The 72089-nt window shown below is 36.0% G+C and overlaps 4 protein-coding genes across 5 annotated transcripts; 1 reads left to right on the plus strand and 3 right to left on the minus strand.

The window, feature by feature from the left end:
• The first annotated feature begins 5867 nt into the window (after positions 1 to 5867).
• On the plus strand, positions 5868 to 8427 carry LOC149799477 (P2X purinoceptor 7-like). The gene is made up of 3 exons (XM_089958849.1): positions 5868 to 6151; positions 7015 to 7227; positions 7948 to 8427. Exons 1-3 carry the CDS (start codon positions 5976 to 5978, stop codon positions 8102 to 8104), a joined length of 546 nt encoding a protein of 181 aa, XP_089814975.1. The 5' UTR covers positions 5868 to 5975; the 3' UTR covers positions 8105 to 8427.
• Positions 8110 to 12653, minus strand: LOC149799478 (uncharacterized). Of its 2 annotated transcripts, XM_089958847.1 has the most exons (7): positions 12365 to 12653; positions 10925 to 11860; positions 10184 to 10373; positions 9812 to 10057; positions 9377 to 9548; positions 8907 to 9058; positions 8110 to 8291 (listed from the first exon to the last, which is right to left on the minus strand). In XM_089958847.1, exons 2-7 carry the CDS (start codon positions 11468 to 11470, stop codon positions 8110 to 8112), a joined length of 1488 nt encoding a protein of 495 aa, XP_089814973.1. In that variant the 5' UTR covers positions 11471 to 11860; positions 12365 to 12653. The 2 variants fall into 2 exon arrangements, with proteins under 2 accessions (XP_089814973.1, XP_089814972.1); XM_089958846.1 differs by lacking the exon at positions 12365 to 12653 and having other exon boundaries at positions 10925 to 12331.
• A 14486-nt stretch (positions 12654 to 27139) lies between these two features.
• Positions 27140 to 39458, minus strand: LOC149799479 (uncharacterized). Its single transcript, XM_089957085.1, has 2 exons — positions 39403 to 39458; positions 27140 to 31035 (listed from the first exon to the last, which is right to left on the minus strand). Exon 2 carries the CDS (start codon positions 30905 to 30907, stop codon positions 28436 to 28438), a length of 2472 nt encoding a protein of 823 aa, XP_089813211.1. The 5' UTR covers positions 30908 to 31035; positions 39403 to 39458; the 3' UTR covers positions 27140 to 28435.
• A 26362-nt stretch (positions 39459 to 65820) lies between these two features.
• On the minus strand, positions 65821 to 71144 carry LOC149799480 (uncharacterized). Its single transcript, XM_089958850.1, has one exon. The coding sequence runs from the start codon at positions 71081 to 71083 to the stop codon at positions 68963 to 68965; it is 2121 nt and encodes a 706-aa protein (XP_089814976.1). The 5' UTR covers positions 71084 to 71144; the 3' UTR covers positions 65821 to 68962.
• Between the last annotated feature and the right edge of the window lie 945 nt (positions 71145 to 72089).

A 72089-nucleotide genomic window follows, 5' to 3' on the forward strand; every position in this document is an offset into this window, starting at 1 on the left:
GTTCCCACATTTCCACCACTTGGTATCCTTGCTGTTGTAACTTTAGGCGTCGCTGACCATAATCATAAAAGTGTTAATGGCTGGACGACCTTCGCAGCACCAAACAATTTAGTAGGTTTTGTTATACAAAACCCAGCATCATCACAAAATTCAAATAGGGATTTTATGTTTTTTGTGTTATATGTATGTCGTAATAATGAAAATTGAAATTGTAACTTTTGTCTTGTCACTTTCTCTACAAAATGTATCCTCATGTGCGACTGCAATTCACCACTCGATCTAAACACTGCACTACATATGTCACAAATTAGGAGTTTGTATTCAGCATAATCACGAACCACTCCAGTGGCGTAGTAGTTAGAGCGTCCGCCTCAGATGCAGGAGGTCATTGGTTCGAACCAAAGACTTGTAAAAATGGTATTAACAGTTGCCTCGCTAAGCGCACAGCATTAATAGGTTAGTGTTAGGACTGGCCGGCCTGTTGTCAGATTAATGTGACTGGGTGGGACATCATGCTACATGTCTGCGACATGATACCCCGGTGTTCAACATCACTAGAAACTGTCACACTGCAGACGTAGTAGCGATATGACTGAAACGTTTTCAAAGCTACGTTAAAACCCAAATCACACACCCACTCAGCATCCTCATGTGTATCTTCAAGTCACTATCCCAACATGTTATCACTTAATTAATTTCAAATTGTCATCCCAACATTGTATCACTTAATTAACTTAAAGTCATTATCCCAACAATTTATCACTTAATTAACTTGAAATCACTGTCCCATTAATTTATAATTTAATTAACTTCAGATCACTATCCCAATAATTTGTCATTTCATTAACTTGAATCACAATTTCAACATTTTATCTCTTAATTAACTTCATATCACCATCTCAACATTTTTTCAATTAATCAACTTCAAATAATCATCCCAGCATTACATCACTTAATTAACTTCAAATCACTAAACAACATGTTGTCATGTAATTAACTTCGCAATTTAACTATATTTCTTCAGTCTGTAACCTCATGCATTTCTTTAAATAACTACTAAATCTAAAACGTGTTATCACGAACTTCAGATGTTAATGGATTTTCTTAAGTATAATGCATCTTCGAATGACTACAACAATTAAATGTTTTCATTTGATTCATCTTTCACCTGATGCGTTGTCATGTGCAGCTTAGACACTCAATAAAACTGAATATGGTATCTCAAACTTTACACCTGAATGGTTCGTCTCCACACCTGACATCAAATGGATCTTTATATGTCCACTGTGATAAAATATGTTATCGCAAACTCCATATTTCAATGGTTTGTCTCCAGGATGTATCATCAGATAAACTTTTGTATGTTGTTACGACTCTACGGTCTTACATTACATGCAAGTAGCAGAAAAGAACAAAAACATAAATGTTTTGTAAAACAGAATAAATAAAATGTTTCCTTAGAATACAAAGGTAAAAACTCAACAGAACTTGCAGTACAGTGGTCCACCTCATGAATGGTCCCCCTCACCCCAACCAATGGCAGCTCATTTGTATGGCCAGAATCCATTGGCACAAACGAGTTTGTGCTTAATAGTGCTCCTCAAGAAGGGCCACCCTCTCTAACGCAACCAGCAGCCAACATAATAGTGCAAAATGGCCACATTTTATAATAACATGTGTCCAGAACCAATATTTAAGTCATATTGTACGGTAAGTAATCCACTTATCTTTAATGGTGACCATTTCCCAATGCTGGATTTTCGTTACTGAAAGAAGTGTTGGCTAAAGCACCTGTACCAATAAAGTTAATATTGTATAATTAATGCTGAAATTTACAGCAAATGGGGTCAACAATGTTGTGATAGAAGGTTGTGGGCTTCAGAAAGTATTTTTGTTTGATGATTATGACTGGACGTAATTGCCTAGATCGTAACATGGTCAGCATAGGCTAAATATAGATTTCGTGGAAGAAATTATCCTGGAACAAAACAGGGTACCAGACGAAGACCCAGAAATCACGTGACGGAAAATATGTCACTTCCTTGATAAACAAGGCCTATGAACTACTCTACAAAAAGAAATCTATATAATTAAACTGTAGTACTGTATAATTAGCATCATATAAATAAATCGTTACAAAACTTTAATATATCATCATGTACACAGATAATTAATTCTTTAGAACAAAATGCACAAGTTATTTGACTTGACGACAGTGGGGAGAGTTCAAGAGTTCTGCTAAAAAATGGTATGCTGTCAAATAAACAACATCGTAGTAGATAAGGAGAATATTCTGAAGCAGTAAGAAATAGAGTTAATGGAAAGATAATTGTTTTAAATGCTAAGCAATTTATATACCAAGAGTTAAATGACGTTTTTGAATGGTTTCTCAGTATGAATGCCAACAATAACCAACTCGGATTTCACGCTATGAGTAAGAACTATAAATTTATGTTAACTTGAAATCAATCTGTTTTAAGACAAGTAGAAACTTTTAATAATTAATGCCTCTTTTAAATGAAGATATTAAATGTTTTGATGTTATTTGTAGTATTCTTGCACCATACATGTACTAATACATACTTCTCACAAATGTAGTTCCTCTTTGGAAAAGCCACACATCTTATATGGCCATTTTCCCAGTGCAGAAGGGGTGGCCATATACGAGGAAGACCACTGTATTGTGAATTAAATCCCAAATAGTTATAAATGTTTTTGACACGTTCAAATGTATGAAGTTCGAAATGTTAATCCAAATAATTTCGATACTTAGTATGTTGATGTGTCTGCAGTCTCAAATATCCTAATGTGCTAGATATGTCCGGTGCGTATGACACTATGCTAAGAGTCTTTTGATGTACCATAATAACAAAACCCCAAATGTTCTTGTCTGAATTAACAAGTATTCCAAATCAATGACCCACTCCAGTAATATTATTGAGCATTGTATAATAATAGTGAATAATAATTTGAACAAATTAATCCACCTAAATGAAAAACTGAAATCAACAATAGATTGAATCTGTTTCAGATGTTAATGCAAGAATGAGTAACGTTAAAAAAAATGATTGCATACCCCTCTACGTAACCTAGGTCGTAATTACTGTATTCTGAAAATACTAAGTCACTTAATGGAATTTTCCATTCTAGACGATTCTAAGATCAGAATCAAGACTATCTTTCAACTCATATGCAGGTAAACATATTTACATTTAATAATGATCTGAATATTTAATCCACAGTCATAGAGAAAATGTTAGCTATTTATTCTGTTGTTTACAAAATAAATGCTACAGGTCTGGTACACTATAAATCTGATATTGGACAAGGTCATGTAGAAAATACATATCTACATAACAAATAGTCGTTAAGAAAAGCCAATACATAATAAAAATTCGACACACAAAACAAATTTAACTACATCGAAACATTTAATTGAAAACTCCACTTTGGTTTCTTCTCCTGTTGCTATTGTCACATGCAGCTTCAGGTTTCGGTTGTGCGAAAATTTGTATCCCAAACTTCTCACTTGAATATATTTTTGTTTACCTAATATGTGTCATCAAGAGCATCTTTATATGTCTACTGCGACGAAACATTTGATCGCAAACTCCACATTTTAATGTTGTTTTTCTCCAGTATGTAGCATCATGTGCGTCTGCAAAGCAGATCTAAATCGAAACAATTTATCACAAACTTCACACTTTTATGTATCATCATATGCACCTTTAGAATTCCAGTTCCTCAAATATCTCTACTGCAAGCTTCACATTGCAAACGGGATCAGATTCACGCTTGAACATTTTATTATTACATCTTGTTATTTAAAACTAGTCTAGTCAGAACAATTCCTTCTGCTAGGCATTCATCTATAGGGTGATCTATAGGGTGTTTTCTCTATTTCAGCATCTTGTTGTTTTGTCAATGGCGTACCATTGGATGATGACAGACCAGCCAATTCCTTAAAGCGTTTATTTGCAGCTTGATTTATTATTTTACTAATATTCTTCGTTCGATTCTCCGTTTGATAGATGAGAATGCTTTAACAGCAGTATCCCCAACGGTAGCGACGGCCTTGTCACGAAAAATGTCGATGGCTTTCATTACTAATTGTTTTGCAATCGGGACGCCTTCAGAGCTACAGTTCTGAATAAACACCGCCAATAACATCTCCATAAATTACTTTTTGAACCGGTAATCATTTACTTATTACTATGGCAGGTCCACTTTCAACATTATGCATGATCATGTTATTTTGTTGTCACCGATGTAATTGCGTTATGCCAATGATTTAATCACTGGAATAGCCATGCAGATGTTAGTCGTCAATAACTTCATCGATTAGTGCTCGACAATCACCAACTTCCATGATGCCTCCGATAAATAGTAGCTACCTCTAATGATTGGATAATATGTTAATCTAGCAAGAGTTATCTCCATTACTTGCATGCTATCTTAACAACGCAAAATATGTCAATTCTGTGATCGTCTTGATTAAACTAATGGCCTGTACAGGTTGGAAGGTTTGGTGTATGACGGAGAAGGCCACTCTGTCGTGACATTCCGGCTGGAGTCCAATCCAGAATTCTGAAACATTTAGAAGGTACGGCTTAACGTCTGATGTGAACACGACTAATGCGGTTACAGGAAACAAGAATATTACGGGTAAGTCTGAAATTTGCCTGTCAAGCATGTCACACTAGCGAGCAAATGTAGGTATATTAGCGATTTCGAATGTTCTATAGTTTTGGAAGGCACTAAAAGATTGAGAAGGACTTGCACATGGCCCAAGACTGGACTTTTTTTCCGAAAACAATGTGCGATCACATATGGCCGCATTCTAGTGCTACCTGTGAATAGTGGGCATAAGTATGTTACCTTTAATCAACGCTTATACAAAATGTGCAGATAGGGAAAGACTTTCTTCTATAGCATGGTTTGGAAAACATGCAACGTATGCTACCTACAATCTAATCGAGGACGACGAGATCGGAGATGTTATGCATATCTTGTGTCATAAACTTCTTACAATGACTCCTACGGAAGTTTGGTTGCGACAAATTAGTCAACAATCAAACTGCGACAAACAGATATATTGGGAACGACATAAAACATCGCTGAAGGCAAGTAACTATGGTTTTCTTTTGCATCACACATTAGGTGCTTTTTTGTACAACGAACGTCTGCGATGGCATAGTCCAATAATCATTCAGGCGCCACAAAGGTTCGGGATTTCGAATAATACAAATGTACGTAAAATGGCTTGTTTCAGGCATTTGCTTCATCTGAATACTCGACTATCTACAAGGCAAATTATGCAATTTCTAATAGTATTTCTCTCGCAACATTATCAAATCAATAAGGCGACAGTTGGCGTCTACAAAAATGTTTGTATATGCAGTTCCATGAATCACAGTATGGCGTTCCAGCTTCAAGGCTGCTTTACTATATGCGAAATTATAAATTAATTAGCTTCCAGAGGAGTCCAATGTTGCGATAAACTGGACGACTACTTATTCGAGCACTGATGGCATACAATTTAATGTACAACTGTTCGACATCCCATATCCTGACACGGTCAATTATCATTGTTTGAGAATATTTGGCGTTTCTGTTGTGCCAACGAACCCTGATCAGAGTTGATTTCAAAACTCACACAAGACGACCTTTTGTAACCAACATAACATATCTGTCTTGTCAGAGCTATTAAAGGAATAGGGAACGTACATGCTGGTTTTATATTATTTGACTGCCTGTAGTGCAAAATTATATTTTATCTTATTCCCGTGCACCGTTCTCGGCCCTTTTGTTACTACAAGGAAATATTTCGGTTATCCGCGCAAGTGCCTTGAGAGATAATTAGATACGTATCACGTGGCCAGTAGTGACGTCATAGGATCTATTGCTATCACCCAACCGAGCTAACTACGAAGATTGCTAGCGTTATTCAGATAATTTCTTTTCCCTTTTGCGTCATGGAAAATTGCGAGAACGACTTCCCCGACTTCTCAGTAAGCGTGAACATTTTACCATATCAGTTTGAGCCACTTTTGAAGACTAACAACGAAGAGGGTAGTGATGACACATCATGTTCTTCGAATGATGAGGATATTTTGCCGAGTGAAGAAGGACGACTCGAGAACACACAATGGTTTGTACCGATTTATAGCATGCATTTCATATAGAACAATGAGCAGAACGCACGTTACATTTCATTAAAAGAAACTGGAACTTTGTCAACTCCTGTGTGTATAAATCTGTTAAGTTTTGGTGGACCCAAATTTCGATAATCCTCCCTCGATTGTCTGAAACTTTTAAATTATACCGATAGTGCGAGTTATTAAAGTAGATGCTTGTAAAGCTGTATTCTAGTGTTTATGTCTTGCTAAATAAAACATTTTCGATATTAAGTAGCAAAGTTTTCCTAATTTTTAAAGCAATGAAAGCCACATGTAGATTTTGTAAATTTATAATTGCTGCATTGTTTCAGAGCACCGATTCTAGTGGAAATAATGACGTGCTGTACACTGTAAACACAGATATTTTTGTTGTTCATTATTTTAAACTTTAACTACATTTACTCCTTCACTCAGTGAAGTATATGTTTTCTTTTTCAAATAAAGGACAAAAGCCCACGCAGAATACATGACTATGATAACGTATGTCATTACACACTAAAGATTAACTCCTTCTGTAATCTATAAACACAAAAATCACAGGTCAAACAATATCATAAGTTGCACTGAATATTAACCTATGAAATACAATTCGACTCATAATATCACATTGACTTGATAATGCTTACTATAAACTTTGAAAGGCAACATACTGAGAACTAATGTTGTTTTGTCAAACGTTATTTCAAATGCAGAATCAACATGCTATTTCTAATCCACATCTTTCCTTTTCACTATTTCTAATCCGCATCTTTCCTTTTCAATGCTTACAAAATGTTGAAAGTGATTTTTAAACATTCTTGAATGGTCAAAATTATGTTGTGCTCTTTCCTTACAGGTGTGATTGTGGATATTGCCAAATGATGAACTCGGCAATTGAGTGCTTATGCTGTGAAGAGGTAGAGGTAATTGAGAAAAAGGGTGACTTGACATGTATAACCCTCCATGAAAGTTTCATTGCAAACTGCTTATACAGATACGTGCTGGAAGTATCCCTGTATGAATACCTGGAACATCATGGACCTTTGGATGATAATGAACCAATACACGAGTAATTTTTCCAATCTTATACAAATTTCTTCAAAGGTCCTGTTTAATCAGATTTTCCTACACTTGTGACAATGTTTGGGACACATTTTACAAAACAAACTATTTGCAAGATTTCCTTACTTCAAAGTGTTTTCATCTTACAACTCATGGAGGCAACATTTATTGCAGAGGGATGCATTCCATTATGATGTTCAAGCTGTGATGGTCTTGAACTTATGAAAAGAATGCAGTTTTTGAGAACAAAATGTAGCTTTCTCTTTTAAAGACTTTACCCTTTTCTCTTGTCTTTCCTTTGGAATGATATCTAAACTTTTTTTACATTATATAGCCTGGATTGTGCTCATGTGCCATTAAGATATATATATATGTTTTGAGAAAAGAATAGCAGGTTTGTTATAAATTCTAATAATTACTATGATGTTGCAATTATGACAACAAATATTTTTTGCTTATCAACTAGGTTTAATGAGTCTTCAAGAACACAATAAACAAACAACAAATAAATAGAACAATTTTATAATGATATGGGTCATTTCACATGTATGATGTCTTGTATCAAATGTATATGTATTCAAAGATTAATAATTTGATTAAAAAAATAAACATATCAAATGTAATTCACCTGAAGTACTAAAAGTGCAATTCAGCATGATTTACCAAAGAAGAAATATCTAACTCTTGTATGAATTTACTATTATAGGCATTCTATATTTATTTTCAGAACATACAGGCATATAGCATATCGACGTTTTGTCACATGGATTTGGCATCGACTAGGCAGACACAGCCGTAAAGTGCTTCCATCCTGTGTTGTTTCAAAAATCAGAGGAACTTTTCCCTCAGAGGAATATGTTGGCTTCAGATATGCTGCACCATAAATATTCTAGGATTTCATAAAGCGTGATTTGTGTTTCATGATGAGTTCATCTTTTGAAAATTGTTTGTATGATGCTGTGAGCGGTGGTGGATACTGAGATGCCCCTTTCACGAAAACGTTTGCTTCTGTGTATGTAGGCAAGTCCTGCCTCAAGTCCAGCAATGCCTGCTTCAGGAGTGCAATGTAACCTTAAGAAATAAAAATGCACCAAGATATGAAATCAATAAACTTTTTTAATTTTGAACTATTATATTTTCCTAATGATAGAATAACCCGTGTCCCAACATAATGAATTTTAATAAAATTTATTCCATGAACTATAAATGTATTTAATTATTTTATTTATATTTCAGATTTTACTATAGATTACTTTATTTCTTCACATTAAGCACACTAAGGGCATGCTTAAGGCACCAGCCCAACAAGGGCAACAGAAACAATTCAAATTAAGTGTTGATGATGAAATTATTGAATTATATATGACCATTTCGATCTCCATGTATTTTGATTTACTTTTCTTTTTAGCTTTTATTTATTTTTATTTTTTAGTTTCCTATTTTGTAGGCCGGGGGAGGGGGGTACCATAACATTTTCAGTGCTTACAACGCCTTAATCCAGCTCTGATTACCTGTTTACACTGGACATTACATTTATGCGTTAAAAATGGCTATTGTCAATCTACAATTGACATCAATCATCCCCGAGAAATTGTGACAGCAGCTTATACACAATGGCTTTGGTGTAGAAAATGAGGATACAGTACATAACAGATATGCCACCAACATATTTAGTCAAAATCTTACCAAAGGTTGGGTCTACTTTGCAGGGCTTTACAACAGCCTCCATCCCTTTCTTGCTTTTTGGATAGACAACTCTCCACCGCTCCTGGCCAGTCTTGGTCACTGCATGTGCATTGTTTGCATTTTCATTATAATGCAGGGCAGCTAGATGTAACCTGAAGAAATAAAAGCAACAAAAAAAAACCCAATCAGAATTAAATGGTCAGTGATTCTCGCTACTTACTGTGCTAGTTTTACAATTATGGTAGGCAGGTAGGGTTTTTTCAATTTAGTTTTTTAACATTATATATACAATACAATGATTAATATCTAATATATAAGTGTTTTAAGGTACTGGCAAAACTGGCTCAATTTCACGCAATAATTAATTTCTGCAAGTTTTTTTAAATCACCATGGGGGGAAAAAGTGCTAGGAGCAGCTGATCGGAAACACATGTTCTCATTTTCACCTAATCTAATTGCATACTAGTTACCTTGCAAGCATGGATCCATAAAAGAAGTGTGTGCTCTTGGGTGCGTAGTGATTCACAACATTGTGGAACACTTCTAAGCCGTAAGTTTGATGTATAGGTGATAGCTTCTGGATGTCTCGGAGCATGTGAGGACTGCGAACGACTTTATCCATAAGTTTGTATGCCCTGGATCCTAATCAAGAGAAATGATTGTGTATATGAACAAGTTTATCAGTCTGTGCTTACATGTTTGGTTAAGTCAAAGGCGTATTGTGATTTCAGCTCTTTAGAATAATCCCACAATATAAATAGCACTGTGTTTCCCAACCATACAAACACACACACAATTCTCTGATTAGAAAAAATTGTGATAAAATTATGGCCAAATCTCATTCTCTGTTTGGTTATACCAGTAGCTCACGTGTGTACACAGCTAGTATCTAATTGTAAACATACCATCCTTCAACCACTGTCTTTCTTCCAAAATGGGACCATGTTCCCATTTGCTGAAGATGGTAGAATGGTCCTCGTGCTTGTTTGTGATGTGGTTCATAAGTGAATCCCATTTGGCAACTTTAAGTTTACCATTGTCCGCACAAGAAGCTGCAACCCAGTAGGCATGGTTCACTGTAGACTTGATCCACGGTCGAATCAATTCACAATCCTTCTTTTTGGCAGCTGCCTCCAGCTTCTTGGAGATGCCTGAAAATGAAAAAGCATGCATTCAAAGAAAGACATAATTTTGCGTGAGAATAGCATCCGTAAGAAAATGACAATGTTTTCAATTAAATTCAATTTAATTATTACAACACATATCTATATATGTACCTTTTGCCAAGTGCCATACATCAAAATAGTGTTTCATATCTGCTCGCTGCTCTCTCATATATTTCTGCACCATTCTATGCCGATCTGTAACAAGGGCTTTAATGGTCAAACCATGATCATTAACAATGTGATTCAATCCTCTCTTCAGACCTTCAATCTCCATATGTGTGGACCCTTTAACTTCGTTGCTCTTAAATAGAAAGAAAATGCACAATTTGCAAAGTTGATTAATTGTTTTTAACAGGACTTTCAAGGTAACAAAAGGCAGGTGGCATTGGCTAGCCTTTGCAGGTATTAAAATTTGCTGAGCAGTCTAAATATGTATATCTGACTATTTCAAAACAACAAGTCTAGTTCCCAGTAACCTAACAATCACTTGTGCTAACATTTAATTGATCTAACTGCATTATCTTGAGGTAGTTCAACTTGATAAAATTTGATACAGCTATGTTATAAAAGTAGAGACTATAATACAAAAGTATAATATTCTGGTAAATCATAACCAACCAACCCAATCAACATTTAGTGACAGCAATACACAATTGAAATTTGGTATGCTAGTGGAATAACCATGGTATGCTAGTGGAATAACCAATGTTAAAAAGACCTTGACAATTGAGTAATTCTACTCAAAGTTAAATGCTGTCTTTCTGCCTCCCTCTTTCGTGTGCCAATTTAAAAGTTGTGTACAATATAATAATGACATTCACATAACACTCTAATGACAACCATATATTGTACCTGCACTAGCTGGATGTCAAGTACTTTCTTCGCCTCCAAATCCTTCAAAGTATAAGCCCCATATTTGGCTGAAAACCCAGGGGAATCGCAACGAGCATCACCTCCACATATTATTTGCTTTCCAGTGCGCTCTTCAATTAAGGAAGCTTGTTGTTTCTCCCATACCACTTCAACTGCAGGTACAATATAAGATGTTTGTAGCTTTGTAAATGTACGTTTACTTAAACTTTGCATATTCATTCCCTCAAATAGGAGCAAAGCTTTTGCACAGTTGATACCTGAGAAAAATATTGCTCCTGCAGTAAACATATTACTCCATGGCATCCTTCCATCACAGGGCTGACTTTTCCATTCTGAAATGTGCCCATTGACACAAACTGAATTTGTTGTGATCATTGTTCCTCGAGAAAATTTCACAAACGTCTGGGAGGGCCAACAACATGATCTACACACACTCGTCAATTCTGCCAAAGCAGACTCTGACACCAGAAACTGTTGCTGATCTTCTGGTTTTGCATCTTTATCAAGCTTATAGTTCAAGTGCATATCTTCAAAGTCACTGTTATCATCACTGTCCTCTCCATCATCAGCATCTGAATGTGATTCATATTCTGAATCGTATGTATCAGGGTCAGTGTCGTCCTCACTGCTTGGTTCAGTTTCATTATCTGAATCTTCTGTTGGTTTTAGGAGCTCACACTGAATTGCTATTGATCTTGTTGCAGCTCGAACCTGAAGTATGCGAGTCCTCCTTGTGGGATCTAATATAGCCTGAACTTTCACACTTCGTGTTAGTTTTTGTGGTTAGACCTGAGGACTTGGTACGAAAACTGGTATGCTGAGTTCAGCATCATCTACCTCTACCAGAGCACATGTACTTGCAGGTGTATCAAGTACATAAGTTGCATTGTAACTTTGCATTGCTTGATGCAGAACCTGAAGAAAAAGAGAAAAAAACAATTATTATTGACAAGAAAAAGCATTTGTAGTATGTATGTAGTATCATTGAAACATTTGAGTAGTCACATGGCAACAACTGATTCATTACATTTATGGCCGCACAAAAGGGGAAAAGGAAGTGGGGGGGGGGCACTAAGAAGTTTATCCTATGTCATAGCCTAAGGCTCGAATTTCTCAGGTGATAGTGAAAAACATGAAATTATGCATTCCACTATATTTTAAATACAGAGTACTGTTACTCTAACGTTAGCGTCATAAACAACTCTTTCCGAGGTAAATATGTTCCAGGAATATATAGTGTACGCAATAATTCAATCTCCGCAGCACATGGGGTGGGGGTGTGATGATAATGTTGCAGAAGCATGGGAATCTGAGATGAACAGAGCTCTATTTTATGCATATATTATTGTTTAAATGCTTCAGTTACATTATGGTCACGTCATTGATGGAAATTAGAGTGCATACAACATATTTATTTACCTCTGCATTCCGCCGTTTGTGATAGGCTCCTCTTACTCGTTTCGGTCTGACAGTTGTGGTGCTGCTACCACTCGGATCTGTAGTTAGATCTTCCCCCAGGCCTAGGGTTAGAATAATATCTGGCACTGCAGTCGGCTTAAGTCTTGCCCTGGCATTTAAATATCCCAATTCTGCACGTCTTTCTGGATCAACTTCATATTGATCTTTTGAAAAATGAAGGCTGCAAAGTCTATGAGTTACTGGCTCAAAGTTCTCACGGCGACAGTAATGGATCCAAGCCTTTCGTCGGATTTTGTCTTTCGGAAATCGGAAACAATTACCAGTCGAATTGTTGTTCCAAACGCTGCTCAGTGGGGCATTTTGGAAGATTCTTGGAAAATAAACTCGAATACAAACACTAACAAGCTGCCTACTCTCAAGCACAATGGATCAACAGGATGCTGAGCAATGGCCGATAGCTGCAAAAGATCCTGTGACGTCACGTTTATTCAGCCTCGTTTCTACTCGACAAATATGCATATCGGAACGCTAGCGCAGTTCATTCCCTATAATGTACTGTAAATATTTTTCGGTGTAACTGGGTCGCCCCAAGCTATTATTTAATTTATCTTGGGCAACAAATGAGTAATATAACCACAACTTTAATTGTATGTTCCCTATTCCTTTAAGGAATTGACGCGAGCTTAATGTATTACTGTTTGAGGAGACGCACGCTGAAACTGGATTAGAAGGTAAGCTAGTCAAACGATACTATGATAGTTTAGTAGCCACCAAAAGATATGTATAAACTAATCAGTGTAAATCCTGATACGAGTAAAGTGGACGCAAAATGAGGAATCTTTGATAAGTCGCTAGAATGAGGGCGAACCAGCTGTAAGACGGACTTGATAATTATGATATAATAAAAATGTTTTTCAGCGACAAAGAGTCAGCAGCCTCGATTAAAACAAAGGGATGACAGTAAGAAGTATAATAAATGAGCTAATTAATAATACACTGGAAACAATAATTAGATTAAATTAAATGCACGCAATAGATAGTATATTAAATATATGCACTAGCTGGTAAATTAAATTAAATATACACACTAGATGGAATATTAAATTAAATATATACATTAGGCGGCGGTCGATTAAATTAAATTTATGCATGGACGGTGTATTAAATTAAATGCATACACTAGATGGTATATTTCGTTAAATGTATGTACTATATGGTGGATTCAGTTAAATGTGTACACTAGACGTTATATTCAGTTCAATGCGTACCTTAGACGGCAGATTAAATTAAATGTATACACTAGATGGTAGATTACATTCAATGTATACACTAGATAGTATAATAAATTATGCACATACATAAACGGTCGGTAGCTTTGATTAAATGTATACACCTGATGGTGTCTATTTGAGCTCATAGCATCTTACATCTGTATTGGATGAAACTTTAAGATGGAAAATTGATAAATAAGGAATACTTTTTCATAAATGTTTTTCTCTTCTAGTACGTGTAAAACAATGCAATATATGCTTAACTCTAATAAAAAAACATTCTTAATTTTAACTACATGATTAAATGAACAAGATATAAATTTATTTTCAAACTCTGTTCGCAGATTCCTTATTGGAACTGAAAAGAGTTAGTAATAGATGCATTAATATGTATACTCATTTATGTGATCAGTTAAGGAGTCCTCATTTCTGATTGAACTACAATACAAACATCTTTTATCTAGGTAGTTAGTTTTTTCTCTCGAATTTCTTATATTATTGTTGGTTCGATATCTTTAAAATTTGCTCATAGTCGAGGCGTATGCATCTTTGATTACCCAACCCATTGTATATCATAATAAATGTTTCATATAGCTCTTTTGCATTTCCTTGTAATATGCAACTTATTTCTTTATCATTTCATCCAACTGGTCAATACATCCTTCTACCATGCCAATAGTTCAAGAAGTTCTTTTTCTCTACATGTTTAACTGTATGTTATAATTATTTCATTATTACAAGAAATATGTCATTCTTGAGAGTTAATAAATATTTTTCCTTTTACATGTTTATTTTATAGATTTAATCTTTAATTGATTAATGTACATTTGTTGTATCGCCTTTCCGTTCTTCAGCTAGTCAAATATTGTTAAACACTGACACACAGTTTATATACACCTTCTTGGAATTTGAAAAGCGCTGCTGAAGATGGTTTTCTAGTTCTCAAACGCAAAAGACTTTCAAGCTTATATCATCGGGCAAAGATGCTTCAGGAATTCATGCAGGATATGACTGCTTTGACTAATTCGATTTTGCATAGCACCTTTTTCGAGCTCTGTTGTTCTAAATGCATTTTGATCTAGTACATCTGAATTTCCAACGACAGTATTGTCGCCTTGTTAGTTCGTACTTCATGTCGGTGCTGTAATCCGAATTATAAGGTTTTCGATCAAGCCTGTATTAGTGAAAGTAACCATACTACAGAAACTGGATTGTTCATTTTGCGATCACTATCCAGTCTGTCAGTTTGTGTGTGCGGAGGATAATTGTCCATTGATTTTCTAATTCACCACTATTCTTATGACATTTATTTGATTCCTGACATCACATCGGTTTTACAACGCTCTGGTATCTCTGGAGTTAAATCATATATTGTCCTTAACGCACAATTGGCTATGCCTCTTAGTCGTGAAATGATGGATCTAAAACTACTACAACGTAGATTCATAGCTGAGATCGTGCAATCCCGAACCCCAAAGGCATCAAAAATCATTAAAGATGAAATTGATAAAGGAACTTTAAAGATTCTTTTGACGCTGGAAAAAGAGACCAATAAGGCTCAGGATGGACTCTTGACCAATGTGCAACACTAGAGGTACATATCTCTCCAAACCATTTCTTCCGCTGATCCAGTTATGTCCCGCCTAAATCAGTGATAAACGTAAATAATTCTGACAATAACATATTTTTTTGAACGGGCGATTGTATCCGCGTTGTACTTTGCTAGTAGCAGTCAAAACAAGCATCGAAAATACTAGCAGTACTTCATTGAATACAATTTTGGCAGTATAGAATTTCCTGTATAGGTTGCCAAGGCTTCACTGAATAAATTTGAAGCACTTAAGTCAGGTATAACTGTTAATTTTTTTCATTTTGAAAAAAATGTTTATGTACTCGCATTGTCTCCACATGTACAAAACGAACGAACCCAGATTAATTTTATGTTGCAGAGTGATATGATCGGATCAGATTCATCTGCGTCTAAGGTTGTCTGTAATCAAGCTCCATTGAGTAATTAGATTTCGACAGTGCGCTTGGATGGCTCATTATGTACAAATAAAAATGGACCAAAGCACAAAGGATGCAATTGAGTCTGAAAAGAACTTTTTATCATACACATGAATAATGACGTATTCGGGAAGATGATGGGGAACTTGCGCAAGCGGATTCGAGTCTTCCTTGTTCGTGATAGTAAACAAGATATGATTTAAAGGCTCATAGATGTTCTAGCATTTGATTCCCGGAAGATCATTACTAATGGAGTTTTTGTCATTCTCAGTAAGTAATCGAACTTAAGCTTACACAAAGAGTCTATTTTGGAATCATCTGTGTTGGATTTATCCAATGTACTTACATATGAGTTTAACCACGACCAGATCGAACCCTTTTATAAGGATCGCGCCAAGATGTTGTACACCGACACGGACTCGCTGTTGGTGCACGTCACATGACGTGAATGTGGACATGGCTAAACCATGTTTAATAAACATATTTGTTACCAGTAATTATCCCAAAGATTATTCTTGAAGAAGAGGCATTACCTTATTTTAATAATCTAAAATTTTAAATTCTCATATTCAAGTTTCATTTTCAAAGTTATTTCCTCACTTTTGTTATTTTAAAATCAGACTTTAACATTTTTATTTTTCATCAATTTTCATTTTAAAGTTCGTTTTGAGATTTCTTTTTTTTCACACTTCATTTTTCATAAAATTTTCATTTGTCTATTTAGTTGAAAGTTATTGTATACTTTTATTCTTTTATTTCAAAATTTCTTCTCTTAATTTTCATTTTCAAGTTCCATTTTCAGTTTGGCTTTTCAAATGTTCATTTCAATTATTATTTATCTAGTTTGTCAATATTTTATTACATTTTGTCGCATATCTTAATTTTAGATTTTCATTCTAATTTAATTTTTAATTGTGATGTTTACAATTTTACTTCTTTCGTATTGATGGCATAGTGTGGTAATTGAATATTATATCACAATATGATGGTCACTATAAACAGAGTGTTGGATATTAGATAACTGGATTTTGTATAACCGATAACCATATGTTTCATTTGTGCACCAATATCTCGAATTTGACAAGCCTATATAATTTGGAAAAAATATACATTGAAAAAATGTATAGTTGTCTTTGTTAAAGCTAAGAACAATCACGTGTCTCATTGCATCATATTTTCTCGGTGTTGTGCCAAAGAATATAATAACACCCTTGTGAACACAATTAAAATAACTCAAACAAAAAAATACGCGTTACCTCGTCGTAAATGATGATATGAAAAGCAGGAATTGGCATATAAATAAAGACACCGTAACAGTAATGCAATGTCAAACCTGCTTGTATTTCTTGTGTTCGTATACCTAATTTAGCTTACTGCTAATTTTCATGGGAATTGCGATGATTGGTTTGTCCATCACCGAGCCGAGTTCTGTACCGTTAATTCATAGACATAGTGTGCTACTTAGTCTTCTTGTCCATACGAAAACAGGTCAAACAATGTTCATGTGCTTGATTCTGACCACCGTAGTCTAGGACCAATCTATGGTCTGTTGACTCAAATATATTTACGTTGTTCATAACTGAAATATATTGTCATATTTGTGTATACCTTTATGTACAATGGGTTTTTCAATGTAAATGTATGCTAACAACGTAAATTGTATCGTACATGGCTGTAATCATTACAGAGGTGTGTCAGTTTATTCTACGCATACGGTATGCTTCCATGCTCATATTGTCAAGGTCACAGCCATAGAAACTTTATATCTTTTTCGTAAATGACTTCCGATTGGTTGCTTATGTTTCCTAAAGTCTTGATGTAGTTTCGATGTAGCTTCGATATACCTGGGATAAATCATTATTACTGAAAGACAACGCATTTTATGACGCTCTCTCTCTCTCTCTCTCTCTCTCTCTCAATATTGTGGTCAAGGTCATAATCATAGAGAATTTGTGGTAAGGATTTGGTTTAAGGCATTTGCATTGATTGATATTTCCTAAACCCATTTATTGATGTGTTTTGTTGCTCACGTATTTGGGGAAAATCATTTGAAGCTAAGACAATGCGTTATTGTAAATCAGCAAAGTAATTGCCACCTTCACCACCTACAGGAGATAAGTTTGTAGTTCGTTCTTAATCTTTGAGAAAATTAGAGCTGTTGTGCACAACCAGCTATGAATATCAACGACAAATTGATATTGACACAGCGTAAAATGCGCGAATGTAACATTGAGAGTAATTGGGAAGTTTTGAGATGTTCAATATGTATAGTACGTATTTCAACGTAAAGGTAATAGTTAAATCGGTTGCAAATGATGTTAGTGAGATGTCGCAGTGGACAACATTCTTTACTGACAAATCGGTGATTGTGTGTGCTTTTCCTTCATCTTTGCTGACAAATAAAAGGTATTTATAAAACGAGAATCATTATTTGACCAAATCGCAGGTTAAATTTACAAACATATTAACCAATTCAGATAAAATTGATTTTCTGAGAGACTCAAATGGTTTCTGCAAGAAAAAGGTAATTATCGACTAAATTTAAATGATTTTCTGATAAGCTTTTCATCAGGTGCCATTCTTTCCATTTCAACACTTGACTTCGTGGAATTGTAGCGGAGTATGTAACACAGTGAAACACACAAAACAGGCAACCAGACTATCTGGTTCTCATGTGTACGTGGATAGTTAAATCTCTGTCATATTATGATTGAATGCCCCTTTGCTACGATAAATGCCACCTTGGTAACAAAACAGTGTTCATATATTTTCCGCTAAACAAACAGATAATAAAGTTATTGGAGTATAGTGTTGCAACTTAGCAAAGTACGGTCCGAAAAAGATGAAAACAAAATGAAAAAAGGAGAAAAGAACAAAAAGGTGATACAATCCATCTGTTCATGTTTCATATAATGACTTGGTATCGAGGATGCAAGCAGTAAGACCTTAAAACAGCCGTGGATAAGAATGATGCAGGTCAAGAAATGACAAAGTACTTTGTGTTAATTTGGGGCAGAGCGATACATGTCAAGGATAACAAAATCAGGGTTGATGTATAGGAAAGTCCTTTTCATTTAGTCACACCCAGTGAAGAAATAAATTGTTCCTCAAGGATGCAAATACTATTTAATCAAGTTATTCCCATACAACAATAACCATAACAACAACAAAAACCAACAACATAAAACAACCAAAATACAGCACGACAGATTCAATAGACTGCATATGCCCATTCAATGCCAAGTGAAATATAAATAGGGATACTACTGCAACCACCATAACTATTATTATTATTATTATTATTATTAGTAGTAGTAGTAGTAGTAGTATCTAGCAGTAAAAATGGCAATATGTTTTAGAGTGATGAATCTTTTATTTTAATACATAGTTTCAACATATTGTCACGTTATTTATATAATATAAGGTGTGGTCTAAAACTGTTTCAACAAGTAAACATGGATGCATAAAGTTTCTTCGTAAATTACGGACAAGTAGATAGATATGTCAAAAATACTGTAAGTATGCCCAAATAGAAATATGTACGCTGATATACTACGATACGTATAAATACTTCATTTATGAAAACTTTATACAACGTGTGGCATATCAAAATACAGCGTATACACTATACATATATTGTATGTATCACATACCAATGCACCTACTTGGATTTTAAACTCAATTAAGATTAATCGCAACCAATTGTTTATTGACGGAATGAATGGATTAATGATCCTTGCACAGCCCCTTCCAGTGTGTCCACCAAAATATGTAGAACTTTATCTTTTGTGAGTATTCGCAATCTCCTTTGTAAATGATAAGTAGCTTAGGATATTTTCCGAACTTCAATTTTCATTTATGTTGATTCAAAATATTCCACGAACTCCACTACACTTAGTCAAATACTTACAAGCAATAACCAATCAAAGGACAAAGACAAACTACGAAAAATACACCAATACGTTTACACTTATTGACATATATAACGCTAATAATGCTCATATTCACACATTCCCAATAACACTACTTCTAGTGATGTTAATAAAATATTAAACGAAATGGGATTAATAGCGTAACAAATTTGGAGTAGGCACATCTAGTTATAGCGCCCCGTTTTAAGGAATTCTTAGATTTGTGTGATTACTTGTCTGATTATTGGAGTTCGATGCAATAAAAATATTCCTTTGTCCGAAATAATTAGCCAATTGCTAGGAGTAAACGTCTCGGAGTAAAGTGCTAGTGAGTTTCCATGATACTATGGTTCACTAGTAGTGAATTCAGGTCAAAAGAGAATGAGTGACCCTCGAATAACAAAGTCCCTATTAAAATCTAGTGGAGTACATTGGTGGTGTGACTGTAGTGGCAGTATTTACAGTAGGAAACCAATAAATTACACAATGGAATCAGTAAGAAGGGACTCGGCTGATACCGTTTATGTCACCGTGGTTGCAAGTGTGATGCAGTTGTTCTGGCGAAATGTGCCTGGCAACCATAGTTTTACTGGCTTAAGGTGGCGTAGTTAAAATATTTCCCTGCGTTAAGGGTTAGTTGTGTAGTTTCTACGGCGTGAATTGCTGCTGATACCGAAACCTAACGAAGAGAAACCATTCAGATATGCGGTTGATAGATATTTGGCAGGTTGTGAGATCTGTGGTCTTGCATTGATTAGAGTAAAATTTATATATATAACGGACACGTCGGGCTTTCTAATTTACAACTGAAGTTGTATGGAAGTCTTTGGAAATTTTGGGTAAACTTATGACTTCTAGCGGGAATCGCGCCAGGGTTTAACACCACTCGGTCAAGTGAAGACCCATGGCTTGTAGCAATAAAACCTGATTCACGTCATGTTATTCAGCTTTCGCTAACTATAAAGTACTATCATTGCACTACACGAGGAACTCATCAAAGCCAATTTATCCATTTGTATGATAGTCCGATTATCAAATCATAGTTTGGTCTCATCAGTTTACACAGTATTTCGTCCATCTGTCCCCAATATATATATATATATATATATATATATATATATATATATATATATATATATATATATATATATATATATATATATATATCATAAATATACACCAGACACAACGGAAAGGGTTATCCCTGGATTCTTTAAAAGAATGCTTTACAATAGTATGCATAATTAATATTTAATACAAATAATACTATCATACAAGTTAGATATTTTGTATTTCGTACTCTATGGAGATTCGAACCCAATATGTATATATAACATCTAAACGTAGCCATTATAAAACACTATTCACTGTTCTAATTATTTGCTTCTCTGTTTATATTTCGAATTTTCACTCAACCGGCTAGGACGGTCGGTGGGGCTTTATGGAACTCAGTGATTATTTAGAGAAAGGGTTACTGGGAGCAAAGGAAGAAGCTGAGAAAGAGAAAGTATTGTTGCTCGAAGCAAACGAGGAAGAAGAGAATGAAAGATTAAGGAAGACAGAGAATACAAATTCAAGAGGGAAATGAAATTGAAACAGATGTAACGTTATAAGGGAATATAATTAAAATAACAAGAGACATAAATAATGCACATAGGGATAACGATAGAAAAGTGGAGTTAAGACAGAAAAGATAATGAAAATGAACTGGAAAGTATTAAATTTAAACTAACCCAAGTTTAGTCCCAAGAGCATTCAAAATTCTGCAAACCAAACTTACATATATTTAGAGAAGAAACAAATGACATAGATGCACGTTTGTATCGTTTTGAAGACCATGCCATGTACGGTAAATGGCCTCGTGAAAACTGGGTTACATTTCTGGCCACCTTACTGACCAGTAAGGCACTTTCCATCTATTCATAACGTGGCTCTTAAAACTGATATTACTTTAGTACAAGGCGTTCTCGCTGCTCGGCGATTCCCTTTGTTTGTGTCACCTTTCAGACTTTCCTCGCGTGGTGGAAATGGTTATCCGTATCTGTAATATGTAACCTTTCTCAACCAACTATTGGATACAAAACCATGCCTTTAAGTACAACTATGTTTCAGCAATAGTTGGTTGAGAAACCCTTAAATGCAGACACAATTTAAAGTTACCAGAAATCATTGCTGCATGGTATATTCATCTTAAGTTGAGACAAAATATGCATTGATATTTCTTGAATACACGTATGCATGTATGCTAAAGGAATAATTGCACGAGAGCGGAAGTTTTATATCAAACCAAACCTTCAAAATGAAAAGGTCAAAGATATGATGACTAAAACAATGCCTGACACTTTATTTGTGTTAGAATGTCGTAGGCAGCCATTACTATCCTCGTGATCATACAACTTGAAGAAAGCTATGAAGACCTGTATTGGTCAAATGTATGGATACTATTTTTAACATTGCTAATTTAAATGCAAAATCAGATTTTGTCAAAGATTTTGGTTTGGCAAGGGTCTGCATTTAACATCAGTCAGTTAAACTTGGTCTTCCCTATGGGTTAAATTGCAAATGGAAATTTGAAGAGACTGCGTGACCTGATTGTAGGGTCTTTGAATGCTGGATCACAAAATCATGAATTTGAATCACTCCATGGTCATTACTTGATTCGGATCCCACCATGACCATTCCTAAAAATAATTAAGCATAGCATCAAACCTTAATTACTACAAAAAAATTAGCTCTTTAAAGGCTCACGTGCAGATGAGGGGAGGTAACTGTGACTCGTCTTAGTGTGCATCCACTAGGACTAACGCAGTCATGCGTTTAGTACCTCCATGTAACTGTATATTTTTATTTGCGTATATAATATTATGGGTACTTATTAGCATCCATATTTGTAGATTCATTTTTGTATAAATATACATCCATTATTTGGGGGGATGAGGAAATGTTGAAAGATCCCTCTTTACAAATTTCGACAAAAAAGTAGAAAACGAAATAGATTTTTAGCAGATTGTTATTTGTGGAACCACAATATATATTCATCAGTTGGACCGAAATGTAATTAGTCAATTTGCTGACAAAGTAGAGTAGATAGTGTGGAAGAGAAACATCCCGAGAGAAATAGTTCGTAAAATCATATACAGTTTATTGAACAGTGATCATAAATTTACATGGTCATTAGAGTATATGCATACTTATTATATACAAAGTTTTCTACGTTAACTTTATATTGTCAGAATCGTGAATAATGTTTCGATATTTATAGGTTACTGCATTTGTATGGGAAAATATGAACGAGTTTTGGGATGGAATACTGCACGACCTTGGGAGTGCAGTATATCCTTCTGACAAAACGAGTTCATGTTTTCCCATACAAATGCAGTAACCTTTTTATTATATGCTCATTTTTTTATTCTACCTAAGGTTTAATTATATAAACAAAATACACTGCAAGAAACAACGTAAATGAATGAATGCCGTATTCCAAACTAAATACACAAGCACAGATTCATCATTACACAATAACATCATTATTAAAGGCACAAAACACCGCCCAGATAAATTTGAACTTAGTCGCGCGCTCGACATAACTTTCGAAAGAAAATGGCGTGTCTAGTTAAAATTGAAATTTGCAGTCATATTGTGAATGAATGCGCATTACAACAACTTTTCTGTTATGACATGGTTTGTATCATAACCTTCTTCTCATCTCTTGCTATGGGAAGGGATTACTCATAAGTTAAGAAATGTCTTTGCCCATGTTCAGAGAGAGAGAGAGAGAGAGAGAGAGAGAGAGAGAGAGAGAGAGAGAAAGAGAGAAAAGGAATTCAGACTCTATATGCGTTGTATCATAACAAGGGTGTCACAAATAATCGTGACGAAACGACTACATCTTGGGGAATGAGGTACGGAATCGCTGTAAGGAAAAGACAGAGCTGTTCTGACTGGAGCAACGAATTAATTCTTCGTAAGCCTGATTAGCTATTTATACAGTTTTTCGTTTGCTCAATGTTAGTGAGAACATGCCCTTTGAACTTTTCCATGGCGATCGTGTGTACCATCTGCGCAACGCATCAATATTGATATATTAATAATGTATATGTTCTGCAGCTTTCCTCCAAATCTAAATTGATGACATTTAGATACGAGTGAAATGTATTTTGTGCTAACAATTGTTGATTTTTAGTTACGAGCAAAATATACTTTGTGCTGATACATGTTGACCTTTAGTTACGAGCGAAATGTATTGTATATTTTGTGCTGACAATTTGTTGACATTTAGTTACGAGCGAAATGTATTGTATTATTGTATGGTTTTCTGCACCTGCTTGTAAAGTGCAATCTTTATAAAATAGCATGCAGTTATATTTCACAGATATATAAATTTTATCTCGATATATTTTAGTGGAAAATTATTTTCAATATAAATTAATGAAAAATTACTTTTAATACAATTGAGAATAAATTTCAATCGTAATACTTTTACTTAAAGTTCTGTCCTAATATTTCCATTTGATCTGGAATGAATACATTTTGGTATTTTGTTTCGATTCAACGAAAGTTTGTGATTTTGGACTGGATTCATCTTTGCAAATTATACATGAAATACATCGGATTGAAGCGGCGCGGGAGAAGCGTGTTTACATCCGCAAATGTGTTTCTCTTTCTGTCATTGAATGTTTGAAATCATAATGTGGGAAAAATATGAAGTCTTTCAACTGCAATTATCAAAAAGACGCTATGGAATTTAATGCTTATTTCATTTTGAGTGCAGTACGGAGGATGCAATTGCACTTATCATCGAAATTACAGCACAATTTCGAAATGTGTAATCCAGATTGAAAATCTATGACATGGCTCATGTAATTCGGATTTGTAGAATTAGGAAAATACATTTTGAGGAAATTCAGGATGTAAAACTGTAAGTATATTTTATTTTGCCATTCTTATCACCAGCTAAAGAAGAGAGTATGTCACTTGTATGTTATTTGTAAGGACGTTATCTTGCGTATGTTATATACTGTAGCTAGCCTAAATCCGTAACATTGTATCAACGCGGAATGTGCCAAAACAGCTGTTATGTGGCAGTTCACGAAACATCTGTTTTAGTTAATTCAGAAACAAATTTAAACAACCACAACGTAAAGAGCCTCTTACTCGAGTGCACATGATTTGTTTACAAATAAAAAGTGCTGGCGTCTGCGTCGATTGTTTGTTTACAATTGAAAGTAGTTTCTTTATGCACGTGAATGATATATGTGTATTGTCGCGCGAGTCCAGTATCGGGTAATACTGAACGATTCTGACAATGTATAGTTAACGGGGAAAAAAATGAGCATATAATAATTCTCGATACTGCACGATAAGCCTGTCTATGCATTGCATGATGTATTAGAAACTCGCAAGGTCGTGCAGTATTACTCAGAAAAAACTCGTTCATATATTATATTACAAAAGCAGTAACCTATAAATACAAGACAGCATCAACTTGTACATGTTTACGGACAAGTATACTTATATATGTTCCTGAACATGTAACTTGTACATGTTTACGGACAAGTATATTCGTATATGTTCTTGAACATGTATACTTGTACATGTTTACGGACAAGTATATTGGTATATGTTCTTGAACATGCATTAGCGACACATATTTTTGACATGACTAATGTTATTTAATTAGTTTCTTTATGATCAAGAAGACCCTGTAAATTTGCTTACATTTTTATAAACTACATTTCATTTTTTAAATAAAAATTTACCCCAGTGAGTAGCAATATTTGGGGTTTGTTTTTGAAAGGCTTGGTTTGAAGATCACTCCCTGAAAGTTTGCATTCCATGACATTTTAAAGATGAGACACGTCTCACTTTGAAGTTCTGACTAACCCAGTGATAGGAAAGAACCCGTTGAACATCCCATTATAAATTCCTCATTTCCGATTAATTCCCTTCAGTGTTAAATATTTAACGAACATGAACTGTTTGGAAAATTTTCGAAACTTATATATGTACCTTTACAAACATTTATACACTTTGAGCCCCTGTATGTATGGGCTTCTATGCACATAATTATTGTTACAATAATGTATATGTATACATATTATTGAGTACTGTATGTGTATATGTTCACGCAATGTCTATTCTGCACATGCATATCTATTAACGTGAATCATTTTAGTGGTACGCAGGCAGTTTTGAAAACAGCTGACTAGCACTGAAAACCCTTGAGTAAGAGTAATTCTTAAAACACTCTTCCTAAAAATTGAAAAATTGCAACTCATCACACTTTATGTTGCTGATAAACACAGCGAGATATGAACTAAATGATCAGTGATTTGTACATTATCATGAGAAAAAATCGTTCTATTCAGCTGTATACATTTTATAAAATATACTATCATCCAAAAGTTGGATAAATTATATTTTTCTATTTCAATACGATTTTGGTGATAAAATGTATACATGTTTATTGGCATAAATATGTTTGCATGGTTACGGATATATACATTTATACGTGCATCTGGGCATGTATATTTGTATTTGTTTAAGGGCACGTACATTTATATTTTGAACATGTATTGGAAGCAACCGAATGGTTTTAGTCGCTTTTTGAAAGAATGGGTTAGACGACCACTTCTTTCAGATGTTATATGTCAAGATTTTCTAAACTAAAAACAGAAATACGTTGAACTACTGACAAGTACGGAAGCAAAAGAAAAAACCGTATTATTTATTCTTGTCATAACTCCTTCCTTTTCATATTTTTTCATTTCAATTTTAAACATTTTTTCAAAAGGCACTTAGCTTGTAAATCATACTAATTTGCATGTGTGAATTTGTAAAGACATGTATATGTTTACATCTGTGTTGGCAAATTTATGAGCACATATTTATGGGCAAGTACATGGGTATTTTACAGTCATATATATATATATATATATATATATATATATATATATATATATATATATATATATATATATATGGTCATGTTTACATCTACATACTTACAGTTATGCATATTTTGTACACTCATTTATACTAATTCTCATGCTAGGCGTACGCTGGCATGTTTTCAAAGGGTGACTCGTACTGATCATGTCATGACAGCTCTGGATTAAGCATCACTTCTGAAGAATAGGATTCTCATATTGTAAGAAATTTAAAATAAGAAGTTTTGCTCGTCACCCTTTAAACTGTTGTTTTAACCCAAATATGATATGAAGTAAAGTATCCCGTGATATCTACTGATATTGAGAAAGATTCACTCCTTTTGCCTTCAAAATGTCAATAAAATACAATATAATGTAACACTTTTTTAAAATTGTGAATACCCCGTGATCATTAGCTTGCACACGTTTATGATATATACATACATATATGCACACACACAAACGCACACACACATATATAAAATTGTAAATAGCCTGTGATCATTTGTTTGCACACACACACACACACACACACACACACACACACATATATATATATATATATATATATATATATATATATATATATATATATATATATATATATATATATATATATATATGTGTGTGTGTGTGTGTGTGTGTGTGTGTGTTCATTACGCGTCCTAGGACGGGAATAAAAATAAATGGGATTAGTGAGTTAAAAGAACGGTTGAACATGAAAATCCAAAAATTATTTTAGAAAGATTGGGATGAGGCCGCGAATTTAAAATTCGAGACATATTTTTTTGAGGCTGGATTACCCAGCCTAGAAAGGAAGTGATAAAAATTGAAATAAAATAATACAAATTTTAAAAAATTGGGCTGAGCGAATTTAAAAGAATGATTGAATCTTAAAAATACATAAATGTTTAAATATATATGCATTCCGCCGAGAATTTGGAACACGCGACTCCTGCTTGACAGGCGGAACACACATAATTAAAAACATATAAATCTGAATGTATGTATGTATGTACAGGTGTGTATGTATCTGTCTGTATGTGTGTGTATTTATACTAAATAAAAGCTGACAAAAATGGTTTATAAAGGGTACGAAAGCTACCCTACTGCTTTTAGAGGATTACTTAATCCAGATATAATTAAATCAAAACAACAATAACTTTACATACGCTACACTGTGTTAGCTGTGGATGTATACAAAATAACAACCATGCAGAAAAACACAATCAAAGGAATATTCTTGTACGATGCTTTTTGTTACGTTTTATCTTATGTTGGTCTTTGCAAGTTTCAATTTGACTCCCATATATAACACATTGAGAAAAACCTTTAACAAGTGCATGTCCAGATCTCTCTCTCTCTGTCACACACACACACACACACACACACACTGAGACATAGACCAGTAGAGAGATACATTTACACGTTGACATGCAGTTGGTAAAGTGTTTGTTTCCTTCTAATCTATAAAGGATACGCGACGTTTGCATTTTATACTATTTTGAATGGATTTAAATACTGTTTTTAGTATATACAATGATTAAATCATACAAACATTTTTAAAGTAAAGTTTACTTTGAACAATTTTCTCTAGATATCAAATATCAGAATAAGGTTAGATATAAATGTGAAGAAATTTCAATATGACTTAGTATCGTATTATGCAGTCATCCATTTTCTCTTTTTTTTAAATTGCAGCATGTAGATGAAGGTGACTCCTTCGTCACTCCCGCATCGAGTTTCACATATATACCAGCTTGATTATCGATACTTAATTCTTGATCCATATTTATGTATAGATCCTGAAATTAGATGGAATCGCAATGCAGCTGTTCGAGTATACGCAGAGACTTACTTGCAACGTTCAAGACATTTGTTGAGATGGACTTGAATTATTAAGAGAATTTCTTGATGAGGTATTTCTGATGTTTGTGGCAGAGTATGTTGCATTTAGGATGAAATCTCAAATAAATTCAATAATTCATTTTCTCTGCAAAGATTGCTTGACTCCATTGTAGTTTGGTTGTATTCCCGTATCAGCATCTCTAACATACTTAGATAAATCTCCCGGTGAACGGCCTTATCAGCGTGAGATATCGTTATTTCAAGCACACGCGGCAGAGCGCCAATCACCACAATAAAGATAATGTGCATGACCTCGCTGAACTCTGAAGACATTCCTTTCGAGTGCATATAGAATCTCATGGTAGCGATTATGAGCAGAACTATCAGTCCGATTCTAAAGATTGTTTGGAAAACGGTTATGTGAACCGGCTTGGACTTTCGGACGATGTACATAAAGAGACGTCGAGAAATTGCTGGAATGTGCTTTTCGTAGCGAATGTATGTCCTGACTCCGACGTTTGCCGGGGTATGTATCATATTCGCTTGCTCTTCCGTCAGTTTGATATTTTTGTCGTTCACACGGAAGGCAGTTATTTTTAAACCAGGGGGTGCCTCAATCATAACTGTTGATTCGTATATTTTAAACATATTGTGATGACGGTCAAGATTGGTGCAGATTTCAAACAGGTCCGATAGTAACCCATAATATTTATCCCCAATAGCTCTTAAAAGCTTCCATATATAATATATGAGAGCTCCTCCGAAAAACAAATAACCAAAAGATGACGATGGAAACATAACCAGTGCGTATAAAAGAAAGATAAGTATTTCTCCGAAAACTGCGAAGCTCGCGAGATGTATTGTACAGAATCCATATACAAAAAGCAATAGAAATGGCCCAATTATTGTATACACTGCAAATCGCAAGACTAGTCTGCACGAGTGGGGTATGTTAGTTGGAAGCTGCCTTTGAATTAATTCTGTTGCTTTAGAGACAAACGCGCTAATCACCATAAGCACAACCCAGAATAATGGGATGCCATAATATATCAAAGAAAAGCAAATTTCTAGTGATCCAAAGAACAAATGTAAAGGAAGTACAACAATGGATAATGTGATACATATTGGCTTAGGCAAGTGCTTCATTAGGAGATTCATGTGACTTTTCATCCTACGCCAGATTATTCGAACTGCAAAGACCCAGAACCTAGGCATCATAATAAGATAGAAACGAGCCAAAAGCAACCTGGAAAGCCTCTTGTAACCACTGTACTGATTTACTGGAACCATCGATAACTCCTCTATATGCTCGGTGCATAAATTAAGGGGAGACAATCCAGCATATTTGGAATCAAGGGATCCTTTCTCAATAAGATCCTCAAGACTCCGTGGAATGAGCAGAAATACGAAACCAGTAACGTAATACATGCATAATAACCAGTAAGGTCCTCCAAACATAGGAACAAAGAGGCGTTTGCTTTTCTCAATTCCCCCTAACATACTCAGAAAGCCCATTGGAACTCCGTGTTCAATGAGGTCATACATAATATCGTCATGATAAATGATGTAAAGTAGAAATTGCAGGAATATTAGAATGGGACTTAATAAGACGAAAAGTGCTCTTCTTAAACGCGAAACGGCGACTGGGTGCTTCCATGCCAAATCACAAAATCCACACAAAATGGTTGTCAATGAAATGGGAGCATGTCCATCAAGGTACACCCATTGTCTTGCATCTGAATCGTCTAAGTCTTCATAATGATTTTCTGCAGGAATCTTCCGTCCGGTTGACGCCATTATGTCTCCCCAGCAAAAGAGTATCGCAGGGCAGTAGCAAAGAAGAACCAAGCCAATTACATAAGGCCCGAGTCTGCTATCACGCCACTTTTCTGTCATCACCTCAGGACAAGAAACGGACACTTGTTCTTTATGGTAATCAAAGGAAGAATTACAGCATTGGTATCTCACGAAGTCTATGGGATAATTGAAGTACAGTGCAAACTGATATGCAGCAGTATCCATAACATCTGGTATTTCTGTTAGATAACACCAGTAACTGTAATTATAACTTTGTTGGAACTTAACGAGATATTTTTGTGTCATTTTATTTAAAGCATTAGCAATAGCCAATGAAGCGTTCTGATATCCTAACGCGATTGTACAGTCGGGTGGCGTAACTATCATTTTAATGTAAATTTCACTTTTGAGGCACTCTATACACAAAAGACCGAACGATAGTGTCGAAAAATCAACAGGCCAGTGCAGATACGGGTTAACTCTGTTTGCCCGATGATAGGTCCAAACCCATTGTTTTGGCCTAATGACAGTTGATAGATTTCTAATGTCAGTAATGTTATCGAAAACCAAATTGTAGTGTACAAACTTTGGATGCAACGATCCTATCCAGTGCTTTAGATACAGAGCACTGGTATGGTTAACTTTCATTGTACAGTTGGAAGCATTTGACAGCTTAACAGTCTTGTTAACTTTATCATCGTTATATCCGTCCTTTGTGTTCTGTCCGTATATGAACCTTGCATTATGCACAACACAAAACAGAAGAAACAAAACAAGCATTGTTGCAATCTATTCCACCAGGACCGGTATGTGATGCAAATGCTAATTGATAGTTGAAGTAGGATCTCTTTACTCCCTGGTTAGGTGTCTCCGTGCTCTCGATCATACTCGTTTAGGATTAGAATACTCTGAAAAATACACGTTGAGTACATGATAGTGGTGGAGATGTCAAACAAAAAAACTATTAAAACGGATTTTGTGTGTATGTATGAGAGAGAGAGAGAGAATTTCCTCGCCATCAAAAAGAATATTGTTTCAAGATATAATAGGGTTGTTAGATGACAAACCATTCTTCAATTGAATAATAATAATCTAAGGCTCATGCAAATATTTAGATTATGCTAAAATAGTCAACTTAACGAAAGTAAGAATCCAGTATGTCGTCATAACTAGAACGAAAGGTGAGTACATAAACGTTGCCTTCAAAATACTTCTGATGACGTGTATACAAGACTAAAGTATATATGAAAGTCATGCAAACACTGCTAATAAACGAAGAATACAAATTGACCCTGCAGAAAAACAAAACTATTCATGTCCCATGTGATAATGGATGCATATCCAAGCATAGAGTACACTTTTACACAGTAATCAACTAACAAATATATGTGTGTTAGAGATATTTTTGATAATTCTTCGTCATTTTGATCTTAGTATTATATCTATTCGTCGATGGCCATCGCATGCGCATATCCTGGTGGGTCGAATCTGTAATTTGAACTAATTCAATTTCTTTTGTAGAGAGGTTGGCTGATAATATAGTCGAAAATTGTTTCTTAGACTTTCGAAAGATATTGTATAATAATGTTTGGGCTGGAGTCAATTTACATATCTCTGTTCTGTAAATAGGAGACAAAATAACTGTACCGTTTAGTTCAACATTTATTTTGAAACGCTAGAGTGATTCGATCGACACGAATTCAAACCAAAATATTTCAGACCCAAGTAGGTTGAGCACCAGCGCAACCTCGCTATATAAGAATGAGTGTGTGCACAAAGTTCACTATTAATTTTGTTTTTTCCACTGATTCTGATCTGTTCAAGGAAATTTGATCTTGTATCACATTTATATCAAATCATTAGCGCTATAAAGAGGAAACGGCCACATCAACTGAATCCGATAAATAGACATGAAAATAAACTAGTTTATTAATGCAATGCTGCCAGTTATAAATTTAAATGTTCTTAATTTATACCTTTGTTTTGCTTCCTCGTCCATCATAATTTTGCTGTTAGTATATGTCAGTACAGACACTTCTCTATCTTTTTTCTATGCCTATCAGACAGTACCTTTACTCCAAATCAATGTTTCACATTTTAACATGAGCAGCTATCACCTCTGCTACAAATAAGAAACCCTACTATGTTGCTTTATAACGATGTGCACACGAGATGGCATTAAATTATGATAATAGCTACTTTAGCGATGTTTTAATAGCTACAAATACCGTGTTATGTTTTTCAGTCATACAATGACATCCAATACAAAAACACATTCGTTATTGAAATGGAACCACGATACACAAATTCCTACACAATCGTTCTCCAGGTTATATTTCTAACGTAACTGAACAAAGATCCTCGAACATAGGTGAGTGTAATCTCAGAGCAGCAGCTAATAACGAACTCCAAAATCCGTGGTCAAGAAACAACCATTTAAACTTTATTTTGCTGTGTCAGCATCTATTTTTGGGATTTCGTACACATGTCGATACGAAATTAAGATGACCATGCTTCGTTTAAAACATCGCTAAAGAAGCTTGTTCTTATCCAGCTGGAAAACTATAATGAACCCTCCCAGTATAGAATTGTATAAAAATGAACCCTCCCAGTATAGAATTGTATAAAAATGAACCCTCCCAGTATAGAATTGTATCATCTAGAGATAATATGTTTGTATGCTATTTTACGTATGCCTGAATTAATTATGGCATGCTAAAACACGTTTGCCTGTGCATGGCATACAAACTTGTGGATGACCATTATATAAATCATTCCATTCCAAATCTGCGAATGCGCTTATATCCGAGCGTGTGCAAGTTACTTGTGTATAACGTAGGCTGTAAAAATCGGCAAAGATCAATTTTCCATGATCAAATATGCTTGTCTCATTACGTGAAGATTATTATTATTATTAGTAGTAGTAGTAGTAGTAGTAGTAGTACTAGTAGTAGTAGTATTTGAAAATAGGCTTGACTGAATATATCCTTAAAAATAATCATTTTAATATTATGAACAAATTTACTCATACGTTCTTAAATGTACTTAAAAGGAGCATCGCTCGTCTCTGATAGTAGATACTTCTAAACCCTGCCAGACTGCAGGCATTGAAGCGATTATGACTCAAATTGTTCAAGCTACGTCAAAAATCCGTACACACTCATACAGTCGCACGGAGCCAGATGGAACAAGTTTAAAAGATATGTAAGAGTTCAGTTTCAATCAGTAGATAAAACTGCGTTATGAATTTTTTGAAAAGAGATATTTGCACGTTTTTTTTCTTCTGAACTTTAGTTTCTTACCTATACGTTTACATCATTCACACTAGAAGTGTAAACAATTGCGATTTCAAATAAAGCTTAAGGAATGTAACATATTTGTATGATAAATAACAAAGAAAAATATTTAAAAATTAGGATTTGGTCTGAGATCATGAGATAAGAGGAGGAAATGAAAATGGCATTCGTGTCATAGTTCTAAAACAGCGTGAGCACACAAATTCAACGTAGAATCAAAATTTTAAAATCTTAAAGTCTTTAAAAATCTGTCTGGTAAGGAATGTAAACAGAGATACGTCATATAAGATAGCATCGAAATGTTTGTGTTCCAAACCTAATTAAAGCGAAGTTCTTCAGACAGAAATTGTTTACATTTTAGCATGCGATTGATTTTCATGTTCAGACTGTCTTGGGACTCGGAGCTTAGTTTATTTATTGACTGAGCTATTAAGGAAAACAATCATCAGTATTGTTCAAATTGCATACATAAGGTGACAATTTGTGAAGTCGCCATATTTGTTCTATTATTTTTTTATATAAGGAAGACAGCAATAGAAACAATAAAAAAGAACATTGTTGTTTTCAAGATTACGATAGTAGCCAATTATTTTGTTCACGAGTTTAGGTGTAGCTGGGGAAAAGATAGTTTAATAGTTTAATACCTGTCTTGACGATATTCTCTATACTCTAATATATATATATATATATATATATATATATATATATATATATATATATATATATATATATATATATATATATATATATATATATATATATATATGTTTGTAGAAAGCATTACATATCGCCGAAGTACAAAACATTTTTCATCGAATCAACGCTTGCTCTGTAGTAATGAAACAGATTAGTATGACAGCGTTATCTTGAAGTTATCTTGATAAGACGTTAAAGGTTGAAACGTTATGTTCGACACACAGTCAGACAGACAGATAGATAGATAGATAGATAGATATGATGCAAATAATTTTAACACTGCTATTAGAGCAGGAAGTTGCAATGTGTGGGGAATACATTTCTTTAAAGATATAATATTAAAGGAAGCTGAAACTGTCATTGTTGTCTCTATTTACTCCACAACAATGGTGAAACTTAAGTTGTCACTCACGCTGTTACCTTTACTGTGGTTTATTTTAATCGTGATATAAATAACAAAGGCAAACTGAAACAGGTTCATTATAAACCAGTAAAATAATTACCCTATATATTTTATTTTATTTAACATTTACCGTGGATCCTTACAAAATCAGATACGTTTCCCTAATTTCTAATCATCATTAATGTTGCATATATGCTAACATAGCAAATTAATATAAAAAAAATTGTCTTAAACATTAACGTCACAAGCAGACGCATTACCTCCGCCTTCATTTAGTTCACAAATAACGTTGGGTAATATATATATATATATATATATATATATATATATATATATATATATATATATATATATATATATATATATAAAGAGAGAAAGAGAGAAGAACTCACATATACATATGAAAAGTTAATAAATACCCTAGCCGTTGCGGTATTTTTAAGCTACGGCCTTTGCAAAATCAAGTAGCATGAAAAATAAGCGAATTAAATCTAACTTGTACCTAGAGCAGGGATGCGTATTTTCGTCTGGAAAATCAAAGTTTGTTCCAAAAGCAATTAGATACCTTGATCCAGTTGGATGATGCATTTTTGTCACACTCATTAGAGTTCTCTTGTACTTCTGGATTCTCGATTAACAGATGCTTGATACATGCTCTCCTTTAAGATCATCATCTTGAAGTCAGGTTAGATAACTTCAAAATCACGAGATAGAGACCTAACGACAGCAATCAAAGACACGTGCAGGACCTGGGTGACCTTCGATGAAATATTTACTGCAATGTCTTGTGTCCCTCCTCCACCCCACCCCCCCAAAAAAGCAACTGATACCGGTGCCAAAAACACTTTGAATGGACTGATCACATTTGTTTCCATGAATATGCACATGATAGGAAGGGCTATGGCGATATCCTTTGTACTTTGTTCAAAAATACAAACCGTTCAGGTGACCTAATCGTTAGAGCGTCCAACTGGGATGTTGGAGGTCGCGGGTTCAAACCTGCCGAGTCATACTAATGACTTGTAAAAAACGTACTAAACAGCTGCCTCGCTAGTCGCTCAGCATTAAGAGGTTAGTGTCAGGACTGGTCGGCCTAGTGTCAGGATAATGTGACTGGGTGGGACATCATGATACATGTCTGTGGCATGATGCACCAGTGCTAGACATCACTATAAACTGTCACACTGCAGACATCGTAGCGATTTGACTGACCAATTATTAAAGTCCTTTTAAAAATACAAAACACACACACACACACACACACACACACTAAAATACATGAGGCGAGTATTATCCTGTGTTGGAGGGCCACTAAGATTTAAGCAGTTGCTTTTGAGACAATTTTATCATAAGCACTTGATCGAAATTTCTGGCGTTGTTCTACGTCTATCGGTTGGCAGAATAACTGTACCACCAACCACTAGAAATTGGTTCAGATCTGGTTTTAGAACCATTGGGCATCACAACAGTATCTAAGAAATGTTCAGGACAGGTTTCACCTCTGCTACGCAGCTCGTTCAGTTCATAATAAAATAAGTTATTCAAATGAACAGGAATCCGAAGGCATTTGCCAAATAGATAATAACTGCGATGAATAAGAATACAATCATATATGCTACAGGTTGTCGGCAGTTGAAATTTATTTTGTCGTTTTATAGACAAATTCAAAAGGATAGAATATGAAATAGTATCTAGTATCCAATAATAATGGTTCAGTAAAAACAATCGTTCTCCACATTATACTCAATTTCGTCTCTATATTTGTGAATACAAGAATTCCTAAGATCCATAACTGTTGCGAAAATCAACCATGGCAAGGCAATTTTATAATAAAGAAGGCAAAGCAAAAGTCCCATTAAGAAAGTTATAACGAAGATGGGTATACAGACAAGATACTTATCTTAATGCATACACCAGGACAGATTGATGTTTGAAAGTCGCATCGCTTTCTGAGAATGCTCATGTGAACAACGTGGCTAATTATTTCCAGAAAAGTTTCCATTTTGCAAGCTTCTATAAACAATTATAGAGTTTCTTTCAATGGCGCCTTGTTGATTAAATTTCTAATGGTGTTTAACTTCCAAATTGCTCTAGTCTAGTTTGTGAGATGAGCAGACACCTGTAACCTGTAATAAAATAATCATATAACTTATGCAATATTAGAACTACTGATTCAGAATAAGCAGCGATTTATGTGTCTCTTTGGTAATACGTCCAGATTGTAGGTAGCATCCCCATAAGTGTAGGTCATCCAAATGCTACGTTTACGATTCAGAATAAGAATCTTATTATTCTAAACATGTCAGTTTTCATGACTAAACGACAACTGGTTAATTCATTAATTTACTACAGCCCCAGAAGACATGTCCTGTGAGCATTTCATACGGACATCCCGCAGATGGATACATGATACCTATTGAATATGTTTCCCCTTAGCAGGCAGTAATCTTTCTTTCGGAATCTTTCAAATCATATTACCTTTAAAATATCGAAAACGATCTACCAATTTCTCTCCTCAATACCATATCATGGTAACTAAAGGGACACTTTTAGCAATTTTGCATATTCTTAAATAAGCGAGTGTCTATGTAAAATTTTAGATGTATTTGGATATTTGAGTTCTTGCACAGCTAGTCGATCTCTTTTACTGGTTACTTTAGGTGTTTGCATACTAATGTACATATATATGATCATGGACCTAACATGCTTGTCCTAGTATCCTCAAACGTTCATGTATTAGTTTGGAAAGGTATATTTTAAACTCCAAACAAATTCATAACATTCCGCATCAGGTCTCTTTCTTTTTTATTTTAATTAGATAACTGGGGAAAATTATTGATCCTTTGATTCCATCCTGTCCACATCCATAAATTCGTTAATATTCAAGTACCGTTACCAAGTGGATACCTGAGCTCATTAATTATTTATTTACTTATATCTGTATTCTCAGGATATCGTTGTTCATTTGGTACATCACTATCCCACCCACCCAGCCCCACAAAAAGAAATGGCGTGCGAAATTATGTCATAAATATATTTAACTCTAAGACTTAACAATATTGTGAATTGAATTGCAAAACATGAACTACTGACTATAAAATAAAGAATAAAGAAATACATTTTGAACAAATAAAGAGGAGAGCTAAGAAAAGACAAAATGGGATGTGGGACGTATCGTAGTGTCGGGAACACAATATCGAAACTGTAATGATTTGCGCTATACTTTTAACACGCAAGTCTTTACATAATAGACAGAAACAAGATAAAATATCAATATGATACATGCACATCCCATCCATAACGAATTCACGTAAGCATTGCTCTCAGTGCTGCATAGTCGTTAATAGACGAAATATGCATGACTAAGAAATCTGTCCTATACAAAAAACATGAACAAACTCCACAACAATGATGTGCACACTTAGTCTAACTATTTTTATTTTTCCTTAGAAACTGTCTTCTAAAGACATAACGAAAACCGAAAGTGATTATATGTACTAATTTGGGTGGCAAAACGACAACGCAAACGTCATATTAGTTTCGAACTTGAATTGGAATCGAATGACTCTAAAATCAGTCATACTAAGCGTTTTGACGGCGTTGCGATTATTTTCGTTTGTCACATCTCTTGTACGCTGAAATTTATAATTCATACGATTTCTACTTCAATTTCACTTGTTTGGTCAATATGCAGTTGCTGTGTTTACCATTAAAGTATGCCTCATACCTTATATTAAATAGGGCACACAAGAGCTGAGGTTTACTCTGGGTTCTGCGATGCAAAAGGCCTGATTATGACAAATATCTGCGCTGGAAAGATTTGCATATTTCATTACATTAGGATATATTTGATGTTTTAGGATACGTATATTCTGTTTAAGAGTTTAGAACATGCGGTAGATCCACGTACACTCCATTATATGATTTTAAATCGTTTAATTATTTATATTATCCATACATTTAATCCTTTTTATCTTTGTTTTACAAATAAACGCGTGCCATGTTGTTTTCTTTGTAGACTTATATTGATTGTTAGGTCCTTATATTTACAATAATATATATTATATGTTTAGTTTCCTTTAAACAGGTGCTCGCATTAATCCTGAAGATCTACACTGAGCGAGGGTTTCTTTAAGGTCGGTCAACAATCTCCTTTCAGTTTTCTTTCTTTACGAAAACTAAACGGTAAGTCTTATAAATTTCATAAGTTGGAAACACTCTAGTGACAATTTAAATAAAATGACATAATTGGAATATAATTGTTATGATCACATTTAAAATAGCTTAACGATCTGAACTACATACTTGTGTGTGTGTGTGTGTGTGTGTGTGTGTGTGCCTAATGACAGCAGTGAGAATGTTCACTATTAATTTTATTATTGTAGTACATAATTATAGCGGCCTTCGTGCTCCCCTCTGTTTTTTGGAAAGCCCCATGCACGGCAAATAAATGTTTAGCATATTGGACTACCCATTATTACTACTTACCCCACTCCATCCCAGCCCTACCGTTCTCTCTGTCTCTTTATATATATATATATATATATATATATATATATATATATATATATATATATATATATATATATATATATATATGTATGTGTGTGTGTGTGTGTGTGTGTGTGACTAATAGGAAGAAAGAAGAAACAATGACTGATACTACTATTTTTTACGAAAAAAGGAGAGAAATATATCCTTACATTCGAAGTCTGAACATGCACAATTACAAGTCAATGACATGAGGTAACGGGAAACAAAATTAAACTGAGACAGAAAAGCAAAGACACACACATACATGCATGCATGCATACATACATGCAGATATACATACATACAGACAGAGAGACAGACACTTGTAACGCAAAAACAGTACGTACCAGTGATTCGAATCACGCTATAGTCTTGGTAAATAAAGATACGAAGTGAAATCTGCTATGCAAAATGAATTCTAGAGCTTGGAATAAAGCCCAACTAATTTCGGAAGAAACGCCTTATTACAATGCACAGTTCCTGTTTACAAAAAAACAAAACGATTCATAGAACACGAAAATGATGTAAAACAATAGCAGCGCTGCAAATTATAGATCTACATACGCGTTTCTTATAATCTGACTGAAAAGACGACACAGAAATAAATAAAATGACTGATAGTTAAATATACGGGAAGATACAAACTATTTCATGGTTGGATGATTACATACATACATACATACATACATACATACATACATACATATACTACGATGGGCTATCATGCATTTTACCGATATGAAACAAAACGTTGATATAACCAATGTCTTCTGCAAACGTACAGAACATCTGAACCGTGTTCAAATATATTTGATTAAAAATGATATTATTAAAAGTAGTTGAAATAACCTTTGGTTATCTTTTGTTTTCCACCACAATCGTAGTTCCACATAAACTGTTATTCAGGCTATGTCCTTTTATGCAGTTGCTTGTATTTCTCCGAATTCCACGTTAGTACCATATGGCAGATTTTCTTTAGTTATTGGTGAAGTATTTTAATCAAAATATCATCAGTACTCTGTAATGTATGTCGTACATGACTTCTCTCAGACTGGGGCTAGACAGAAAAATATCGGACTGGAATAGACATCCAGGTTAATGATCATTCCGATCTTAAATTAATGTCCACTTCGAAGCAAGTGTAATCTGTCTTGGTCATCGCAGAAAGTGCACATAAAAGTATATTGTTTATTTCAAGCAGATATCTTTTGATCTTTCCTTTGATTAATTAATAATATCATCGCGATAATGAAATTTATAATGTACATGACGTCACCAGTGAACTAACGCAAATAAACACAGACATTAATCTTAAAACAGTATCTGTATAATACTATGAATACTAGCGTTGTTTATCTAAAAGTTAAATTGCATGCTTTATGTTCATTGACTTATATTTATGTACCTCAGTTTACCGAAGCATTAGGTATTTTAGTGCATTTCCAAGGGCTTGCAACAAATATATACAAGTTTATGTATATATTGCTTTGTCTTTAGGTCTCTGCATTTAGGTGAAAGTTTACGAGGCGTTCTATAATTAGTAAGAAATAAATCAAAATACACATATGTTTGGAAAGGATATGAGAACTTGATAACTAGATTTTAATTTTCATCTATGTTGATTCAAACCAACGGCAATCATGAACGAGGCAGAAACATGAAAGAAAGAATTAAAACCTCCACATATATACAAGCATACATTAACATGTAGATGGGTATATATTTGTATTGTAGAACATCTACCCACCTAGGTAAGCTTGGATGAAACCAATTAGCTACACTTAGTGATGTGTTTCGTACATACATATTGACTGATAATAGTGGATAGATGCGTGAAAATTCTAGGCATAAAGCATATGTTTGAAAAAGTAGTAAAGTACAGACTGTACGAGAACAATTGTCACAGTCATATAGTAGTGGGGTTTTTTTATTGAGTATTTCATTAAGGAAAGAAATTAATGAAACCAGAAACTGAAACCAACTTCATTGTTTTTTCTTGCTGCACAATGGTGTTTGAAGACTTGATTAAGGAAGAGGAGTCAATGCAAAACTATCATTTCGAATTTTCTCCACTTTCACTAGTGCACCTACATACATATTTGCATGTATACCTACCTCGACATATAAATACATGCATATGAACATTTGCCGTGTTACTGGTGGGTTTGAAGCAGGGGATCAAGCTGCATATGAGAAGGGTTAACAAGAAAGCGTACAATTGGTTTTAAATTAAGAACAGATAATAATGACAAAAAACTTAAATAGAATCCGACAAATGCCTTTCAGAAATAGTTTATCTGTCTCTTCAAACAATCGTGTATTTGTTATGAAATTAAACAATGAATAAGACAGGAAAAAAGGAACACGTATCCATATTATTACATTTACAGGACTCAGCGAGTTTGCATTTTTAAAAATAATACATAATTGGTGACCTATCTAATTTTTCTCACGAATTTTACAAAGGGATCCCAAATAGAAATGAGTTCATCCATACCATCACAAAACTAATTGCATGGTCAACTATGCTTTTACAGGTTTCAAGGAAAATGTTGTTGACTGAATAATAATTTTGAAAGCACAGTTTACTTTTTAGTTCACAGACTACTAAGAAACCTCTGACCTATATATGGATCCAGCCTACGTGTGTCGGTATATTAAATTTCGTCATGATATGGACAAAGGTAGTTGAGGGGATGGTTTCGATGGATTCAAGGTTGAATTTTATAAGTCCTTTTGGAAACATTTGGGTGGGGTTTGATACGAATCTCTAAATTTTGGATATTAAGACATAATTGTATCCAAATGTTTGTCCCGTGAATTGTCACATGTAGAAGATTAAGATGAAAGATCTATAAATTCATTGCTTGATGTGAACTATACAAAACCACCAGTTTCAATACGAAATAGGCGTAAGAAGGTTCATCCTTATATTATAAATGATAATCAGAAATGTTTCAGGAAAGAGAGATTTATTAGTGAGAAAAAAATCCATAATTTTATAACAAATTTAAACTACCTGGACAAAATAAATCAAGAATTCTTTCATAAATTGTGTTTGAAAAAACATTTTCTCCCTGTCGATTGGAACGTTTTGGAAAATGATCTGAAATCTATTAAATTTGTTGATTCTATTTTTCAATTGTTTAAAAAATTTTCAGCAAATCTAAAAGTAGTTTAAAAAACAATGATCATCCATCACAATTATTTCATTCAGACAGAGAGTGCTTTCAAGTAGACACATTGATCCCATATCCATGTTTGACAAGAATCGTACTTGTCTCTACTAATCCCAGGAATAAGAGCAATATAACAGGCATTATTTTTTAAAATGACATAAAATTTAAACTGGATCAGTACGCATATGATTTTTTTCAATACTGGATGGTTTATAAGGCCTTTTAGGTGTACAATCGAAACTCTTACAGATTTTGTATCCTCCTTTGGATTACATTGCAATGTAATAATATCAAAAGCCATTTGCATAGGAAGGAAAAACGTTTCATAAGAAAAACGTGAACATGCATTGAAATCATTTCATCTATTTCCTCTTTTTGATTTTAGGAATAGATTTCTCTTTAAACCTAGACGTATGATCTTTTTAAATTAAGCGAGGTAATTCAATGAAGATTTGAAAAACGTTTGTTATGAGGAAAAATGTGTCCCTTATCGGAAAGAAAACGTTGATCAAATCATTGATTTCGGAAAAAAATTACTACGTTTCTTTTCTTCCGACAATGCCTCCATTATGTATAGAAAATGAAATGTCCTAAAGACTTTTACAAATTATTTGCAGCATTAAAACCGAACAAGTTATACAAAAAAGATATAATTATGTCCTCATTGTGGTCATGAAAGGGCTAATATTGATATTTTGACTCCTTCCATAAAGATCGCTTGAATCGACTGTCTTATTAAAAATGAAAAACATTGACAAAATATGGATACAAATTTATGTTCAGGGAAAATAGTGAGGCATCGTGATATCAAAATTAGGGTAGACAAAATTACCCGAGATTAGTAAACGTTTTAGTAACAAATGTTGAGCTGACGTTGTGCCAGGATGTATTAACTATTGCTTATATCAATACCATTCACATCTATGCGCAAAAAAGCCCTCGTCAGTCGAAATTTGTCAGGATGTATTAACCATTGTTGATATCAATACCATTCACATGTATGAAAAATAGAATCAAAAGGAATGACAAGTGAAAAAACCTCCTTTTGATAATCAAGGATTGTTATTAAATTTTGAGGCATTACGTTAAACCACTTGCATTAATACTTTCAATTAATTTCTCAATTATTTAAAAAATATCTAGTCACTGCGGATGACAAATAGAGCTTTGTATTAACAAGGTAAAGACTATTTCAAAAGTATGAGGAAAATGTTTTTTCGAAACAAATTAAAATTTAAAATCTGTATTTAAACTTTTGAATGAGTAGCATATAATTAAACATAAGGAAAACATGATGCAATTGCAAGACCATTAATTGTACTATAAAGGTGACAAAACGGGGAAAAATTATAATTTTAGCAAAGAAGATGAAAAGATACAAAATCTTCATTGCTTTTTAGTTTAAAATTATGCACAGAATTATTGTATTGTAATTAGTATGTGATTGTCTGCTTATTGAAGAGCTTTGGATGAGTTGAGAATTAGATACTAAATATTTTGATTGCAAACCATATGTTTTCTTTTTTCCGTTAGAAACACAGTCGTTAGATGAATTCTTATTTGGGGTGAATGTACAAGCCATTGTTTAATTTCCTTTTGCGAACGCATTTTGCTCTTCGCTCTAGTGTATGTGGGTGTGCGTGTGTGCGTGTTTTGAATTTTAATAATGCTTTTGAAAAGTTATTTTATATTACTACGTCTGCAGTGTGACAGCTTATAGTGACGTCTAGCGCTGGACCAGCAAGCCGCAGGCATGTAGCATGATGTCCCACCCATTCACATTATCCTGACACCAGGCCGACCAGTCCTAACACTAACCTCTTAAAGCTGCGAACGCTCTAACCACTAGGCTACCGGAGCGGTATGCTCTTCGCTCTAGAAATACGAAATAGATGCAATGATAGCTTTATGATATTAAAATGTCATATTTTAGACGCTTACAGTATTATATTAGACACAAATCACACATAGTTTGTATCATTAAAGGACGATTAAGAAAACAAAAATTGTTCAAAATAGTTTGCGAGATAAAGAATAATAGCAGCTCGGCCCCCCCCTCCACTCGCATACACAGACAGCTTTCTTTCACACACGTACATGCACATCTGTCTTATTGAACATCGGTAATGCCATGATGGAATGGAAATGGAACCTAGATAAGTAAAGCAAACGTAATCACCTGCACATAAGGGAAGATCTTGATATTTCATTTTCAATTAAAATTATCTTGAAAAAGTCGAAGAATGAATTTCTCATAAGACCATATTCAATTTATTTTTGCCTTTTTGAGTTGTTGATTCCATATGCTTATGAAAATTTAATTCAGATATTCCTTTCTTGAAGTCATGGAATCTGACTTCTTGAGCTTAACCACGAGTGCATCATTAAATATGAACATGTATGACGTAATTTTCCGTAATTTCCCATCTCCGAACAAAAGTAGGACGAGGAGATCAGTGTGTGTGAAACTATTCTGAATGCAGTAATAGGAACAGGTATTTATGCCTATATCATATGCAGAAATAGAGAAGGCCATACGGCCATGTCATAGCCCGACCATGCTGGAGAGCCCCTTGTTCAAGAGCAGTAACAGCAGCCATGGAGGTGATGAATTGTTTAAGCAAAGTGATGGAAGTTCCTCTATGGAAATTACAATTAACGAGAATGTAGTATCGTCATGCGTTAAAAGAGTTCTAGAATTAATTAATCACAGTTTCTGAGAAACATGCTTTGAAATCAAAATTTGACAATTTCTCAGCAAGATGAACTTGTTACAAGAAGGACAAGTTGTTTGTATCTGCCAACACAGACAAATTTTCAATACAAATCTCAATTTTTACTTGAAAAATAACTCTGACGCGAAATCTACAATATCGCGCATTACATATGTCAACATCGCTAAATGTGAAAAATATTTGCTCACTTAATTAAAGCTGGCTAAACATGTGCACATTTAATGAAATACAATTATCTATCAATTATTTTCTATGATTTGTTGCCATAATGAGCATGAATGTTAATGAAGTAAGATCCAGCTCTAGAAGGCGATATTGTTGTTGTTGCTGAGGGCAAAGCCATTAAAGTTTTAAAAGTTTTGCGTTGAATCGCAACGATACTAATAGTACAGTAGTCTCGCTCACAAACATGGCAAAGCCGTCCATTAAGTATACAACCGCGATATCTGCCACCAGCTGATTTTTGCCTTCCCGCTCAACATAACGGTGGTTACCGTCGAGAACAAAATAGATTGCTCTGGGAAACTTGCGTATCTAGTTTTTCAAGGCTTCTGCCTAAAACGCGGATGCTAGTAGTAGCATTAACTCGTGCTGCCGACACCTATCTGGTTAATGATAAACTCCGTTGTGTTGCATACTCGGAGTCGACTGGGTCACGGACGTTATTGGTAATATTGGTTCCTGTCATCAGGGATCTTCACTGCTCTGCTGGTATTTGAAGACATTGGGGCGACACTGTTTGAATAAACTCATTTGCGTACAGGACCAGGTCATTGACGTCAGTATTACTGCCGATGTTAGTGCAAGTTGTCAGGTCGGCATCGGTTGAATACTGGAATATATTACTCTGCCAGGTGTTGACTCTTTGATCAGTAAAGCCTCCATACATGTATGCAAGCATGCTGGGTGTTATAATCAGATAATATGGAGAACTTCCAGCATAAAGGCCAGTGTCAGTCGTTCCATAGCTTATACTAAAAAAGCGGGAAGTGTCAGCGTGCCACATATTGAAAAAGGTTAATAATAACCCTACGAACCTGGACTCATACAAAGTCCTCTACGTAATGTTCTCCATGAGGATCCCATTCAAACCAAAGCGAACTTCATATTTTCACTTTGCTAGGAACATTAACTCCTTTACAGCCATTACTCTTTTGTTTCAAGCGGACCATTGACTATAACCTTAGCAAAATACACAAAATGCTTGGCAATTGTCTCTGTTTTCTGCAATCAGCCAAGCTACGACTAACACAGTTTGCAATCTCAACAGGTTTAAAACAACAGAAATGCACACCACCATCATTCGATGCACTGCAGAGTTTAAAGACGGCGATATTACCAGTAGCTACATTGGACAGCTTGGTAAGGAGCACTGAGAACTTAAAGACGTCCACTCCATATTTGTCTCATGGCTTCAGGAGGTCTTATAATACGACCAAGCTATTTTCGTTTGCGTTATTGGCGCGGTTGCTTAAAACTGTGAGGTCGGCTTTGTTCGTGTTATAAGCAGCGATCACTTATTGGGGTGTCGGTTATTTGTGTTAGGAGTGTATCATCATTTGTCATGAGGCATGGTTACTTACGATGACCAGTCTCATATAGAGGGCAGCAAACATGGAACTCTGATAATGTGTCTGGCGTTTGGTTGCACTGAAGCAATCTCAACACCATAATGATCTAATGGCTAAAAATAAACCCATCAGTCTTTTTTGTAGCTGGTAACATGAAGTATGCGGAACTATCTGGGGCAACTTTCCCATGCTCGTCGAATACACAGATCTAATTCGGGAAGAGGTGTGAAATCGTGCTAGTTTAAGTAGTGCGTCAAATCAGAACCTCATGCATAAAACACGTAATAAATGGATGGAATAACAGAGACATGAACAGCGATATATCACATAAAGAACACGCTTACCGTATGAAAAATATAACAGTCAAATTCATTATATGAACAAATTGAAATGGAACATGGGATTCAATGATTCACTTTCTCTGGAGTCACAAAATTTAAGAAATGTTCGCTTAGCCAGAACCGTTATACCGTTAAACAAATGTCATCATATAATCGAACAACTGATTAAATCCAAATTGTCAGCATCACCTGGTTGATTCCGGCCGTTTCCAAATCACTGTTAGTGATTGATCGGTGCCACCGTATTTCTTTCCCTTCTCCGCTCCCCCCCCCCCCCCAGCCTCTTTAGGTCATCAACGGTATTGTTTGTTGACTGCGTTCTTTTCCACTGTGCAGTACAGGTATGGAGCTGTTGTTTCTTTCGAATAAAAATATAATACCAAAATTAAATATCTAAACCAAACCTTCTTTTGTTTTTCTCAACTCTGTCCTTTTTCTATATATGACGTTAAACTGACATATTTGTTGGGCCGTTATCGAGCAGATTCTAATAAAAATTCATTTCACTCTCATGCAGAACTGACCCATTCCTTGCAGTCAGTAGTTAATTGCGAGTCTAGCCCATATGTCAAACGTAATGGTTACGTGTCACGCCGACCAAAACTCAATGTACTGCGAAATTATCTCTAAATAACTTGCCACCATTGCACACACACACACTTACACTTACACACACACACACATACCCACACTTACACAGATATATATATATATATATATATATATATATATATATATATATATATATATATATATATATATATATAAGGATGTTTTACATGGATCAGCCACTATGCTAATTTAAGATCCTTGTTAACATTCGCATAATACTTTTACATAGTAATCCAAGTCTGTTCCCTGAGCTTGAAGGTAAAGACGTTTTTTTCCTGTGTAAAGTCTGTTGTTTTATAGCAATGATGACACAGTTCTTGGCGAGTATAAACTGTGTACAAAGTACGTTGAAAGTCTTCTTCACACAGTTGGAGAGCAGTATTCATTCCGAGGCGCATGTTTTTGTCATCGTAACTAACCATTTTACTTATTTTAGATATATGTGCCTACATTGAGTGCAGAAATTGTGGAATCACGAGTTTTAAAACGTATTCGCAATTTGTGAACCTCAGAAAATTTCAATTTTTTCAAAGTATTCAGTTATTGTAAAGCATTATATACCATTAAATGATCAAGTTCTTATTAGCGTTTCGCTTGAATCTACACCAGATAGTTGCAAATGCGGTGTCTGAGCTCAGTAGGTAAACTTTCAATGATCTCTTCTAAAGCACTGATAGTAGTATAGTGGGATAACCTACAGACTAAAACACATAACGGTCCTTTTCAGGACTATTTTTTTTGGGACGAACATATGCCGACAAGCACGACACGGTAGAATGGAAAAGAGCGTGGCAAACTATTCGAAAATCTAACAGAGCCAAACAACGAAGAGATGCAGAACTCTTGTTGCAGCAAGAGGTGATATCAAAAGACACAGCCTGTGGAATTGCTGAAATGCAAATAATTGCAAGACGTCTTGGCTCCATGCTACACATTGAACGAACACCCTCAAGAAGTGCGCGGACCTTTGTTGTTTCGAAGCAAAGATTTAAAAGACGGAAAATACATTCACGTCTATTATCACGATGAACATTTTGATGCCACCACCAATATAGCCGGATTCCTGGGATATGGATATTACTGAGAGATATTTGACTATGCCTATAACAATCGAGAGCAATGCAATCATTGCGGATCGACATGTGAGGGATGTCACAGTTGCAGCCAAATCGTGGACTTGGAAAACGAATGCTACATTGAAAAATGCCATTCCAGGCATCAAGAGAATAATGACCAGAAGAAAGGGAATTTCATCTTTTTCGATTTCGAATGCATGCAAGAGACTTGCATTCACATTCATAATTTATATGTGGTTCATCGAGCGGCACCCAAGAGCCTATCTTTAATCATTGCTCTCACTGCAGCAAGATTACAGGAGGACGTGAGAAAACTATTTATGGGACCTAACAAGTTAGTCGATTTCGCCCAAATAAACTTAGACCCCTTCTACTAGACGTTGAGCGAAGTGGACATCAAACGTTACGCAGATTGTCATCGCCATGCCAGGGTGATGGCTCCGAATGTCTCGGGATACGATGGACAGTTTATTGTCAGATACTATACTGAGCAAAGTACCCAACATCCTAAATTGACTTTGAACGGAGCCAAACTCATTTCCATGCAAGTGAGACAAGTACAGTTTAAAGATTCGATGAGTTACTTGGTCATGCCTTTGAGCCGAATACCTAAAACGTTTGGAAGGACATAAATGGCAAAAGGTTATTTCGCGCACTTTTTCAATATCGAAGCCAATCAACACGCCGTTCTGCTCCATTTGCCTGAGGCTCACTTTCTCGACTCCGACAACATGAGCACCAAACAAAGAGAAACTTTCTAATGTTAAAGTATTGTCGTTCTGACGTTGACATTTTACGGCATTGCTATGGAAAAGTTCGAGAACTGTTCATGGAACACGGATGAATCGATCCTTTTAAAGAAGCCTGCACCCTCACCAAAGCGTGTTCCTTAGTGTACCGTCAAAGATTCATGCCCAAAGACACACTGGATGTCATCAGCCCTCAAGCGACGTACTTTGTCAAAAGTCAATACTCAGTCAAAGCCCTACGCTGGCTACATTACTTTTGCGACAAAGAAGACAAATGAATTCAACATGCCTGCAACGGCAGGAGGCAAAAAACATCGGAAAGTCTTCGGTGGATGCATGGGACTTAGAAATCCTCAAGATCAAGCACGAGTTTAACGGATGCTTGTTTTATGGATGTCCCGTCTGCTGCCCTCAGCATAACACTAAAAATAAGTTTTTACAACGGACCATGGAAGACGTGTACGAGACCACTTGTCAGCGGAGATTAAAGTTAGAACAGAAATAATACCAAGTAGAGGAAATGTGGTAACACGAGTAGATTACCGTTTGAAAACCGATCCCATGTTTGAACACATCGTGGAAAGAGACATGTTGGTGGACGCTTTGAATCCGAGGGACAGTTTGTACGGAGGACGGACAAATGCCACCCATTTGCTGTATCAAGCCGACGAGGAGAAAGGAGAAGAAATGAAATACTTGTACGTTTGTTCGCTATATCCGTACGTGTGCAAATATTGTCGCTTTCCTGCTTAGAATTGCTGAAGGGACACATGGCCCTGGATAACATTAGACAATACTAGTGCTTGATCAAGTGCAAAGTCTTGCCTCCCACGGACTTGTACCATCCCGTTGTACCTGATATTTGTAATAGAAAACTAATGTTACCCTTGTGCCGTACTTGTGCCCAAACGTGCAATCCAGACCAGCCTTGTCAGCACACCCAAGAAGAACGTGTCTGGCCGGACGCAGACCCCGACGACAAGATACAAAGCTATATATGTGGCGGTCCTAAACATTACGGCTACACATACCGTAACCACAAGGAGAAGTGCACACAGCGTGTAAATTGAACGATCTGACTCTCAATTATTGCACCAGTCAAATGATGAACTTTGGGGTCTTAAATTACCCTTGCAGTCTGGACAGGATGGAAATATGAAAGTGACCACCTGCGAACCGCACTAGATTGTACGTTTACTCACACACCAAATAGTCAGTCGACCTTATAAAAAAATGTATCAAATCATGTACCAGAAGCGAGTGCTACTTCACATCCACTTCACATTGACGTACGGACACGTCGATATTGGTTAGCATATAAAAAGGGACAACGTTCAAGACCGATTGTTCATTGTAATTACAAAGAGCAAGCGAGAAAGATTAATACTTTTAAACAGACATCATTTAAGTTCGGGGTTCTCAAGTGGAGTTCAATACTGTGTCTTGCGATGAGAGCGATGCCGTACGTCGTGACCTCAGAGATTCAATATCACATCATAAGAAGTTTGCTCTGACTACTACCACTACTGTCACTACGATTACATTGGAAACTGATGTTGTGCGTGTCAAACCTGACGGATGCGAAAGCGCTGACACTCGTTATCATGGACTCTTTACTACATTTTATTGTCAGTGTCATCCTCCGCGTGAACCCATTCAGCTACCACCCTACGGATGTCATCCAGAACTGGCAAAACGTCTGCGGATTTCATCGTGCCTTCATCGAAATGAACTTGCGAGAGACGAATATTCGTCCCCTGTGCGTTTGCCCGAATACTGCAACTTTGAAAGTCGTTTTCAAACCGTCGATGGAAAATGACCTAAATATATGTGAGGACCTACCCCCCGAAGAATTAACGAGAGTCGGATTTTTCTACTTGGGCAAAGGGATAAAGTCAAGTCCATTGTTGCGGTGTGCCACTTCACCAGTGCGAGCAGAAAGATTCGGCTTACTATGAACATGGTCTCTGCATTGTCACTACCTACCTTTAGTGGGACTCTAGTCATTGAAGTGTCATACCATGTCATTTACGAAGCCACCTTGGCTAGAAATCAAACGTTGGACAACACCAAGACAAGTATTTAAATCCCATTTGAACAGTAGTAGTCAATGATTACCAAACGAACTGCAAGAGAAGATCTTCAAGGTTGTTTGGCAGAGGCTTGCCAGAGAAAAGCTCAGTTGTTGACTGCGAGACTTTAGTGTCGAGAAATTCACAAGAAGAAAGTAAAATATGCAGCAAACGCGTCAGATTTCTCTGTATCAAGTCTGTTTTCATGCGATTATACCGCTTTCAACCATTTTCATTAGAAGATTTTATTGACATTCTTGACCGTTATCCGGAATGGCAGTAGTCAGAAATTACTCACTATGTCCATTAATTTTGCTTTAGGAGAAGATTTTAAATAAAATAAGGACAATTAGAAGCCACCCCGTAACGTGGGTATAAATACTGACTACTGACATGATCATCGACACTTTACAAGAGAACATTCGTGGTTTGCATCTGGACTTGAGAGAACGCATTTACCGAGAACTGGTCAAAATACAAGTGCGGCAAAGACCAATTTAAACTGTCACGACACCGATGTTTATACCACTGGTACCTGAATGCTATAAATGAAAGTATTTCAATGGTTAGACAATGTTAAACTGGACGTGGGCGAGAAGGACTGGTTTGTTGTGACTCATTGTTTTTGCTACAACGTAGACATCCTGCAACGAATTCCAGAAGAAGATTTAGAGGGTTACCAAAATCTTTTACACCACGTAAACTTAGTTTAAGAGAAAACTTCTGAAAGGTGTGTTGTGATGTGCAAGGTAGGGACTAAACCATTTCGATTCGCCACTGGAGTACGATCATCTCTGTGCAGCAAGTACACTTATTGCATCCGACAATAAGAGGTATAACAACGAAGCACCAGGCCATAACCTTTATCAGTGGTGAAACAACATATTCCGTGGAAGGAAATCATTAAGAGCATTCAAACGGTTGAGTATTACAAACACTTATTACGAGAATTGTGTCCCATTAATTTGGGTCGAAATGTGGTGTGTGTCTTAGTGTCTTGCTTTCTAGGATTTCGTTTACCAGTCGATTCCTTCTGGACTATTTACGAACAGTACTTACCACCAAATAAAACATGAAAGTTTTCCCTTTAAATGTCAATAAGAGACTCATTTTGTTAAAAGCCTTGCGTTTTCATCTGGATTTTTCTCGACATCTGCGGGAAATAAAGATTCGTCAACTTTTAGGTACTGAATATGTGTACGACAATATGCGTGTGTAGCTTGTGACTTGCACATTCACTGTTCACATGTACGTGACTGAAAAATTGGGGTTTCGAGGGTCTGAACAAAGAAGTGGCCAATTATGACCAAGAGCTGTGATCCTAAATTCAAACGTGCAGTTAAACAAATGCAACTTTTAAACCCGTGTTAGTGACAGTGCCTTAAGTAGAACTTGCCACCGAGGACAACCACTCCCTTCAGGACAGGACTGTCATGGACATTCCCGGAAGGCCATTCCGGGAGGACACCTGTGTGACTGTACACTACGTAGATACTATAAGAACATTACACACTGTCCCTTAGGACACCATTTTTAAAACCAAAAACATGTTGTACAGTCGCTTGTTTATATACCTCTTTGATCGTTGTGATGTGTATTTTACTGCTGTACTTAACCAATTGACTCTTATGTAAATGTAAATAAACGTGTCCTCAAAAAAGTATAAAATATCTTGTCTTGTCTGTCTTCGTGTCAAAAGTGACATTCACTGCAGCATGGCTGTATATGCTGTCTCTGCTCCCTCTTTCTCTACTTTCAAAGTCCTTGAATAACACTTAGATTGTGCCATTGTATCTGTGCCATCCCTGTAACATGTCAATTTCTGGACCTAGCGGTTCAGGCAAAACCACATTTGTCAAACGTTTGATCGAACATAAACATCATTTGATCGATCGTCCACATCAACGGAGCTGGTGTTGTTACAAAGAGTGGCAATCGGCATACAGTCTCTTGTGAGAAACTCAAAGCGATTCCATCGTATTTGTGGATGGCATTCATGGCGAAGACGACGAGATACTGTCTGACCCCAGCCAAACCCATCTGGTCATTCTCGAAGACATGTTAGGAGAAGACGAAGAAGAAATTAAACTGTGGTTTACGCGCAAAGGCCATCATCGTAATGCCAGTGTCATTTACATCACCCAAAACATGTTCCAATAAAGTAAAGTCCATCGCATCATCAACCTCAATGCTCATTACGCGGTCTTGTTTAAAAGCCCTAAAGATAAATCGCAAGTGCAAGTCTTAGCCAAACAGTTAGGAACATCTTGGTGTCTCATGCGTACGACGATGCTACTCAAATCCCTTATTCCTATTTACTCGTGGATTTAAATCCCACCACCCCCGATTACTCAAACCAAGAAGCACACCATTTTGAAACCTGGAGGTAGCGGTTCTCTACGAGGCACCATCATTCGCTTCCTCTTAAAATGGGATCCCAATTCCCCCAATGTCCTCCCCAAGATAAAGGTCACTCCCAAAAAAGCCAAGTGGATCCAGAAGAAGAAAATGAGCAACGGGGTCAAGACCAAGCTACAGCCCCAGATTAAGAAGAAACAAATTCCCAGAGAACAACTTCTACCGTAAGAAAAGTACTTCCGTTAGGATGCAACCGTACATTCATAAACCACGACCTGCAGCGACAGTGACCTCGTCTCCAGTAGCCTTATGTTCTTGCACTTCCACGCTGCTGATGATGCCAGCCAAGTCCAGTTTGACACCCGTTCATCTTCACTGGATGAGACAATGGAAACCCACGTCTCTAAGAACGTTTCCTTCAGCGGTGACACCCTCTTTAGCTGCAGTACCTTCCCCAAAAATCAAATTCCAAGAGAGATCGGACATGTTACAGAGCTTACTGGATTTGTCCAAGCAAGAACTGTCCCAATTTAGTCCATTGCGAACTAGTGGCGAAGAATTCCAGTATAAAAAAGACCTGCGGAAAAGAATGGAAGTCAGTGTTTTTGTGCTTCGGAACAAACAAATATGTCACCACCCCCACCCCCAGAAACCATCCATATTCATACCCTAAAGAAAAGAAAAGGAATCGACTTCCTCCTTGTGTAGCCAAACACGAGGACGTGTTCTCCGTCCTGTGCAAAGACCCTATACCCATGCGAAAACAACTCATTCAAACAGCCTCCAAAGTAGTCATCGATACCGTGTACAAATGTTGCTTGAATGTCTTTATAGGTGTGACACCTTTATCTAAGCACAAGAAAAAATACTTAGAAAACAATCGTCACGTTCTTCGCCAAATGGTTCAAAAGAAAATATCCATCCGTCAAAAGAAGATGTTGGTACAACTCAGAGGAATTTTGCCCATATTGTTAGGACACTTGCTGAAAGGAGTATTAAGAACAATGCTGGGAGGATTCATGGAATGAAGATATAAAATTGCCAAGTAGATAAAAGGAACCTCTGGAGTCTAAAGATCTCAGTCGTGACCATTGAAATCGAATGGAAGGACGAACACTGGCTTTAGTGCCTTACAAACGATGACTAAGATACCATTTGGCAAGAACAACGAACCCCGCATTTAACTCCAAATCCTCATTTGATAAAGATGTCCCAGTTACAACACGAATTGCAACCGTTAATGGATAGCAACGATTTGCCCGAATGAGAAAATCGCGAAAGTTAGTCAACTATTGCAACTACTGAAACTCTTTCACCAACAAGCTGTAGACGAAACGGCTCTGCCAATTCTGAAAGATTTTAAGACTGTATTGAAAAGTCCATCATCATCACTACCACCACCACCACCACCAGATGTCAAGACAGACGCAGCGCCACGAACGCCTGAGGAAGATGTAGGAGAAGTCTTTCAAACACCGTCAGCAGCTCCCATTCAAAGCAAGATTACAGCGTTCTTGTTGACCCCTTCCCCCACACCCAAATGAGAAGTACTTAAATCTTGGGTAAAAAGATGATGTCCTCTCCTCCTTCGACAGAAATCAAGAAAAAAGAAGGGAAACCAGAAGTGAAGAAAGAAAACAAGACCGAATCAATCTCATTAGCACCCCCACAGCCACCACTACCCTAGACCTCTACTATCGTGGCACATCGGACACATAAAGCCGTTTCTAAACCACCATTTCGCTCCATCCAAAGCAGCATCAGCGAAGAGTGGTTGAATCATTAAAAAAAATGGAGAAGGTGTTATCCAGAAATTTCTACGATCCATCTCATCCTGCAAGTTACGAAGGAGTTTAGAAATTGTATCGTGCTGCAAAACCCGTCCGAAAAGTCTACCGTTACCTCAAGTTAAACGATGGTTACAAAAACAAGCCAAGTACACCTTACACAAACCCATTCGACGAAAATTTTCCAGAAGTCGCAGCCGAGTGAAGAGCATCAATTATCATGGGCAAGCTGATTTAGCCGATGTGTTTCATTTGGCCACCAAATATGTGTTTTGTGTCATCGAGGTTTTTTTTCCGAATTTGCCAGGGTCGCGCCATTGAATTCCAAATCGAGCCATGAATTAGTGCAAGCCCTCCAGCTGGTGTTGAAGCAAAGCGGTCGTCACCCTCCTCGATGGCAAACCGACAAAGGAAACGAATTTCTGAACCAAGCTTTCCAGAAAGAATTAAAGAAAAGTGACATTCATTTTGTCACCACCGAGAATCCATAAACCAAAGCCGGCATTGTGGAACGTTTTCAACGCACCTTGAAGGAAAGCATATGGAAATATTTTACGCATCAAAACACTCTCAAGTAAATTGACGTTTTACCGCACTTGGTTCAAGCGTACAAACAATCTTACCATCGAATCATCGGATGTGCTCCCAAGAAGTGACTCCCCATAACGAAGTAACCATTTTTGAGCGCCTGTTTGATACGTCCCCGACGGTGACAGTCCCCAGGTGGAGTGTTGGCAGCAGGTGATTGGGTGCACATCGGCAAAACGCATTGGCTAAATGTCTTTCCAAATAAACAAATCAACAAAACGCAACTTCGACTAAGGTTACTTACCCAACTGGTCCACGGAAGTGTTTCATGTCACTCGATGAGTGCGTTGCCGTCATCCTGTCGTCTATAAATTGGAAGACATGAACAGGGAAGTGTTGAAAGGAACATTTTACTTTCCCGAGTTACAACGCGTAACCACAAAAGAAGACGAAGTGTATGACATCGAAAGCATTCTCGAACTAATAACCCGTAAAGTTGGAAGACGTCGTGTCAAAAAAGATAAAGTTCGTTCGAAAGGATATTTCTCCAGTTTTCAATTTTGTATCGACGCTTCGCAAGTCATCGAGTATAAAAAGAAGTGAGCATCATGCCTTTCCACACAAGCTCAGCTACCGCTACCACCTCAGTGACCACTACTTCACCGAATTCTCCTCAGCAATATCTACAAAAACAATCTTGGTGGTTGTGGTGTGGAGAACGTGTGCCTGAAACGCAGATCGTCTTTTCTGCCATATCTTTCTGGTGTATTGTGTCATCTTTGCGGCTATTGCCAAGGAAACAAACAATTGTGGACCATTTTACTGAGCAGTTGCATGAGTAACCTTCTTCTCAATCCGTCCCTGAAATATACCTCGAACGGAAACAACAGCAGTCTTGTGTCCAACGTCAGTCTCTACCCCAACAACAACAACTATCACCAAAATAATCATCTGTTAGAAACTCCTTTGACTTCCAGTGAACACTCGGACAGCAGAACTCAGGAATTAGGAACAAAAATAACCAATTTTACTGAACGGCACTGGGTGACAGTTCCGTCGAGGAGTTTTCCAACAATACTTTGTGCTGTTTCACGGCCAAATTACCTCAGGCCATCCAATTCAATCACTAAGCTCAATGGAAGTGGCTTTGGTGGAAATCATTCACCCTACACAAGTCCTAAATGTCTTTCCAAATCAACATTTTTCTACGGTTGAAGTTCATGAGGAGCAAGTACAAAGGTACCTTAATACCAATGTAGAATTAAAATGAAAACACAGAACTCATAAATTCAAAAGATGATCTATGATTTTATAATTCCATCAGACTATTATTGTAGCCGTCAATATTTGGTGAGCACGATTGCTGCCAGGTTCAATGCACTGTTTCTTAAAGCTTTGGAGAGTGTCAGAAAAAATGTCTCCATTGAGTACCATAAGGTGGCTCGTCGCCTACTGATGACATTTTGGGAGGGTAAAGTGTTGTCCGTTTTATATAGTCCTGAATTGTTTGACATTTTGGGCGGAGATATGGAGATGTGGATGGCAATGATCAAGAAAAAAAGAATTACCAGTCATTTCCGACAACGATTATTTTACCAAGTTATTTTGTCCCTCAGTCGAAATGAACCAAGGACTCATTTTGATCGATGTGTACTACGATGTGGTGGAGTACAATGTGGTGAGACACACATCAGTACCGTTACTGCGTGTCATTGTTTTAAAAGTGGATTCTGCCTCAAACGCTGACGAGGAAGGTGCAAACACATATCACGTTTACCGCGAATTTGTACATCTTCACTATTTACCCGCCATTAAGTCGTATTTTGACACTGTCAAGATTGCTATAAAAGAGATATGAGACAAAATATTTGATTTACCAAAGGAAAAGTCATGTTGAAACTCCATTTTCGAAAATGATTCTCAAACGAGTTGTAAGTCATGTATCCAGTGTACCGAGGGGTCGCTCGACAGCGAGGACATGGCTTAGGAGATATGCTAAAATCGGCCTTTCTTTCGGTGGCTCCTGTTTTCAAGCCGATGGTGACACAAGCGTTGAAAGCTTTGAAATATGCTGCACTGACGCAAGTCAAAGCATGTCTAAAAACTGTCATCATCGACAAAATAAAACAACCTAAAGTAGCTTTCTTGAAAGAAGGCAAAAATGTCTTGCTGAAAACAGGCAAAGACATTTTGGGCCAATGAGAAACTTTTATAAATACCCTGGACACTGATGAGTCGGGCATTTCTGGTTCCCTGATGCCGCAGGATGGACAAGGCAGAAACAGACGACGATAATGCCCCTTTAGAGGACTTCACGCTCATAAAGCTAGAAAGACTAAGGAATCAAGAACCGTCCGAGACTTCGACTGTTTTTATTATTAAAACAATCACATAGAATGAAAGCAAACGATGAACCGAGAGTCTTGCGCATGTTCCAAGTCGGAACTTGATATATTTTCCATGCCACCCACCATGATGACGATGCAAGGATCCCAATGGGTAGAATTTCATCCCGTCTACTCTTTGACGGATTCAGCTCACATCGAGTTTGAAATCAAACGATAGCCCGCATATTACATCAATCAGAATAGCACTTATGTGTACCTGAAACTCAAAGTTCTAGATAAGGATGAAGGCCCTATAGACGACACTTAGAAGCTCCCGTCAACAATTTCCTGCATTCCTTGGTCAGCGGAGTGGATTTGTACTTTAAAAGCAGACTAGTCAGTGGTAGCATGGATCTTTACCCCTACCGGGCCTACCTAGAAAATTTCTTGACGTACGAAATAGACAAGACTACCCATTTACATGTCCGCGTAATATGAAAACCTGACGAAGCGAACCAGTTTGACATATTACCGAAAGAGAATGATGGATTTGTAGAAAGAAGAAGCAATATCATAAGCAAGAAGAGTTTAGAACTTATGGATTGCTTGCATTTAGACATGTGGTTGAAAGGGAAGTATTTGCTGAACGGTGTTGATATCTGCTTGAGACTGAATCGAGGCAGTATCGCTTTCCATTTATTGGCTGAACTAATGACAATCCCAATGACCAAAATCGAGGAAGCCACCCTCTACGTGCGATGCGTGGAAGTGTTACCTAAAGTGTGAAACGACATCAGTCACACTTTGAGCAGAACGACAGCCAAGTATCCGATACGTTGCGTTGAATTGAAACCTTTTAAAATTCCCAGAGGACAGCATTCCATAAAATCAAAGTCAGTCGTGATGGCTAGGACTTGTGTAACAAATCCGTCGAACCTAACTTTAAAGAAAAGAATTACTTGAGGTCGTAATCATCCCTGTACGAAGCCAACAGATAGTTAGGAACCAACACCAGTACGACGATTATGCTGGAGGCTATGCTTTGTGGGGTTCTGATTTCAAGCTACACTAATGCAGCGACGAGGGACAATAAAATCCGGCCAGATTCGTTTAGAACTTCAGTTTGCTGAAGCACGAGGCGGGACGGTGAATGCCATGCTGTATGACGACTTCGACAATACCATATAAATCAACAGTTTGAGTGAAGTCATTCTAGACTATTAGAAGCTATGGAAGATTGTAATCCTTACTTGAATAGTGGAGATCTATGAAAATGGAATGGGAGGATACCGTGGAAGAAGAACCCCAAGACAAAGACGAAAAGGACATAGTGATGAAGTCCAGATGGCCAAAACAAGAACAACATTTGGTCTCCTGTTTTGCCACACGCCAGGCAGAAAAAATTACAGAACTGATTAAAAAAAGATTGCTATGGATATCAAAACGATCATCCCAGTCAAATTCAACACGACACGACAAATGCCTGATGCTGAGTCAAAAAGTAAAATTTGGACAAGTATCAGGACGAAGCTTGGAGTCTCATCTCGGAAGAAGCCATGGTGCATAAGTGGTATAAAGATTTGTGTGATCATTCCTTCCCTCCATTGATGGCTCTAGAGATCCATCACATCGAAGCTCTCTTGGCTCAGAGCGCAGAGACGAAACAAGGAAATGGTTATTTGTCAGAGATTTTCAAGCAAATGTTTCGGATTAAATTGATGACTAATCATTACCTGTGAAAAAGGCAGAAGAAAATAATAATAATAAAACCCCACCAAAATGGATACCTGGTAACTTTATTATATTTTGTACCACAGTTCGTACACGGCTTCTTGGAATCCTGTCGGGTGTACTAACGACGAACTGCCTCATCGCAAACCTCAGGACCATCAAGCTTATATCATCAGCACGGACTACAGTCATCTCACTGGAACCTAATGGGTAGCCGTTACTTTCCCCGTGATGGTTGTGTGGAGTATTATTATTCCTATGGATTGCCATTTTTAGAAGACATCATTGGCTTTATGAGAAGAAATGCCCAGACAACAAGATTCAATAATGTGAAATTGCAAGGCACATACTCCATGGTGTGTGGACAATATTGTGTGTATTTTCTTCATCAATGCAGTCTTGGATATTCTTTGGAACATTTAGCGACTTATTTTGATCGTCACTCTTCTAGAAACGATAACAAAGTAGATCGATGGTTTTGTGACCATTATGGCTATCTTTTGTCTTTAGCTAGGACACGTAGTGTACATCAATGGCCCAATGACTTCCATCAGTGTAAGTCTAGCTTAACTTCATAATGTTGTCAACCTTGTCGTAAATATATTGTTATTTGAACAATGTCTAATTATTAATAGTTTGTTGCCAGTTATTTGAATACAAATGTGTTTTGAAAAAATGTGTCTATGGTATGCTTTCAATTTGTATCATGATACATGCTCTTTGACTTCTCTTTATCCCTCAGCCTCAGATCAAACTGTCATAGCGTTCCGGCTCTAAACAGTGTAGGAATGTTTTCTTTTGATTGAACAATATAAAGCGAAGCAGTCTCCATTCTGACCCTCATTTGTTGACTCATCCTCCTGTGAAGATGCCATCTAATTTAGCTAAGCTAAATGAAGCCTGATACAGAACCCCGAAGATACAGAGAATACCAGAATGATGAATGAGGTCGAAGACCTGATAGGAGAAGTCTTCGCAGAGGAAATCAAGAAAAGGCAAGAAGAGTGGTTGGAAAAGTACACACTTCAGAAGCAGAGAGAGCAGAGAAAACAGCAGCAACAACAGCAACAGCAGGAACCAGACAGAAGATTTGTCGACTGCCGTGTAGACATGAAAGTGTTTACCTTCTCTTTCCGACGAAGCAGACCTTATCTTGTGGGAAAGCCTGAACCTTGTGAATTTTGGTGTCAGGGGATGCTTTTCTTCACCTCCACGCTTCACACATATAAAGGGAAGTGCTCGTCAGTCTGTCTGCCCATCGTTGATTCATCAACTTAAGAAATGAGCAGACTCACTAAGTACGCCCTACGACTGTTGAATGAACTAGCCACTGAGGCGTTTGGAGGAAGCGCAAAAACAGAAGAGTAAGAGGAGAAGAGAAAAAAGAAAGAAGAGGAGGAAAAGAAAAGACGTATATTACCTCACCTCATCCCGAGACGCAGCAGCGAATTCAAGCCTATAGGAAGGACACCACCCCAGTGACAAGAATCACATTAACTACCACAACCAAAACCCGCGCTTCCCCAGACGGAAAACCGAGGATAGGAAATAAGGAGGCCACAGCATCCACGAGTGTGGCATAGTAGAAGGGAACAAGAACAAGTCTTCACTATCCTTCAAGTGGAGGGTTGAGGATAGTAAAGCCACTCATGCCCCGTCTGCGCTCCCAAGAACAAAAGTAAATTGGGAACAAGATAGGAACTGACGTTGTCGTATTTGTGGTGCCCGGCCTGGAAGGTGCCATCGTTAAGCTGGTGTATCTGACGTTAAAAAAGCCCTTTTCAGGGCTGACCAAATTTCTAGAAAAGAGAATATTCAAATTACCAATTGGTGAGAATGTCGAGTAGTATATATATATATATATATATATATATATATATATATATATATATATATATATATATATATATATATATATATATATATATATACATGTGTGTGTGTGTGTGTGTGTGTGTGTGTGTGTGTATAATTTAGAGTAAGTTTGTATGGATAGTATATATTGTGATTTTTCCTCTTCCCGTGTGGATAAATTTTGGGCTTTGTGGATAGCATCTAATAGTTTATTCTTCTTCCCTTATGTGGATAGTAGAGATTGGGGTTGTTGTTTCTTCTTCCCGTGTATGGATAGTAGATTTGGGGGTTTGTGGATAGTACATAATAGTTTTTACTTCTTCCGGTGTGTGGATAGTATATTTCTACTTGTTTTTGTCTACGTCCAGTGTGTGGATAGTATATAATGGTTTTTCTTTATACTGTATTAGTTTTTTTACCCTTCCCTTCTGCGTGGATAGTAGATAATTGTGGTTTCGTTTTCTCCTTCCCGTGTGTGTATAGTAGATATTGGGCTTTTTGATAGTATATTTTGGGTTTTCGATGTGTTCGCTTACGTTTGTGTGGATATTAAATATTGTGGGGATTTTTTTTCTCCTTCCCGTGTGTGGATAGTTGATATTGGGGTTTTTGATAGTATATTTGGGTTTTGTACTCTTCCCTTCTGTGTGGATATTGGGTTTTTTGTGTGGGTAGTAGATAATATGTGAAGTAAATATAAGGGATGTTTTCTTTCATGTCATGTAAAATCAAGCGTCCGTCATTCGTGCCATTCTACGGAATAACCAACGAAGAAGATGGCTTCTAATATAATTGATACAATGAAGATGTTACAGGAAGTGGTGAACAGTTTTGGGATGATGGAAGAGATGCTGGTAAAACTGGATGAGGATCACAATTCTTAAAGTCACCATATAATCAAGATGGAAATGAACAGTTTGAGAAAGTCTAAGGAAAAAGTAAGGGAAGTGATACGGAAGAGGAGAAGGAAGATGAAGAGGATAGAAGAAGAATGGCAGCATAGAACGAAAACAAAATGGTTAAAGAAGAAAATGAGAAGAGGAAAACAGGAGGAGGAAAAGAAGAAGACAAAACGCGTAACACGAAAACAAAGAAGATGGTAAAAGAATAGAAGAATTAGAAGAAAAAAAAGAAGAAACCCAATTGCCCTATTTAGGGCCACTCATATGCCTCGAAAATAGTTGCTGTCTTGCCTACATTTTTTATAGCCTTTTGTATAGTTGTTTGAGTGATAGATTGATGTTCATTAATCTATAAATGTGTCTTCAAATTCGTACAAATTCGTTCAAAATGAATATTGAACATACCCGACACCCGCTACCCGCTGAATTAGCTGAACGTAGCCTATACAACAACTCCACTTTCCTTTGTCCGTATACAGTCCCAATATGCCCCATGTTAAATTCCCATTGGCCGTAAACATTCACGGGGGGGGGGGGGGAGAGAGGTGCCCCTGAAAAATCTTGTTTGTAAGCGTTCCCAAGGGTTTTTTCACTGGGATTTACATTGTACGGTATCCAACTGTACTACTACTGATGAAGATAATGACCAGGAACGACCAAATTAAGATTTTTGAAAGATGCAACATAAAGAAAACATCAGTTTGCCGCTACAATGATGATACATCCAAACACGGGAAGGTACAAGCAAAGATACATGTATAAATTGTTTACTCCATACATGTCAAACGTCATCGATGGACAGGAGCATAAACAATTTAAAAAATAAAATTCCTGTATATACAGTAAGATTGTTTATTTGATTCTAAGATACAACAGGTGTTTTGTTATATCGAATAAGCTTTAATTCCCTGTACAAATTCAAAACTAATATGTATTTCTAAAACTTTGTTTTAACGATACTTTGTTACAAAGTTTAATTGCTAATGGCGTTTGATTTATGTGACCTGTTGAGAAAAAGAATTTGCTGAATTATAAGGTTTTAATCACCCGAACCGCAGGAGCAAGATAATGGCGAGCAATGCTCAATACATCCGTTAGACAGACGCATCCCCCCATTTCAGATCTCGCACGTCTCATCGGGTTTATCGAAAAAATCTTATTTACCCGCGTAAACTTTGATAGCACTGATGTAATCCTGAATTGATATTCCAAGTTGTTTAAAACTGGAAAATTATTAATATGTATCACCACGTATTCACTTTATCCTTAGGAATATCGTCTACTTACCATGCATGGATCGAAAGCTCCAAATTTTGTGCATATAGAAAGGCATCTGGCAAATGAATGAGAACAGACTGCCTAGGTTTGCTATACTTATACATGTGATTCTACTGTCTGTAGGAGGAATACTTCTTTTAAAGAACATCTTCAGCACATATCGTTTTTCTAGCTGAAATCGAGCGCTTTTGACTATTGATGGAAATTTTAAAATAATACAAGAGAAGAAAAAGTATATTTTGCACGTTTATCCATGCATTACAGACACAGTTACAGCCAGTTTAATGAATATTGAACTCTTCTAGTAATAGTTGCAACTAGTGCAATAATCTGTGACAGCAATGGGAATAATGTTAATATGTGTGCAAAGCAATTTATTAATCAACTACTCTATCGCTATAATCTGGAGATTTAGGCCAAGTGCAAAGTGTGTTTGAAATGTTATAATAAAGAAAGCAACGACTTTCGAGTTTTTTTCCTTTGGTGAAGATCAGATGAGACGAAATACTAATCAAGAAACCATTTCAGCATAAAAACTTGAGTACCTAGTTTTATTGTTTTATTTTTATTAAATGCTATCACACTGTTCAATATGTATCTGTATATAAAAAATGTTTTGCTATAAAATGCCATACTTTTTCCATGTAAATGCAAATGTGTAATCTATATACTCTAGCATATTTTCTCTACGAATTATCCAATATCCAAAGATAATCACTCTCAGCAAGGTAATATATAAAATGTAATTATCCCTTATCCAAAGATTGTCACTCTCAGCAAGGTAATACCCAATATTCTTTTACAAGTTCATGTCTACTTCATAAAATATTATCCCTTAATTATGTTCTATTATTATTATTATAATCTTATTTTCTATTTATATATAGCCTTCACTTGATTAACATGTAGATTCTGTATAGCATTAATTGTTCATGTAATCTTCTTGTTAATTTTGTTTCCCTTAATCTATATATGTATCGATCTATCCATCCATCTACACAACCAAACACACACATACTTTGCAATTTGTATCTTGTGAAATTTTAAATTGAGATTTCATGCATTATTTAACATTCACTTTTTTGCAGTTTTTTTAAATTATATCATGAGATGCCTTTCATGTACGTTTTCCTCATTTGACCATCCCAGTGGTCTATGTGATTAAAGTGTCCATCTCAGATGTGGGAGGTTGCGTGTTGAAACCCCGTCTGAGCCATACTAAAGATTTTTAACAAATGGTACAAGCAGCTGTCGTGCTTGGTGCTCTGCATTAAAAGGTTAGTGTTAGGACTGGTCGGCCTGGTGTCTGGATAATGGGACTCGGTGGAACGTGATGCTACATGTCTGCAGCATGATGCTTCAGTGCTAGACATCACTATAAAAAACTGCCACAATGCAGACAACATAGTGAAATCACTGAAACACTGTCAAAGCTACGTTAGGAATCCAAGGCACACACACATACACATATACACACACACATTTTCCACGTCTGGTGTTGTTTGCACTTTTGCATTGTATTTGAGTCTGAACAATTGTCTTCAACATTTGAATACCTGTTGTTCTATCAAAAACAGTTCATTTTATTGCTGTAGTGAAGTTGAAACATATACAGAAATCTGACAAAGGAAAAAACAGAAACAGATCAATCAACAACAGCAAAGATAACATTTAAGTATTTATTATTTTGATGAAACAAAAATTGCATATATTATTACATTACAATGCTTCATCTTGTAATTAAGGTCATTTTTTTGTATCTGTACATAAAAAAATGTTTTGCAATAAAAAGCAATATTTTTTCATGTAAATGCAAATGTGCAATCTCTTATACTCAAGCATATGTTCTCTGCAAATTATCCAAAGGCAATCACTTTATGCAATGTAATACCTGGAATGAAATGTGTAACAGCTTGAAATATGTATGAAATATCTATTTATATGATTTTGATGTTATTTTTTTATTTTGATGTGTAGCATTGGATACTAAATACCAGCACATTTTCTTGGCAAATTATCCAAAAACGAATTACTTATCAACAAGGCAATATCTAAAATCAAATCTGTAACTGTTTGAAGTATATAACAATTTGAAATATGTAGGAAATATCTTTTCATATGATCTTGGAGGCTATATTTGTGCTTCAAGCGGTGCAATAAATGACTACAGCTTTGGGTATGAAGCGACCATTGCTTAGGGTATGACAAGACTTATTTGGGTACAGAAAAGACTTGGGTGCCTGCTTTGAAACATTTTATCAGAGGTATTGCAAATGCTTATTTACGCATATGTGGATGCAAATTTGTTATCTGGGATGCAGAAAATCACTTACACAGGAGTCCTTTGTACGCATGTAACAGCTCTGCGGCAAATTTAAAGGCTTGCCAGTCCTGCTTCAACCATCTCCTAGGAAAATATTTACAATGACAGATTTTAAGTGGTTGAAAGATGCCCAGATGTTCATGTTGTCATTATAAAAAGAGTACAGAGGTCTCACTAGGATTTTAAAACTAGGAGTCCAGAACACCCATTTTGGTAAAAATAGGAGTCCCACCATCTAAATTTGCAGTCCCTTCTTTCCTACAGAATCAACACAGATGTGAGTGCATCTGTCTTTAGATGGAGATGTTTGCATAATGTAATCATTCACTATAATATAGTTTCATTGAAACAGTCCATTGACAGGATTGCAAATTTATAAATTATTTATTTGTCTACGTCCTTGTAGTAAATTTAGGCAATGGTTAAATAATATCTGATTTGCTGTATTTTTTCCCCGTATTTTCGCAAATACATGTAAAGTCGGAAAACAGCTTAGACCTTAAAGCGCATCTCGCAAATTGCACAACATAGCATTGTCCTATATGTTTCAGACCTAAAAAATTTGCAGTTTAAAGTTAAATCTTTAATAAAATAATACCTTGGCTTTGCTTTCAATGATTTGTATATGTTTCTGAAAATATCTGCCCAATGATTTACGACAACAGACAATTTAATAAACTGGTACATCACATACTTAGCGAAGTCTGCCATTATTTCCCATTAGGCCTACTGGTTCACTTACAGTTTCAAACTAATTTTATGATGAAATAGTCTACAAGAGGCAGATAATACATATCCATTTCACTGATTCTGATCTTAAAACACATGTTTGTATGTTTTATCATCAAAGGATGTCATGCAGGAAATTGATGGTTGCAACCTTACTCGGAAAAGGGTTAATGGTCAATCAGCTATCAAAACATATGCTTGTGAATGGGCAAGAGTTTGTTTGTCAGTGTAATTAATATCAAAACTAGGCCTAGCTACTGATCAATTGATGAATACATTTCGCTACAACACTAGAACTAACTGGGCTAAGGCGAGGGGCATTTTAAAAAAGTATACAAACATGAACTGGCCACCCAGCTATTGCATCATGTTATTTTTTATGTACTCTTATAATGGAAACATGTATGTACATCAAAGGGTCTTTCAGTCACTGAATTCTGTCATTGTAAATATCAGCACAGCCAACTGATCAACACATTTTCCCACAAAGCTAGTGGCTGAAGCAAGACTGGCAAGTATTTGAATTTTGCCACACACATATTACATGTGTATGGAGGACTCCCACCTCAGTGATTTTCTGCGTCCCAGTTAAAAAACTGGCTTCCAAACACACGTAATTAAGCGTTTCTAAGATCTCTGGAGTACATCAAAAGAGCATTACACAATAACTGGACAAGAAGTTCAGAGACTTTGACAGACTGCTGAAAATGTGTGAAAATGTGCTGATATGTACAATGACTTAATTCTGAGAAAGAAAGAGTTAGAGATGTACATGTGGTCAATTACAAAAGTACATCAAATAAACAACTTTAGCTTTCACTATTATGTTCATTTTGAAGTGTAGCCAAATAGTAGTAGAGACATACGACCTCAAAATCATGAGACACTGAAACTTTCACAAAATGCCATTTGCAAATTCGAATAAGTATTTTGGGGTTAAACAGCAATTGACAAAGCTAGTAATGAGATGGTTTGCATGGAACAGTAGCCCAGTTTAAGAAAGAGTGTGATGCCGAGCTCTGATAGACAAACAAGAGTAATATGTCAGTGGTGTAAAGAATTTATAAAATTAAACTCAATGGCAACCACTGGTTCTTCTCATCTGGACATTTAGCCACTTCAAGTATGCCCAATATTCTTCCCAGTGGGACTTCTATTTTTCCCAAAATAGAAGTCCTGGACTCCTAGATTTAACATCCTAGTGAGACCAGTTTTATTCCAAACATGATAGTTGAACAGTTTCTCTCCAGTATGTGCATTGTTGATGCTCCTTGAAATGTCCACTGTAAACAGTTAATCACAAACTTTACATTAAATGGCTCATCTCCAGTATGTGTCATCATATGCCACTTCATCAGCGCTAAATTTAAATACTTTGCTAAAACTTCACATTTGATTGGTTCCTCTCCAGCATGTATACTCAGATCTCCATTCCAAATAAATGTTTTATTACCAATTTTACATTTGAAAGGTTTCACTCCAGTATGTTTCCTCAAATGCTCCTTTAGATTTCCATTCTGACTAAACATTTTTTTCACAAATTTCACATTTAAATGGCTTTTATCCAGTATGTGTCCTCCTGTGATTCATCAACTTGGAATCAAATTAAAGTGCTTTCTCACAAACATCACACTTGAACAGTTTCTCTCCTGTATGTATCTGCACATGGTCCTTTAGATATCCATTCTGAAATAAACATTGTATCGCAAACTTCACATTTGAATGGTTTCTCTCCAATGTATCCTCAAGCTACAACTAAATACTTTTATCACAAACTTCATATTTGTTTGGTTTCTCTCCAGTGTGTATTCTCATATGCTTCTCTAGATGTCCACTCTCATAAAACATTTTATCACAAATATCACATTTTAATGGCTTTTTTCCAGTATGTGTCCTCATGTGATTCTTCAAAATGGAATTAAATCTAAAAGCTTTCTCACAAATATCACACTTGAACAATTTCTCTCCAGTATGTATCCGCATATGCTCCTTTAGATTTCCATTCCGACTAAACATTTTTTCACAAATTTCACATTTAAATGGCTTTTCTCCAGTATGTGTCTTCATGTGATTCATCAAATTGGAATCAAATCTAAATGCTTTCTTACAAATATCACACTTGAACAGTTTCTCTCCAGTATGTATCCGCATATGGTCCTTTAGATATCCATTCTGAAAAAACATTTTATCACAAACTTCACATTTGAATGGTTTCTCTCCAGTGTGTACACTGAGATGTTTTTTGAGATGCCCATTCTGACTAAACATTTTATCACAAACTTCACATTTAAATGGTTTCTCTCCAGTGTGTGTCCTCATGTGGGTCCTCAAGCTACAACTAAATACTTTATCACAAACTTCACATTTGTTTGGTTTTTCTCCAGTGTGTATTCTCATATGCTTCTTTAAATGTCCACTCTGATAAAACATCTTATCACAAATGTCACATTTGAATGGCTTCTTCCCAGTATGTGTCCTCATGTGATTCCTCAAATTGGAATTGAATCTAAATGCTTTCTCACAAATGCCACACTTAAACAGTTTCTCTCCAGTATGTATCCGCAGATGCTCTTTGAGATATTCATTCTGACTAAATATTTTATCACATACATTACACTTGAATGGTTTCTCTCCAGAATGTGTCATCATGTGCCTCTTCAAATGAGAGCTACTCTTAAATACATTATCACATACATTACACTTGAATGGTTTTTCTCCAGTATGTGTCATCATGTGCCTAGTCAAATTAGAGCCACACATAAATACTTTATCACATACATTACACTTGAATGGTTTTCCTCCACAATGTGTCATCATGTGCCTCTTCAAATTAGAGCTACATGTAAATACTTTATCACAAACTGCACACTTGAATGGTTTCTGTCCAGTATGTGTCATCATGTGCCTCTTCAAATTAGAGTTAGACGCAAATACTTTATCACAAACTGTACACTTGAATGGTTTCTCTCCAGTTTGTATGCTCTGATGATCATTTAGATTTCCATTCTGATTAAACATCTTACCATAAGTTTCACATTTGAATGGTTTCTCTCCAGTGTGTATACTGAGATGCTTCTTTAGATGCCCATTCTGACTAAACATTCTATCACAAATTTCACATTTAAATGGTTTCTCTCCAGTGTGAATCCTCAAGCTACAACTAAGTACTTTATCACAAACTTCAGAGTTGTTTGGTTTCTCTCCAGTGTGTATTCTCATATGCTTCTTTAGATGTCCACTCTGACTAAACACTTTATCACAAATGTCACATTTGAATGGCTTTTCTCCAGTATGTGTCCTCATGTGATTTTTCAAATTGGAATTAAATCTAAATGTTTTCTCACAAACATTACACATGAACAGTTTCTCTCCAGTATGTATCCACAAATGCTCTTTTAGATGTCCACTCTGACTAAATATTTTATTACAAACATTACACTTGAATGGTTTTTCTCCAGTATGTGTCATCATGTGCCCTTTCAAATGAGAGTTGCTCGTAAATACTTTATCGCAAACTGCACATTTAAATGGTTTCTCTCCAGTATGTGTCATCATGTGCCTCCTCAAATTACGGCTACACGTAAATGCTTTATCACAAACTGCACACTTGAATGGTTTTTCTCCAGTGTGTATCAGCATGTGCCCCACCAAATTTCGGCTACATGTAAATACTTTATCACAAATTGCACACTTGAATGGTTTCTTTCCAGTTTGTATGCTCTGATGATCATTTAGATTTTCAGTCTGATTAAACATTTCATCATGATCTTCACATTTGAATGGTTTCATTCCAATATGTGTGTTCGTGTGTCTGTTCAAATCATCATTCAGTGCAAGCATTTTCTCACCATCAGTGTGAATTTGAATCTCCAACATGTACTCGTATGCAGATATATTACTAAACAAAGACTTGTCTCAGAACGGAACACATTGAACAATGGCGTCACAAAGGCTTGCTAAAACATGAGCATGCGCATTGAGAAGTTCCGACTTAAATGGTACTGGTTCAGGATCACAACGGATCTTTGCGACAAATGTCCAAAGACAAAACGGACTAGCTCTTGAATGGCCCGGTAATATCAAATCATAACTTGTTATTGCGATATACATACATACATATATATATATATATATATATATATATATATATATATATATATATATATATATATATATATATATATATATATAAAGAAACCAAACAGAACTAACTAAAACCATTAGAGACGGACTTGAAGGAGACAAGGGTTGTTAAGCAGAATCGTGAAAGTCAAAGGGAAAGCTGCAGAATCCCTTTGGCTAATACTTTTGAGTGATGGGTTGTAAGGACAAACATAGATGATGTTTTATTACAAAACAAACAATAAATAAATAAATGCGTGTCATGTAAAATGTAATTTGGCAAAATGCAAAAAGAAGCAGAACAAGCAGAAGTTTAATAATGAAACCTTTATGGCATTTTTAATCAGGGTAGTATTGGAAAGAAGAACGTATCCATGCAAAGATAATTCCAATAGTTCAGTAGAAGCCACTTTCCAAAAGTGATCAAAAACTGTATATATAAGAATTCATTGATACTGACAATTCAGTAGACGAGAAAATGGATCCGGTAAAATATGTAAAAATCTGAAACAGAACGAATTGAAGTGAAGGACACAAAGGGAATTTGTAATAAAAATATGGTTATAGAAGAAGTCAAACAAAGTAAAGATATGAAAAGTAGCGTTGGTAGTTTGGTGCAGAAAAAAAGGACTGAAATCATTATATTAACGTGACAGAGTTTCTCACTTGTGGTCTATAGCTTATTTTGTATTTTGCAGTTACAGATAACAATTGTAAAGTCACATGGTAAGCGACATGTATCAGATATTTCATACTTTCT

The sequence above is a fragment of the Sinohyriopsis cumingii genome, chromosome 5 (genome assembly GCF_028554795.1).
Source record: "Sinohyriopsis cumingii isolate HCF-2022 chromosome 5, ASM2855479v2, whole genome shotgun sequence".
Classification (NCBI taxonomy): Eukaryota; Metazoa; Mollusca; class Bivalvia; order Unionida; family Unionidae; genus Sinohyriopsis; species Sinohyriopsis cumingii.

Excerpts from the sequence above, each read along its gene's own strand:
- LOC149799480 (XM_089958850.1), bottom strand. The coding sequence starts at position 71,083 with ATGTTGGAGATTCAAATTCACACTGATGGTGAGAAAATGCTTGCACTG.
- LOC149799477 (XM_089958849.1), top strand. The coding sequence starts at position 5,976 with ATGGAAAATTGCGAGAACGACTTCCCCGACTTCTCAGTAAGCGTGAAC. Across the intron at positions 6,152-7,014 it reads CGACTCGAGAACACACAATG|GTGTGATTGTGGATATTGCC; the intron begins GTTTGTACCGAT and ends CTTTCCTTACAG. Across the intron at positions 7,228-7,947 it reads GATAATGAACCAATACACGA|AACATACAGGCATATAGCAT; the intron begins GTAATTTTTCCA and ends ATTTATTTTCAG.
- LOC149799478 (XM_089958847.1), bottom strand. The coding sequence starts at position 11,470 with ATGCACTTGAACTATAAGCTTGATAAAGATGCAAAACCAGAAGATCAG. Across the intron at positions 10,374-10,924 it reads TTGACATCCAGCTAGTGCAG|AGCAACGAAGTTAAAGGGTC; the intron begins GTACAATATATG and ends TTTCTATTTAAG. Across the intron at positions 9,549-9,811 it reads AAGACAGTGGTTGAAGGATG|GATCCAGGGCATACAAACTT; the intron begins GTATGTTTACAA and ends TCTCTTGATTAG.
- LOC149799479 (XM_089957085.1), bottom strand. The coding sequence starts at position 30,907 with ATGCTTGTTTTGTTTCTTCTGTTTTGTGTTGTGCATAATGCAAGGTTC.